The sequence below is a fragment of the Centroberyx affinis genome, unplaced genomic scaffold, assembly GCF_046629955.1.
Source record: "Centroberyx affinis isolate AG114_WGS23_722 - 3 ecotype Tasmania unplaced genomic scaffold, CSIRO-AGI_Caff_v1 ptg000238l_1, whole genome shotgun sequence".
Lineage (NCBI taxonomy): Eukaryota > Metazoa > Chordata > Actinopteri > Beryciformes > Berycidae > Centroberyx > Centroberyx affinis.
In genome coordinates this window covers 190,213-251,160 of record NW_027278923.1, presented here as the reverse complement: position 1 = coordinate 251,160, position 60,948 = coordinate 190,213, and the positions used below count along the sequence as shown (strand labels likewise).

The following is a 60,948-nucleotide window of genomic DNA, read 5'->3' as shown; positions in this document are numbered from 1 at the left end:
ATCTCAACATAATATGTAGACACTCCCAGGCATCATATAGGCATTCCACCCTACTACACATCTTCATAAACTTTTGCTTTAACATACTATTTGGGGAATTTAAAGGAATGTAAAGAACCAGACTGCAGACTGAGACACACACTTACATCTAACCTCCCCACACACATATAGACAGTATATCACCAGAGTCAGTGAATGGATTATCAGGAACATAAAATGCAGCAAATGTGTAATGAGGAACATTACACATTAAGTGAGTATGAACAAGTGCCTCATACAAAACTGGATGTACCAGCAGAACTACAGCTACATGCAGCAGTCTGTGTTGGTATAAAACTGCAGATGCACTCGCTACAGTATCCAACCATGTGTCCATTTGTTCTTACTTTTGTTTCCAACATTTCCATGAATAAGTCACTGGCAGAGTGAGTAGAGGTAAGTCTTCATCTTCTCCCTCCGTTTTTATTTGTGGTGAAGCATGAGCATGGTCATGAGGAAAATTGTGACATAACCTGTAACTCACTAATGCAAAGCATCATATTTAAGATTTAAACCTGATTTGAATTTGATTTATAAACAGACAAAAATTGAGGTACAAAAAAAAGTACAGTACCTTATTATACCACCTAGTTTCAAACTTCATTATTACATAACAAAATTACATAACACTCAGAATCAGAATGGAAAGAACCTAAAACATCTTGATTATGTGAACAAGAGGCACACAAACGCTGAGGACGACCAGTGTGACTTTAGTTCTTTATACAGATGACATACTCTGGAGGTGATGATGCATGCTAATCAACTAATTAGCAAGAAACTGCAACTATAAAAAAAAAAAGATATAGAAATGATGAGACGGAAATCTATTTGGCAATTGCTGGAATACATCATGACATAACAGCCAATATTTGTAGTTGATCATCTCAGGTTAATTAGGTAGAAGTCGACTTTAAAATGTCATTGTTAACCAATGTCAATACACCAAATTCAACTGGCTACATTTTCAAGCTTCTCCCTGGAGGATTGGAGACACAGATGGGCCCTATCAGCTTTAGAGCAAGCAGGCTGGCATGAATTATCACTGGGAGCCAGAGCCACCACCAAAGACCCACCTAGTCACAGTTTGTGCACTTAACCACACAAACTCTGCTCCATTACAAAGAGGCTATCAAACGCTGTGGTTATAGGTCAATGTAATTTCACTTCAGCCAATTGAAAAGGACATTTTAATCAGTAGTACAATTATTGAAGTGAGAATGCTCATTCGTGCTCATTCTTAATCGACTGAATGTGATCATAATTTCACTGATGAGAAGATGAGATCAGCCATTTTCATTTTTTTTTCTATTTCCATTTACTTAATCCAGTTTGTGTGTTCGGCATTCACTGAACCCGGACTTGCCAACTCAACAACCAATCTGGGGCACGTGACATGACACAGCAGAAAATACCAACACAAATAAACATATTTATTTATTAATTTGAATTATACTTATACTTGACTTGACTCACCGAACACTTTATTAGGAACACCTTACTAATACTGGGTAGGTATCAGCTTTCAACTCAATGTCAACCAACTACCAAAGTGCCATCCGCCTCAAGATTGGACGTGTTGCATTCTGAGATGCTTTTCTGCTCTCCACAGTTGTAAAGAGGTTATCTGAGTTACTGAAGCCTTTCTGTCAGCTCAAACCAGTCTGGCCGTTCTCCTCTGACCTCTCTCATCAACAAGGCGTTTCCGTCCGCAGAACCTCCGCTCACTGGATATTTTTTTGTTTTTCGCACCATTCTGTGTAAACTCTAGAGACTGTTGTGCGTGAAAATCCCAGGAGATCAGCAGTTTCAGAAATACTCAAACCAGCCCGTCTGGCACCAACAGCCATGCCACGGTCAAAGTCACTGAGATCACATTTTTTCTCCATTCTGATGCTTGATGTGAACATGAACTGAAGCTGCTGACCTGTATCTGCATGATCGCATGCATTGCACTGCTGCCACATGATTGGCTGAATAGATAATTGCATGAATAAGCGGGTGTACAGGTGTTCCTAATAAAGTGCTCGGACTGCAGTACTACAGTGCCTTATTTGAGCTATAGGGGATAGCATCGGCCTAATACTGAAGAAGGTAGGCTTTGTTGATTTTGGCGCCCCCTAGTGTCAACAATTCTGAACATGGCAAAAAGAGAGCATAATTGCAGAGCTGAGTGTAGTTCTTCCAGTTTCTCAGCCGGTATCACAACCAAAAGATTATTTCAGATTTGTGACATTCCAGTTGGTTTCAAAAGCATCTGCAAGCAGAATGAAGAGTGAGTTTAGCAGCTGTACCTCTTGTGAAATACAGTCACACAGTCACACATTGTTTGCAAAAAACACAACAGACAGAAAGACAAAGACAGAAACTTGACGCTCTCAGAAAATAAGGTAGGTAGAGTTGTATTTTTGTCACTGGGGTGGGGAGAATAATCATCAAATAATGTGTCAAAAATGGTGAGTAACCAATGACTTTAATTAAATATTGCATGAATGGGTGCCACATAAATGCTTATTACACTGGCTTGCAAGGCAAAATATGTCTCTCATCTCAGCCACAGCTTGATAAATCACGGAAAGAAAGATAATTAACATTTGGAGTTTGTTTTAGAAAATACATTACGACTACAAAAGGAAAAGGTCATTCAGAGAAACAAGAATTCAGGGCTTTGGCGTCAAGGAGAAATACCTGCTCTTTTACGTAACATAAGTTATATAAGAGTAGGTTTTGTAGATTCATAACCCTAGAATTTATTCCACTGCTCTTAAAAAAAAACGACTTGGTAAGGGAAATCTACTCATATCACCGTCATGTGGGAAGCCTTCTGTTTCAGGAAAAAAACATCTGCCCATTTATTGTCGCTGTCAAAGCCCCCTGTGGAAAGTATGAATATATAACACATTACCACTATCATCATAGATCACTCAGAACGAGGGAGATCTGCCTGGAATGTGTTATTTTACAAAGAAAGGAAAAAGTATAAAGGGCACAAAGTCTCATTATATTTCACAACACATTCTCATATCATACTATCTTCCTGCAAAGCCTGATACCTTCAGAGACTTCTGCTGTTGTAGCTTTTGTGAGCTTCTGATAGGGGGGTCCATTGCCTTTTTTTTTTTTTTTTTTTTACCATTTTAGATATCAATGACTGAACACAAACAGAGATGAATAATTCAACTAAGGTGTAGCTGTCGTCTGGCTATGCTGAAAACAACATCAGTCAAAAACAGACAATAAAAATGATTCCTTTCAGTAGAAGAAGAAGACACTGTTCTATCTTGAATCCACATCATGCAAAAACAGGGTGTAAAATTTATGACTGTAATGGCAGTTTGAGAACTCAAACAGATGTACAATTTTATGTTGAGAGTGCACATCATAAACCCCCATCACTGGTTCACATATCCTGAATTAGGAAATGGATTTTGTTTCTTAGTATGGACACAGTTCAGACAGGGAGAGCAGTAAAGGCACATAATATCACATTTCTAATCAGATGGGAATTTGAAACAAAAAACAACATAAAGAAAGATAGCCAACACATCACGACCAGTCACTCAAGTTTACCCAGTAGTCCCTTGTGTGTGTGTGTGTGTGTGTGTTCACATTCCTCAGTCGATCATCAGTTCACTTAATCTTGTTTTAAAGGTCTGTAAGTCTGTTCAGCTCTCGTAGCGTCAGGTCTGTCTGGTTTTTTACTGTTCCACCATCAAACTGTCAACTACTTTTGAAAGCTGTGTTGGCGGCCTTTGAAACCTCTGAGATGGTTTCAATTCCATTACGCCAAAAAAAACCCCAAGAAAAACCAGGCAGCAGCAACACCTGATGGCTTCATCTCAACGTAAACTGTGAACAGCCCTGTAGAAAATTAAACAGGCATATGAAACTGGTTTCCTCTGCCAACTCCAGCTGTTAGTGCATCAACTCTGGTTGATTATTGTCCATTTTAAATGGCTTTTCTTCCCCTCTACAGAACTTCACCTTGGTTTTCAGGAGATAGTCTATATAATTGCTCTGTCTATCATGTTGGTTTCCCCGGTTTGGAATTAGAAACACATTCAACAAGAGTTAATACATGATCTGACAAGTTATTGAACAACTGGGCCCAGTTGTTCAGAAGTAATCTCATCGGATTTCGGCTATCGGATTGGATCAAATCTTCAAAATGGGTTGTTCAAAAGAAAAAAAGGATTCTGAAATCGGATTAGATCACGTAATCCAGTCTTGGTTTTGATCTGGATCAAACCTTCAGTATGTGTTGTTCAAAACTTTTTAGTAGGATTGGGATACCTTTGACCCAAAAAATCAGGATTATCCTGATCCCAGCAGAAGGGTGGATTCAGGGTGGATTTCAGGAACAAAATGTAATAAAACTTTAAAATTGGTCAAATAATACAGCATTTGTATCATGTAGTATATATACATTTATTTATATTTTGCACTTGATTTGTTTAACCGTTACAGTTATAAAGTAGATAAAGTAGACATTAGGCTACTTATTAAGCTAAAAAAAGGATTTTATCCCCATAAAATAATCCCCCACACAGCTGACAATATAAAACAAAAATAATATATTTAATTTTAACTGTCATTTATCACTGTATATTAATTACAGTGACACAATCATCAGAGATGAACCAGTCAAAAGTAGTTTCTAACAATTGCATCCCTTCAAAAAGCTGGTCTCTCCACAAAAGAACTCTGAACGTTCTTTATTTTGTTAACTATTGGACATTTAGCCTTTTTATGATTTAAAACACGTGTTCAAAATATCCACAATGTAGTTGTGAATAATGTATATTTGTTTGTTTTTATTAATTTGTTGTGGGTCAGATGAGGGGTCTGACTTTTTAAAAGAAATTCAAAATGGAAGGGGATGTTTGTATTGTTTTATTGTGCTGTTTTCTGTCTCTTCAAATAAAAACACTTAAAGTGACCCCACACTGGCTATTCTACCTGTTGCTCTTTACATAGCTAGTAGCCTACATTGTGATATGTAGTCCGATTTAGAGCACTGGTAATCCGGATTTGGTAATCTTGAAAAGTCTGTATCTGGATAAGGGTGATCCAATCCAATGCTGCTTTGAAAAACCGGCACAAAAGTAAGATGGATTACCTGATCCTGGATAGCAAAACATGGGATTTCCAAATCCGGATCATTCTGATCCAGATTAAATTTTTTGAACTGGGCCCTGGAGATTAAAATATGAGTTAAATGTCCATTTTGATTCGTTGGAAGATCAATTAATCATGCCTATCCCTAGTTCCAAATAGACAAACGCTGTGTTAGGAAGCCACAAGTCACAACTCATAGCAATCAATGCAGATGCAGTTGCTGCTGTTCAAGTTTCTTCACTTCAGGCTGTGGTAACATAGGAGAGTGGTGGAGAAGCTTGACTGTGCATTATGAGGAGACTTCAACAGAGGGTGCATGCGACCCTAAGGAGCAGCTTTCTGTTGAAGAAGCACATCACAACCCCCAACCAGAACACACTTCATGTTATGAATTAGATACTGTCAGATTTTAGACACGTAGAGCAGCTAAGGAAGATAAGGCTAGATAAAAGAGACCCAAAAGGCTTGTGTATGCAAGACTCCAGCATCACTTGTCTTTCACCCAGAGGACCCCAAGAGGACTGATAACTCCCTATAAAGAGTCTGTATGTAACTGGTGTGATCATCATTGCCTGTGCAGTATATTCATAACAAATAACCTGTCTGACATAACAAAATGATAAAAAAAACAACAACACCCAACAACAATAAATCATTACCTTTATTTAAAGACTAGAGTTTTGACTTCTTTGAGTTAACAATGAGATGATTTGTGTAAAATGAGTTGACATGTAATTAGTGTGAGCTGACAGACCAGTGGGCGGTGTCTAATGATCGCTCTCGTACCCGACCAGGTTGACTTGCAGGGAAGCCAGTCAGAAAAGCCTTGGCAGCAGTACCACAGATTCAGAAAGTGGGCAGTTAGAAAATCCAACAAAAATAATTAGCTGAACTCCTGAGCAGAATGGCAGCATTACAGCAAATCATTTTAATGGGGTTTGGCTGTTGGAATTTGATTTATGCTCTAAATAACAAGAAAACTACAGGTAATTTAGTTCAGCATTTGTTTATACCACAAACTTCTATGACATGACTGGCCAGAACACATACAGTAATCAGAATATTGGAAATGATTATCAAATTTCAGGAATTTGATTTACATTATTCGGCATAGAAGGGTAAAGAGGCAAAAACAAAGAGCTTCCCTTTAAGCTTTTAAATTACATGCTGCAGCTACTTTGCATTCAATGAAAACATGTCAGTTCACCAAAGGAGGAAGAATTCAAATAAAAAAACCCACAACTAACACTCAGGCAGTTACAATCTGCCAGGCAATGAGGCTTATGTAATCCAACAGTCTCCCTCCAACCCTTCTGCAAGGTCTTCTCCCGTCTCTGCTCCCATAACAAGAGGGAGACTCCAGGTCTGGGTTCATCATACCATAACCTTACACTTTTTAGGCTAAAGTAATCATTAACAGCCTGGAGCACCATAATGGGAGCGGAGAGGGGAGACAGAAGGAAAAACAGAGTCTGGTGATAGTTCTCAGTATCAGAGACAGTGGCCAGTGCGTCTCTGTTGGTGTGTTGAGAACAGAGCCAGGTCTTTCCCAGCCCACATTGGCAGGGGCGGGTTAGACCGGGCGTGACGGTGGCAGTAGGCGACTGCACTGGCCTTTCTTGATGCCGCTGGTATGCAGGGTGTTAAGCAGGAGGGAGGGACATTTACATGATGACACAAGGCGCACGACTTTTGGTGATCTTCTGCACAGGTTTCCCATCGTGGGCTTTCTGGATTGCATCCAAGATCTGCGGCAGGCAGAGAACAAAAGCACATGCATCAGAAATTGTCTGTGGTATAACTTACTCTTTATATACACACATGTGTGAGTTAGTGTGACAGAAGGTGTAGGCTACTCACGTCCTCCTCATATGGGAAGCCACTTGTCTCAAACTTGGAGAAGACCAGCTGTCCATTGATTTGAATCTCAAAACTGCCTGCACATTGAGAGAGTATAAGATTAGCATTACCTCCACACTCACTGGAATGAGCACCTTGCACACATAACGTTACACTAGAAAAACATGGAGGGGAGATCCAACCTTCACCTGCTGTTGTAGCTTTCGTGAGCTTGTGATAGGGGGGTCCACTGCCTTTTTTTTTACCATTTTAGATAACAATGACTGAACACAAACAGAGATGAATAATTCAACTAAGGTGTAGCTGTCGTCTGGCTATGCTGAAAACAACATCAGTCAAAAACAGACAATAAAAATGATTCCTTTCAGTAGAAGAAGAAGACACTGTTCTATCTTGAATCCACATCATGCAAAAACAGGGTGTAAAATTTATGACTGTAATGGCAGTTTGAGAACTCAAACAGATGTACAATTTTATGCTGAGAGTGCACATCATAAACCCCCATCACTGGTTCACATATCCTGAATTAGGAAATGGATTTTGTTTCTTAGTATGGACACAGTTCAGACAGGTAGAGCAGTAAAGACAGATAATACAAATTTCTAATCAGATGGGAATTTGAAACAAAAAACAACATAAAGAAAGATAGCCAACACATCAAGACCAGTCACTCAAGTTTACCCAGTAGTCCCTTGTGTGTGTGTGTGTGTGTGTGTGTGTGTGTGTGTGTTCACATTCCTCAGTCGACAACATTACTATATCGGACAAATAAAATGTTGTGTGTAGACATGATTTCTGCTGTAACGATACTTACTTTGCCTTCCTACGAAGCCTGACACCTCCGCATCGGGGAACTCAGCGGTGACAACCCGCGCGAGCTCCTGATAGCGGGGCCCGTACCCTCATCCGCCACTAAACAGAGACAAGAATTGAATATCTGTTAGATATTGATAATTTTCAAGCGAATTATTGCAGGATATATAACGTTATCTTGCATTATCTGGGTTGCTACCAGTACTGGACAGTCACATAAAACAAAGACTGGCAGTACTAGCTTAGCTTAGCTAGCCTGTTAGCTAGTCAGCTAACGCTAGCTAATCGTTACCCAAGTTAAGGACTAACTTTAACTAAGGTTTCTAAGACTGATACAACCACAGAAAAAGCTGAAGCTCATTCAAAAAGAACTACATGAATGCAATATAATGAATATAATGAAAGATATAGCTAGCTACCAGTATTCGACTCTGACTTCCACACCCATTGTTGATACTCTGGTGGTGTATCGAGATTTCAGCTGTTTGTGCAACAGGAAATGGGCAGAGCGTGAGGCGCCAGAGTCCTGTCAAGTCAGCAGCACTTATCTAGAATAAAATCGGAAGCAAAGCGATTTGTCTTCAAAATAAATGCTTAAAAATAGCCACTCTTAGTACAGGGACTTCCGATATGGCCTTTAGGAACAGGTGTGTCACGGCTATGGGTTTAACTTTTTCAAAATAGCAGATATCCACCCAAGCTGTAAATTATATGTTTTGTGAATCAGTCTTTCTATGTGTATTTTTGGTAGTCCTGTATATTTGGCAACTTAGGTTACTTTGGCTACATGCCGTGAAAAGGGCATTAGAAAACAAAACAAAAAAGAAGTAGCCTATTACAGATTTCTCTTACATATAATCTTTATTTTTATTTTGTAACATGAACTTTTAATTTCTCATAAAACAGTTGCAGTCCACGTCCGTCTGGTCTGCCATAATCGTTTTATTTTGAAATATATAACAGGAAGTGTTATTTTCATTTTTTTTTCTAACTTGGCGCTAGTAGGCAGCAGGACGAAAACCGGCATGGCCGCATTCCAATAATATTTGGGGCCTACGCCCTCTCTGCTGTGGCCTAGGCTACTTCTGCCTCGCTCATTCACTAAACTCAACTCACGAGTTTCACCCCACATTAGCTGCTATGTCATATTCGGGCCATTAAGATTTTGATTAAAGCAAATTAACTCTATGCTCCTTTGAGACACTTTCTGGGTAGATCTGTTGTAACTGTGTGTCCCTGTAGCTCAGGGAAGTGAGCATGGTGAGCATACTGTCAGGATTAGGGGTTACAGTTTTTTAATATAGACCTGCAGACATCTCCCTCCTAGTTTGCATGTTGGTTTATCCTATTTTTCTATTTTTTCATGCCCAATGTCCCATAATTCTAGACTCATTAGGTACAACAAGCTAATCCTCAGTGGTACATGGATAAAAAACAGCTGCATCTCTCTTAACTGCTTACTGTGTTTTGTGGTGGAAATTATATTATACCATTCTATTTCTCTATGCATTAAGCACTGTCTTAATCCTCTGTTGCTTGCGGTACTTTTCTACTGGCTTGAAACAATGGCTACTGTGTGAAGATGACCCTGGAAGGCCAAACAGTAACCAGTTCTAGCCCGTTTATCTTTGTTATGCACAGATGCACCCAAATCGCATAATGTTTCAAGTATAAGAATGTGTCGACTTCTCATGACTCAGCTATTTCTACTACATGATTATAAGACAGGTGGACAAAACAGAGGGGTTCGCCCTTTGCTGATCACACACATGGTGTGAATGCAAGTCTCTTGTATTACAGAAAACTTCCACCACATGTTTGGTAAATGATAAAAAACATGACTACGGCACACTGTCTTGTTCTCTTTAAGAATAGACTGTGGACCTGCTGCTGAGAGGTGTGGCTCTTTGCTGTCAGAGTGTATGTCCACTTCATGTGTGTCTCTGATTACTCATTACAGACAACCTTCAGACTCATAAACAAATAAAACATTCACATTATCCACCACTCCTTTATGAGCAAGCTTCACAAAGCTTCAAGCAACCTTCATGTCACGAGGAACCTGGAAGCAGTAGCTGAGGACGGACTTGGCATGTGAACAAACTATAATTGGTTAATCTATACTTTTATAAGATACGGAATATGAGATGGCTGCCAGTGAACTGTCAACATGTAAGTGGTCTTTTCTCACATCTTATATCAGCAGCAATACTTGTGTTATGTGATATCAGTGCTGAGTTTGGCAGCTTTAACATCTGTTATGAGGCTATGAATTCATCCTAATTATGAATTTTTTCAACGTTACGCCAGGCAGAATTCGTGTCATCTGTAAAGCCTCTTCTTAGCGTTTAATTCAGTAGACTTGCTTTTATGTTATTTTTTATCCTATTATGTTTTTCACTATCATTGTTTTTATCCTCTGTTCTTATCTTTTCTCCTTGTCACGCCTTGTTGTTTTACTGAATTTAATTTATTTTAGAAGGATGATGTTTGCTCTCATGTGATTGTTAAAGCACTTTGTAAACTCTGCGACTGAAGGCTGTTGTCATAATTTGTTCAAATTACACTATGCAGTCAAAACAATACCAGCTCAATGTACTTATCTGTCATTTTCAAGCCTGTGTATCATTTGTCATTGTAGTCTGGTATAACACAGTGGCACCATAACAACCTGGAGCATCAATTTGTAGAAATGCCATCACATCAGAAACTCATCATTATATTACAGCTTAACTTCTTGATTCCAATGTGTGCTATCATAATATCATATATGTGACTAATGTCTTGTACAGCTTGGTTGTTGTTTGATCAAGGTGTGTGTGCATCTCATATCATCCTTATTCAAATATGCATGGGAATATAGCAACCCATTAGAAATGGAAATGAGATTCTCTAGGCCAGTGGTTCTCAATGTGGGGTCCAGGGACCACCAGGGGTCCTTGAGGGCATCCCAGGGGGTCCCCAGCAAATTGATGAAGCGTTAAACATTATTTCATTTACAACAACAATTATAGAATGTAGGAGACTGACTATTTTGATCATAGTTTCACTGTTATCTCTCTCCCTACAATACAGATAGTCATGGAGTTCTGGACAAAATCATATCTAACAATAAAATATTCTCAGATTTGGGTCCGAGGGACAAAATCGCATCAAATGGGGGTCCGTGGCCCTAATGTGGACTAAATTAGGGGTCCTTGATATGAAAAAGATTGAGAACCACTGCTCTAGGCAACATAACACAAGCTTTAACATCCAAGAGTAACCCATCTCTCTCTTTTCCTCTCTTCCTATTTCTGTTTTCCTCTGATAGGGGACGGTTGCTGGAGATCTCACTTAAAAATCGTCCTTCTCGGTGGCAGAAACTCTGGAAAGAGCTGCGTGGGGAACGTTATCCTGGGCAGAGAGGAGTTCGTCACCAGGGAGCGGACCACCTGCTCCCGGAGGGTGGGCGTGGCGGCCGGGCGGCGGCTCACGGTGGTGGACGCGCCCGGCTGGTGGTGTGACTTCAGCGCCCAGGACACATGCGAGCTGGTGAAGAGGGAGATCGTGGGCAGCGTCTCTCTGTGCCAACCGGGCCCGCACGTTTTCCTGATTGTAGTCAAGGCGAGCTCGTTCTTCTCAGGAAAGCGTCGGAGGGCTGTGGAGGAGCACCTGGCCCTGCTGGGTGAGAGGGCGTGGGGCCACTGCGTTGTCGTCTTCACCTCCGCCGGCCGGCCCGAAGGCACGAGTGTGGAAGAGCATGTGAAGAGAGGCGGGGAGGCCCTCCGGTGGCTCAGCGAGAAGTGCGACCACAGGTGTCACAGTGTTACCCTGAGGAGTGATGCTGCAGGTACTCAGGTCACGGAGCTGCTGGAGAAGATACAGGCACTCGTCACAGAAAATGGAAACAGGCCTTTTGAAATGCAGGAAAGCGTTTTAGAGGCGATTGCAGAGAAGAAGAGAACGGCGGAGGGAAGAGCTCAGCAGAGGTTTATGAAGATGAAAAGACAGAGATCACTCCTGCAAGGTAAGTTCATTATGATCTGTGAAATGTGTTGCTTAGTTTGGCCATTGAAGTGGAAATCTGTGAAATCCTGTTATTTTTGTTGTCAATCAAACAATCAAACACCTGTCAATCAAACAGTGTGTCCAGTACTGTGAAGTCTTTTTCTTTGATTTCCTGTTGATGAAGTTTGAGTTTCTGTACTTCACAGAGAAGTTGCGCCTCCTCTATGATATCAGGATTGTGCTGGCTGGAGCTAAAGGCTCAGGGAAGAGTTCAGCAGTGAACAAGATCTTGGGCAGAGAGAGAAGCCTGGGACTCAGGAGAACAGCCCAGTGCCTGATTGGGTCAGGATCTGTGTTTGGAAGACGGGTTACTGCGGTGGACACACCCGGCTGGTGGATGAACTACTTCAGCAAAGAGAGTCCCGTGTTTGACCGGAGGGAGATAGCGCTCAGTCCGTCTCTCTGTCCCCCGGGGCCCCATGCCGTGCTGCTGGTCATTCGTGTGGACAGAGCGTTCACAGAAACCTACAGGAGAGCGGCGCAGGAGCACCTGGAGCTGATCGGTCCGCAAATCTGGACTCACGTCATCCTCCTGTTTACTTTTGGCGACTGGCTGGGAGAGACACCTATTGAGCAATACATTGAGAGCGAGGGAGAGCCTCTGCGATGGCTCGTCGAAAAGTGCGGCAACAGGTATCACGTTCTCAACAATAAAACTAAAGGGGACGGATTTCAGGTCAGAGAACTGATGGGGAAGATAGAGGAAACGGTGGCTGGAAATAGTGGCTGGCATTATGAAACTGAGGGGAGTGAAAGCCAACAGCTGGAGGAGAGGATGAGGACAGAGAAGGGCAGAGCGGAGCAGAGACTGATGATGAAGGAGAAACAAAGACAGATGGCGAGGTCTCAGTTGGGTGAGTCAGAGAACACATTTAAAAGTGACAAACAATGTCAGTGTGATCTTGTTTTACACATGTACTAATAAAGAATATTTAATTCTGCTAGGTCACAAGATGTTCAGTTGATGTCTGTTTAGTTTTTTGTCATAGAAGGACCAGAAGGACTTGCTCATTGTCTTACTAACAGATTTGTGGAACATTTGTTTCTAACAGAGAAGCTCAACCCTCTCCCAGAGCTGAGGATCGTTCTGGTGGGCGGCAGAAACACAGGCAAGAGCTCATGTGGAAACAGCATCCTGGGCAGAGAGCGGTTTGATACAGAAAGCCCAACCAGTTCTTGTATAGAAAAACGAGGCAAAGTCGGCGGTAAGACGGTGGCAGTGTTGGACACGCCGGGCTGCCTGTCAGTGACCTCTGACCTCCTGATGACTCCTTCAGCCTGCAGGCTTACCGCCGCCCTCCTGGTCGTCAATGTGAGCTCCTCATTCACCCAGGCTCACAGGGAAGCCACGGAGAAACAGCTGGAGATGTTAGGAGACGAAGCGTGGGGCAGAGCTTTGGTCCTGTTTAGCTACGGGGATTGGCTGGGCGACACGAGCATAGAGCAACGCATTGAGAGTGAGGGAGGCCCGCTGCAGAGGCTTGTTGAGCGGTGTGGGAACAGATACAGCGTTCTGGACAATAAAAACCGGGGGGATGGAGCCCAGGTTAATGAGCTACTGGAGCAGATAGAGGAGATGCTGGTGGAAGAAAGGCTGGCTATTCTCCAGAAAGGGGATCAGATGGGGAAGAGGATTACTTTGGCACGTGAGCTGCGGCTGGATGGAGCGACACAGCGTAAAGAGGATTTAAAGATGCTCAGAAGACCCAGAGATCAGCAGTACCATGACTGTAAGTATGGCTAACGTACGAATGAGAAGTTTATTCCACATCAGACAAAACACTTTGGACTGAAAGTTGTAAAGCAATGGCACTTTTAGAGCATCTTACCCCTTGAAACAGGATGTTGGGACGGGGCATAATGTGGGGAGGGATCATTCAAAAGTGGTTACTGGTACTAGATTGTCAAGTCAGATTGTAGCCATCAGAATGTATGTATTTATGTATGTATGTATATATATTTTCTGTATTTATGTTGTTTATGGATGATGGGTTGAGGGGAGAGGGAAGAGGGCAAATTGATGTTGCATACTAAATTAAATGACAATGTATGTGACAATGTTTAATCGCCCTGTAAAAATATCACAATAAAGAATTGGTCACAAAAAAAGAAAGTGACCAACAGGTGTAAACCGATGGGACAGCAGTATCTGTTTGGGAGAGAAAAGCAGTTTTATATGATGGGAAGGGCAGAGAGGTGATAAAAATCTGTGATATTATTGGTTGGAATTTTTATGGTACACCATTTACACCATGACGTTACCACTAAAAATGCACCATTTTCCAGGAAGGAAAATGAACGATGTTTTGAATATATAAATATAAAAATATTTATTGTAATTCTTTTGGTATATATTGTTAAATAGGTAAATATGATGACATGGAAAATTAGCTAACAAGGTGAAAAAGTCATTTTTAATTTCATTGTGAGTTGAACTTGTAATCATTGTTGCCGACATGCAATCACACCAACGTTATTATTTCCTCTACAGTGAGTGAGGCAGCCAGTTCGGCTAATCTTCCACCACTAGACTACCCAGAAGGCCCGGGTGCCTGTGGTCAGATGGTGGCACTGCCAGGCACAACAGGAGGGAGGACAGCATCAGGCCTCAGCATCCTGGACAGAGACGGCTTCATGTCCAGCATAGCCTCTCTGCTCTCTGGTCCTGAGGGGCCGAGGCGGGCTGTGGGAGGCAGACAGACCTTAGTGGTAAATCTCCCAGACTGGTTCCCTACCGGTCAACCTCACAGCCACGGGACACTAAATGGTAAAAGCCAACTGCGTCCGTTCTCTCCCACACATCAAGCGGTGGTCTTTGTTTTACCTCAAACACAACACAGGATGCTGGTGGAGGAACATGAGGATGTCTCCGATGCGCGTTCCCTCTGCCGTCCCGCGCTGAGAGAGAGGACTCTTAGGAGGCTCACCGAGTCGGGAGGCCTGCAGGCGCTGATCGACCAATGGGGGGACAGCAACTTGGAGGAACTGGAGGCCTTCATCGACTCCTACTTTGAGATGGTGTGGGAGCGAGCCATGGGTTCGTTTCAGACGACTGAACCCGACTGTCCCGCCGGCGACGTCCCAGAGCAGGAGGCTGAGCCTGGACAGGAAGTGCTATCATCCATTGACAGGAAGCTCTCCAAGCTAGACCTCCTGGAGGAGATCCAGGGGGATCTAGCAGAGCTGAGGCAGAGTCTGGAGCACAGCTGGAAGGCCATACAGGACCTCCGAGACAAAAACAATGAGGAACAGGACCCCAATAATACCTGCTGATACAAGAGAATCGAGAATCAAAGATGGAGCAAATTACATGGAGTAAATCCTTATTTTCACATTGATGTTTTCCAGCTCAAACATAAAACAAATATGCATTTTCCACTACTTTTAAGTCATGAATGAGTCAAACATTCATTCTTTGACCAAGAGAGGTCTAGATTTTTGTTCCAGTATTTCTCCACAAGGGGGAACTCTTGGATAAGAAGGCATTATGCATATAACGCTTGTTCCACTGATCCATCAGAGTCGTTTTCTTTTTTTTTTCCTTTTTAAATCTTGCAATGACTTAAAGTGGATTTCACGGACAGTCACAGTATGACACACAGAAGAATGGAAACTGACTTTGAAGAATAATGGAATAGTCTTACGTCCGATGTAACACTTCTTCAAAACAGAGACTCAGCAGCAGGGAATGTCTGTTTTGTTATGATCGAACGGAGAAGACACAGGACCCAAGTGCAGATGAAAGAGCAATTTCTATTACATAAGCCTACATCTGTTTAGTGCAGGGACAGGAGAGAGTGTCTTCAGGTGCTGCAGACAACCTCAGGTTTCCATCAGATGAGGCTTTACAGCAGAGAGAGGACAGTAGACAGATAGAGGAAGGGATAAAACTGACAACGGAGGAGAGAGAGAGAGGAGTGTGTGTATTTGTTTTTCTGATAAGTCGCTCGCCTTTCCAACCAAATGATTCTGTACAGCTTCTTGTACAATCATCATGAGGTTTGGTGAAATGTGGTAGATATTGTGTGTGTGTTCATGTGTGTGCGTGTGTGTGTGTGTGTGTAAGAATGTCCACATGTGTGTCTATGCCTAGTTACAGCCAGACTCCCTCATCTCCAAGAATCCGAAAACAGTGGCTGAAAACAGGAAGCTGGTACAGGCTACCATTTTTCTTCGTAGAGAAAATAGACAATCTGTGTGGCTTCGATTCAAAGCCTTTTTCAGAATTTGTCAAGGGCCTTCTGCGATGAGTCACACAAACACACACACACACACACACACACACACACACACACACACTACTGTAGAATACAGAAGCTAATAGGGTTCTGGCAGTGTAAACACAGTTGAAAATCCTCTGCAGTCAAGGTCGATTTGAGGTCCACTAAGATGGGGAAGATAGAAAGGTAGAAAGGTTAAAAGCAGGTAACAGTTTTTTATGGGGGATAGTTGTTATATCTTCATAAAGTTTCTTATCCAAAACTGAAATCATCAATGGTCTGTTCTACTTTTTTTTTTGTATAGATATTACATCTCTACCCAAGTCTGATGTGTTTATTCCTTCCTCACAAGCAATAAAATTGTGTTTTCCTTCTCTCTTTTAAAGCTGCACTCGGCAACTTGGCTCCAAATGGCAGTGACAGGTAACTGTTTGAAATAATCTGAACTTCAATACCCAGAAATCCTGTAAGGTGACATCAGTAAACTGCACACAGCACGCTCATGTTTACCAACCTGGAAGGTCTGTGATCGCTTTATACCAAAGAATATCGCAGGAATGAGAGAGGCAAAAGATCTAACAGTGAGTCCAGCGCTCACTCTGGAGGCAGTTTTTGATTTTGCTCTTAAGTTTCGATCCGTCACTTCCTAAACCTCCAAACCTGCCACCAGAAATCTCATTTGGGTAAACAGGGTGAATCAATGGCGTCTCAGTTAGGGAGGGATGGGACGCTGCTCTCTGTTGCTGCCCCACTTTGTGCTTTAGGCTGATAAGACAGGTGTATTTTTACATTATAATCTTGCCTATAGTCTTTTCGGTGCAGGTTATTACAAAGTTTTTCTTTTCCTGCTGCATATCGTCCATAGTGTTGAGGCACTCTGAGAGCTGTTCCTGGTGTGCACCCTGAAAGCTCCCGTAATCGAGTGATAAATGTGATAAAAGACAAGAAAAATTGCAACTGTGGGGATACAAGAGAAGGACGAAGACATTTGAAGAACGGACTTAGCGGAAGCACAATAGCAAAAAGGGTGATTTGTCGGCAATCATGGTCTATTTATCTCTGTCAGTCTTTATCTCGGGCTTTCTCTCTTTGCATTATCCCTCTTTGAATATCATTACTCCTTCAATCCTCTCGCCCCTCTCCCTCCTGTCTTATCATCTATCTTCCTCTCTTGTCAACATGTCATTCCTCCACTCTATTCTCCTGCCTCTTGTTTCTCCCTGCCCATTCTCTCTCTCTATCTCACCTGCGCCTCTTTCTCTCTCATCCCATCATCCCATCCCCATCCTCTTTCTTTCTTTCTCTCTGCAGTTCTCCCCCGCCCCCCCCCCCACCCCTCTCTCTCAGATCGAGTCGTGAGCGCTCAGCCCTCCCCTCTCATTAAAGGGGATCTGCAGCTCGGGAGGAACTGAAGAGAAAGAAATGGATCTCTCTTTCTCTCTCTCTCTCTCTCTCTGTCATGGCGGCCGTTTGAGAGACAATTCTGAGCCAGCATCCATCTCCATTAGCGGGACAGCGCAGCGACCGGGACGACCCCCACACCACCCCCACCAACCCCCCCGCCACCCTGGATCACGTTTCACCGCCTGCTATTTTTCCAGGTGGAGAGAGAAAGCGAGAGAGAGATAGAGAGAGAGAGAGAAAGGGGGTGAAGGGTGGGAAGAAGGAGAGGGAGGAAGAGAAGGATGATTTAGACCTGGTGCAGAGGAATCATCCATCCTCCACTTCCCTTCACGCTCCATTAAGATGCTCTCCTGAACTTCTCGACCCTCTCCGCCCCGATAAAGAAGGCCTCTCAACGTGACTGTTGAGTGATGCTGATTTCACAACAAGTGCTTACATTGTTAGCCTACAATTAGAGTGCGATGCAGAGTGAAACAGCTATATCAGATGATGTCATGTCAGTACACGTCAGGTTTGCTCTGCTGCCGCTGGCTATTGGCCACGCTTGTGTAATACAACCGCTGGGAGGCTCCGTCTTAATCACGGGGAAACTGAAACTTAATTTAGGTCAATGCTATGATAAACAACAGCGAGAGGCTTTGGGGATGCCACTGGGAATTCGGGCATGGAGGGTATTCAAGGGATTTTACTGAAGAAATTAGATATTCCTCGTGGTTAGGCCCCAGTGACTGTAACAATTTCATATTTATGCCAACTAGAAATTCCAACTACTATCAATCAAGTGCACAAAGGACATTAATGCAGAAGCTTGTGGCCTCTTCACGTCCCTGTTACACTATCCCACTTTTTTCTGTGGGAACAATTTCACTGGAATGGCCCATAGGAATAGTCTAAATAAGTCTGGGCTTCAGTGTGTAAGGGGGTAAAGGAGTGTGTGTGTCAGAGATAAATCAGGTGTGTTTGGCTTTGCTGCCACCTGGCCTGGACCAGGGGCTGCTGTTAGACCCCTTCTCACACACACACACACACACACAGAGAGAGAGACCCCCTCTTCCATCTTCCCAAAACCACGACTGTCATTGCGCCCCCCTCACCAGGATATGGCGGGTCGGGGAAAACCTCAAGGGCAAAGTTCAGGAAACAATTAAGGGAAATAACTGTGCACCGCTGAGGCGAACCCCAGTTCCATGTCGAATATGTGTCTGTTTCTCAGGCCGTTTCACTCGTTAAATCATTAACCCTGTGGCTGGAGCCCACAATAGAGGAAAAGCAGCCGCCTGTATGTTAAAAATTTAGATGCCATCTGCTTTGCAAGTGTCAGCCGCTGTTACAGAGAGGGGATGAGAGGAGAGTGCCATTCAAATCAATGGAGGCCGGGTTTGTGGCTTGACCCTGAAGTCCATTTCACCTTCAGACATTTGGCTGCCAACAACTTCCAACCAGGCTGTGCCATAATAACGCTTGGACGGCATTTTATCAAACCAATATGTCAGTAGCACTTAAATATGATATTTAATGTGGAGAATAACTTCTGAACATGTGTTCTTACAATATAATTGCTATTTGTGTACAGAATTGCTTTGGAACAGCAATCATGCAATCAGCATTCACGCGCTGGAAACAGGTTTTGGGTTCCGCACATGTATCTGGTCATTTTTATTTAAAGATTTTTTAAACTTTCAGCGTGTTTAGAGGTTAAACACATCGTTGCGGATGGTTGAAAACCTTGTTTCCATTTGGTTTTGAAATGTTTTCATGAGCCAAAGAGGTCAAAGAATTGTCTCAACCCGCAGAGGAACATAAAATCCTTCAGTTGTGAAAACATGAAAATTGCCCAAATTGGAGATGCAAGGTTTTCACCAGACAGCGACGATATGCATGCGCTTGTTTGCTTTTACACATCAACGTGCTCATACAGTTTATTAAAACATCATTGTTTAGTAGTGGCTACATTTGAGATGTGTGTGTGGCAGGCTGTGTTCGCTTTCACGCTCAGCATTATATTTGGATAAAACACTTTAATCACATGCAGCTAAATGATTCTGCAGCAACCAGCAGCCCACAGGTCTTTTCCAGGGGAGGAGAATGTATGATTCAGCGGAGAAGCCTCAGCTCTGCGGCTGGAATGACAAACAACATAAAGGCATGTAAAGTGGCTGCTGGGATGCACGTGTGTATGGGGAGATTTGCGATGGCGGTTGCTGGAAAGGGAGATCATGGAAATAAGAAAAAAGGAGAGAAAAACCAGGAGAAGGAATAAAGATTTCATGTTTAGAGCACTTTGGATCTAATAGATGACCACATACGTGCACACATGCAAACACACACGCATGCATATACACACACACACACACACACCAAGAAAGTTTATTTTCTGTCTGCTTGTTGAGGATTTCCAGGACATTAGCAGCCAGCCATGTATGCTGGTTGACTGAACATGACCGGCCCACACAAGGTTACGGCTCTTGATCACTGCCAATGAGACGAGCAGCGCGATGGGACTGCCACGTGCAAACAGCTACACACCAAACACACACACACACACACACATACAGATACACAAGCTACACCTATTAACCATGCCTGTTGTTGCGTGAAGTAATAAAAACCAATGAACAAGATGCGGGCAAATGCACACGTGGACACCCGCATACACAGACACACAAAGTGATTAAGCTATTGAATTAAAGCTTTCATCGCTCAATATTATTTAATAGTATTGAGCTGTTTGTGGAAGTCCAGAGCTTGGGAAGATCACATTCTGGAAGGGAAGGATGCTCAGAGGAAGGGAGAGGAGAGGATCAGGTTATCTGTGATCGCTATTCAATACCATCCAACCAGCTAATCGTATTACTCCTTTTCTGTGCCCTGCTGTCAATGCTCATCCTTGGGATGCTCTTAGTCAACAGCTCACTTTTTTTTTACTACTTTTCCTTTTGCCTCTGCTTTGCTCTATATTCCTCTTTTCATTTGCCTTCCTACCCTGTTCCTCTGTTTCGATTTCCCTCTTGGCTCTCACGTCCCTCTCTCTTCTTCTTCCAGGTGCTTAAGAAGTCAAACAGTGGCGGCCTTTTAGTCTCTGTGGTTATAGTGATGTTCCCAGGACACTCATACAGAGCAGGGGAGCTTAAAACGATGGTCTCCTGGCCCGATTCCCGTGTGCCGCATCACTGACATTAAACTCCTTTGATCACATCCACAGGAAGTTCTGCCTGTCTGCCAGAGACAAAAACAGTTACAAGGCAAATGCAAAGTAAATGACTCTGCCTGCAGTGGTATTATGCAGACTTTCCATTGCCTCTATTTGCATAAACACCCAGAAGATAATTGCAGTTCTCCTATTTGAATATATTTGAATGACAATTTGTGCATCATAACAATGGCCTTTCTGATTGATGCCAACAATACACAATGCATTTATCAGCTGAGGTGCCTGTCACACTTTCTCGGAGCCCCCGGTCTCGATCGACGTCAAGATTTCCAACCACCCAACACCATCAATATTCCATCACCATCACTATCACCTTGAGCAGAGCAGCTCATCCATTTGGCTGATTAGAGCGGTTAAGTCAACCAAGGCAACCAAGAGGGCAGAGGAAAGCAGTTTACAGATAAGAGCTACTTCTCTCTATTAAGGTGCATCATAAATTGTCTGATCAGTGGCATTGCCTCGCTTCACTCAAGGGAGAGTAATGGGTAAGGGATAAGGAAGCTGTTACTCGGCTGCAAAGGCCACTTTCAAAACCATTTAAAACATATTTGCCTATGCAGTCAGTCTATATAGTAGCCAGACCCTTTCTCTTTGTAGTCCTATAACTCATAAGTGGGTCTTCCTCTAACTCTAACTCAGCATGTTTTAACGTCCTGAAAACATTTTAGACACTGAACTGAATTATTGGTGGAGGACTTTTACAACATAGTAGATGAAGTGCTGGGAATTCCTAGTGCTAAAGTAGGTACTGGCATATTCTCCAATGACATTCAGTCAGACTGCAGCAAACAGAGGAGCACTGTCCATATAGTCCTCCACACTGCAAAAAATATACATCTTAACAAGACATTTATTCTAGTACTGAGTCTTAAAATCGTATTTTTCTCAAGACAAGTTAAGCATCTGCCAATGGGATGAGATAATTTCACTTTTTTCTAATGTAAATCAACTTGCTTCAACAATTTCCTTTAATCAAATGTTATTTTCTTGATAAGTGGAGTGATCTGCCTTGTTCTGCCTTGTTTCAAACAATGACACTTGTTTCTAGAGAAATTCCTGCACCTGCATTGGAAACAGTGGAATTATCTCACCTTATCTGCAGAGGATTTCACTTGTACTAGGATTGTAAGACTCAATATGAGACTAAATGACTTGTTAAGATGGCCATTTTTCGACAAAGAAGACATGATTTACAGTTCTTTCAGGATCACCTGTGTAAACACAGGTTCTTCCCACACGATCCCCTGCATCTTTTGACCGGTGGTTCCCAGCTACACGAGGGTCATCTGTTCCAAAGGGGGAAATGTTTTACAACCGGGTGCACCGGGCCGCAGCCCTGTTTGCTTTCGTGCGGCTGCCTTCCCACAGTGACAGCAGGGGGGCCGGGGGGGGGGAGGTTGAATCTGGAGGGGGACATGGTCCGACCGCCAGCCATGTGGAGACAGACACAGGAAGAGCAGCGAGGGCGTTTTTACGACGCCCCAGGAACGTGACACCGCACCTGCTTGCCGATACCAACGTCTGACCCCGGTTTGTGTCTGTCTGGATGGTGCTGGTTTTCGTGAGATATGAGGGAGGAGGTGTTTAGTGGGTGTGTGTGTTGGATCACTGTAGACACGTTGAACCCTCTCTGGAGGTATGACACAGCGGCTTGACCCAGATGCTTTACTGCGCCCCTGACACGTCCCGTGCCATCTGGGACAGACGGAGAATACAGAGCACCAACCTCTGGGGCCCGTAACTCCTGCAGACCCACGGAGCCTGTCAGGAAATCTGAGCTTTCTGACAAGATGTGATACTCTGGCACTTACATATATAAGGTCATAAGAACACGAGGCAACAGTAAACAAGTCATCCCTCATGAATGATGCAGCCCCCGTCTGGGCCAATCCGTAACAAATATATCCTCTTGTTAACACCTGTAATTATAGCGCCCCTCTTGGACCAATCAGTGTCACTTTGAAAATGCTGGAACATGGTGGCAAGATGCATAATTTCCCCAAGTTTTGTCAAAATACGATCAGCGATGTCAGAGAAATTACATGTGAAACAGATGAACAAATGAAAGAACAAGCTAGTAACTGAATGAATGAACAAAAAAACAGTAAAACCAACAATGTAGCAAACCTCTTGGACTCATCAGTGTACTTTTGAAAATGCTGGCACGCAGTAGTGAGATTACCTGGTGTCCAGCCCCTGTGAATCAAAGGCTTTAGCACTTTTTTTTGCATGGGGATTCATAGCGGTCTGGACGCAACCGATTGGTTGGTGCTTGTTATCAAAATCTTTGACCAATCACAGCAGCAAAGCAGATGGACGTAATTTGGAAACTTCTCAGAGTGAACTACAATCATGGTGGCGTTCATGTCCGAGGTTTTAAACATGCTGATTGTTCTTGTTTTAATTCATCGATGCGATTAAGGACTGACGAAATCCAGCTAAATCTAGGGTTAGGGTTAGGGTCCAATTCCTTTGCCATTTTGGTAGTTGTTGTCTCTCTGTAACGCTCATCATAAGTAGGTTTGTCCCGACTACATCAACCATCCAATCAAGTATGTCAGACAGTATCTGTCTGAATTAACCGCCGGTGGATAGGCTTACGTCCAGACTGTTATGAATCGCCATACAAATTCAAAAAGTGCTAAAGACTGCAATTCATGGGGACTGGAAATCAGGCAAGTAGTGATGCATCACTCACATTCAATTTTTGTCAAAATCCAAACAGCGGATGTACAAATGAACAAGTGATCAAATGAATGGAAGGAGATGGATCCATAGTTGAACCCCTAAGTGCCCTTGTCCCACCTGAGCCTTATGGTGTACAGTCTGAGCTATAGGGTCCAGGTCACTTATGGGTCTTCTGCTATCTCACCTCCTCACAGATGTGCAAGTATCACTGGAAATATTACGCTTTGAAGATCCCCGCACAACAGATGAGAGGGAAGCGGTATAATGAAAAGTCTTGGATTTTGTCTCTCTGCTTTGATTTCCTGCAGAGCCGTCTTTTCAATAAATTGCTCCTGCAGTCTGAGGAATCTGACAGTGTAAAAAAGGCGTAGTAAACATGACTCATGCCAGCGCACTACCCATGGGGGACAGTGTCTTTCACACACACAGACACAAGGACACACTCCCTTTCTATTTTCCGTATGAAAATAACAGAGGGAGAGATTAGGAGTGATCTGTGAGTTTGACATCCTGTTCAGAGGCTCACAACACAGTGGAAGTCATTAATCACTCGTCTAATTAGCAGGGGAGTTCATTTATACATAACTCATTCACTTAGCAGAGTGTTAGGAGTAAAAGGGGTGGTAAAAAAAAAAAAAAAACTCTGTCAAGCTTCCTTGGAACATCTAATACAGTCCGAATATTCCTGCAAAGCTTCATCATTATAATTATATCACCAGGGAACATTGTTCTTTCTAGAGAAGCCACAAGACAGACGAATCCCCACCATCATATTACTGGCCAAATATTTAAAACCATTGATTATAACTTGATCCTGTCTTGGATTTAACCAGGAATGTGTAACTGAAAAAGTTTAGCATGCTCAGTTGGCATTTACAGTCAAATCCATTTTATCTGAAGATATGTGGGGGCTTTTTTGTAAGGAAAGCTTTCTGGTTCCGATAATAATGCTGTAACAAGGGCAGTTAAATGGCTCTGATGGGATCATCTGCTTAGAAATCCGTTTTTATTCCCCTCTTTGAACCTCTGACATCTGAGCTGAACATTCACGACTTAAGCAATCTGTCAGAGTTAAGGTAAACCAAGAAGAATTAAAAACAAACCATGAATATGACAGCATGAAAATGGCTTTCTAGTGAAAAGTGTATGTTCCCCTCCAGCTTTGGCTCGGCTCCACCTTTCAACATGTACTTTCTGTGGTTTATACTTGCAAACGATTTGTGAAGGGTGAACGCAGCTCCTCCCCTAGACTGTACGGGAACTATATTTCTTGTTTTTAGATGTTGCGCTGTGTAACCAGTCACAGGTGATGCTCTGTTCCCTACTTGGCAGTCTGTTAGGAACATATGGTGTCCACTCTCTCAACTCAATGCTCTGATCCCCTATCCCCCCTCACCCCCCCACCCATTCCCTCAATGCATGCTGGGCCGTAACTTCGTACAGTGGACATCCAACTCTGAGATCAGCCTCCATCTGTCAACCCAACAGCACAGAGATAAGAAATCACTGTGCTGTTGTAACTTCATACTGGGAACGCACTGTCCTTAAACTACTGCAGGAGACGCCTCTTGTCTTCACCAGACTTAGCTGTGTCTAAAGAGTTACAACATCTGTGTTTTATATCCACAAGCGATGTATTAAGTGGAAGAAATCCTGTACATTCCTCCAGTTCCAATACTCCAATACTCAATTTCTGTCAGATCTCAAGCCAAATGTTTTTTACCACAGCAGGTTAACCTGACTATTATTCGCCTTAGTTTTGCAATCAGGATGTGAGCAACAGCCAAGACATGATTGATTTTGTGGATGACTTCCACTCTGTATTTGTCCAAAAATCATTCCGCCACGTTGGTTTCCTGAGAGTTCAAAAACAATATTTTAGTTTGGAGTAAAACTTCCTCAGTATCATTGACAGGTCTGCAGTCAAGACCACCTTCGTCGAATCTGAGCCAATTCCAAGGTCAGGTCCAGTCAAGTTCAAAACTGTAGCAAACTGAGTCCTATTCAAGACCAATTAAGACCAAAATAGGCAATAAACAGTTCTATTTCTTTCCAAATGTATACATAATTATGATTAAAGAGTTTCTTAAGGATGAACAGAGATGTAGATCTATCTGTAGGAGCTCTGCAGTTCAACACTTCAAAATCCAACTAATCAATGCATAGGATTTTGACTAATCAATGCATAGATGTTTGAGGCCCATTACATACACAGGTTTCTACAGGTGAAATGCCTTAAATTGTTTGTAGTGCTGGGAGAAAACCAAACATCAATAATATTTTTTGTATAGGCGTGAAAAAGTCGAGTCCACATTCAACAGTGGCCCCAAGACAAGTCTGAGTCAGAATTGGCATGAGACCGAGACAAGTGTGAGACAAAAATTTTTTTTCTCAAGACTCAAAACTTGACAGTCTGACAGTGTCTCAAATAATTTTTCATGAGGAATTTCAATGGTCAGGGCTTATTATTAGCATGGTGGTCATATGTATTTAGATGTATCAGCTACAATACGACCACTTGCTGATCATCACATACAGCCGAGTAACAACTAAAACGAGCACTAGAGAACATCGGCCCATATCCAGGCAGGTTTTCTCCTCATGTCCGCACAAAAAAGCCAATCCAAACAGTTGGATCCCCGGTGGTTTCATGTGTTGCTGCACTTTCTCCACACATTTACACCATAAAGACTTCAGCCGGGGGGCAAGTCGTCTTCATCAAGATTGTATTTTATTAGTGACCTTGCAGACTGACGTGACATTTCTTTTCGCTGACCAATCATATGGCTGTAAATGTGATATGTACAGAGAATAATACATGTATCCTACCCAAAGCCTCGTCAGCATATATCCATATATCCATAACACTACTTATAGAGCTCACACTCAGAGGACATTTTCTATTTCTGGCCTGTTGGATGGATACATTTCATCCATGAGTTGTAGTACATCTCTGTTACACTGTTGTCAAAATCATACACATATATCAACACCAGGCCTGAATAGTGTTAAATCATTCTTAGCATCTATTTTAATCTGTACAAATTAACCTGTCATTTCAGATAGTGTCAGTTAAAAAAACACAATACTTAATTGACTTTCAAATACTTTCCTGAGTTTGTCTTAAATTTCAACACCTAGATACACTGTCCTGTTCATGCAATGCAATTATTGACAATCATTACAATCAGTAACCCATCAAATGACTCAGTGATGTAGTATAAACTGAACTCACCACTGTGAGTTATACAGTCGGATAGGTTTGCCTGCTCTTGCCACCTGTAGGCTTGTACACTGGTGCAGCTTAATTTCTGAGGCAATTCTTGGCATGCTCCCATCCTATCTCTGTATTTATATTTTGCAGAAAAGTACTGGTCAATACTCTGTGCGCTCTCAAGATGTTTTTATGCTTTCTGTACATACAGAGACTGGAAAAAGGATGTTTATGTATTCTGCGCCTTCAGCCTGGAGAATGTTCCTCATTGACTGAAAACTTAACGAGTTAATCTCGCTAAATGCTTTGAAATCCAAAATGAAAGAATTGGAGGCTATAATTCATTGGAATGTCACTGTTTTTAATTAACAACTTTCTCAACTGTGTAACAGATTATTGTTTTTAAATGTTTTGTTAGTTTATGCTGTATTTTGTATCCTATGCTTTTATTGTAGTCTGTTCTGTTCCTGTATTTGTTTTAATTGTAGTCTGTCTGAAACCATTTGTTTTTATCTGTGCTGCTGTCGATATTGGCAAAAAGAGGTTTTTAATATCAGTGGGACTTCCTGGCTAAGTAAAGGTTAAATCAATTACAATTCTATTTTTGCAGATGGGGCTACATCATATGAAACAGTATGAAAATGAAACAGCACACCTTTATGATGACCCCTGATACCTTTGATTACCTGCACACCCATGGTAATATGGCGGCTTAATTGAGATGGTAGTGATAATGAATGGTAAATGTTAAGATGCAAAGGACTAACCATCTTAATTGAATATCTAAGAAGCGTGTATTGATGGAGCAGTGTTGCTTCAGAGGGATGCCAGGTCATCAGAATGGGGGTTAATCAGGGGCGTTGTAGGGGCGATCTCAAAGGAGGATGTAGGAAGTGGGAAAATTGATGTGGCCCGAGATCAATATTCGAGAGCATTCGGATCTCAACAGTGTAACTGAATCACCCTGTGGCTGCTGCTGCTGCTGCTGAGGGGCTTCGGCCTCCACCTCCGCTGAGCTGATGGTGGTACAGGTGTGGAGAAGGTGAAAGTGGCAGGGTCAGGGTGAAGGGAGATGGAGGATGGAGGTGGGGGTGGGTGGGTGGGTGGGTGGTGGGGTGGAGCAGTCCAATTCTGGTGACTACAGCTGCTTCATTGCCAGATTGTCTTGGATCAATATCCATCAACACTGGTTTTCAAGTGTAAAGGCTAAATACTTCAATGAGCATCAAACGCAATTACAATACTTAGACGTGCATTAGTGGCTTTTGAGTGGTCTCACAAAATTTAGCATCATCTTGACAAAAACAATAACAGCAACAAAAATAAATATCTGGGATGCCATGCTTTAATGGATAGATTTGACTCCAGCATGTCCCGCACAGTAGGTTTCCATGAAAAGAGCCTCAAGCCATTTCTCAGATGGAATTGCAAAATATAGTACAACGTGGCAGAGTCCTTATGAAAAACAACCATAGTAATCCTATTATACATTTTTGAAGGATATTATACAATTATTATTATAAGTCCCTATAGGAATAGAAACATTTTTTGAAAAAAAAGGCACTTGAAGTATGATAAAGTCTCTATAAACTCACTATTGCGCACCACTATAAATCCTTATAAGAATATTGTATGAAATATGTATATTATAATGATTTTTGTTGGGGTCAATATTAATTCAGCCTATTCACATTAATTCAGCAAGTTCACATGACCAGACTTCTCTTTGGGGAAGAATAGCCTCATCCTTCATAGTTAAGCCTCAGTATGAATTATCAAGTATGTGAGTGAACAGCTGTCCTGAGCTCAGCCGAGACGCCCTCGTGTGGTGAGTGATGATAATGTGCAGGAGGACTGAACATCAGAGTGCCGCCGCCAAACTCCTACATGCTGACTGATAAAACCATGTTTGGACATGGATGTCGTTAGGTAATTAGCCAAGTAGCAAAAGAATATGTATTACATAACGCATAAGCTTACAAAGTTTAAAAAAAAGAAAAAAAAAAAGAAGAAGAAGAAGAAGAAAAAAAGAAAGGGAGATGTTTTATTCAGATGGGACAACAGGTTCATCAGCTTTTTCATAAGGAGAGAGAGAGAGAGAGAGAGAGAGAGAGAGAGAGAGAGAGAGAGAGAGAGAGAGAGAGAGATTGCGTTACGGTATATTAACCTATAGTCTATAATTGTGCCTCAATCGATTCTTTATCGATTCCATATTGCTTTGGGAACATAGCATTCCAGTGCCATGCCAATAAAGGTCATTTGAATTTGAGAGAGAGAGAGAGAGAGAGAGAGAGAGAGAGAGAGAGAGAGAGAGAGAGAGAGAGAGAGAGAGAGAGAGAGATCATATTTATTTTAGTGTAAAATATTTTTCTTATAGTTGATTCCATAGTCATGCCAAATGATGCACATTTGAATTTGAGAGGGAGAGATGGAAATATATAAAGACAGAGAGTGAGAGAGAGAGAGAGAGAGTGTCAGAGTGTAATTTTGTTGAATGAGGGGAAATGGACAACTGTATGGATGAAGAAGAGTAGCTAACTGGATCGCCCATCTGCTTTCATGTGATTGACGTTGTTCCTAATTCATTTTTGTCACCTTATGCTTTGGCAATTATGCGAAACCCCCCCACGTGAGATTAAAGCACCCATTGGAACGGACTGAGAGAGAGAGAGAGAGAGAGAGAGAGAGAGAGAGAGAGAGAGAGAGAGAGAGAGAGAGAGAGAGAGAGAGAGAGAGAGAGAGAGAGAGAGAGAGAGAGAGAGAGAGAGGGGTGGGGTGGGGGTGGGGGTGGGGGGGTGACAGGATAGGTGGTATACTCTTACTGCAGAAGTATCATGGGTAATAAACTGGAGGGTGGACGTGGACGTGCAACCCCTCTCTCTCTCTCCTCTCCTCTCCTCTATCTCTCTCTCCCTCGCCTCCTCCGCAGTGCACTAGCTGAGCAGCACTCCGGACAGGACGGTCTGCTGCTGCTGTGTGTGTGTGCATGCGTGTGTATGTGTATGTGTGTGCGTGTACGGAGGGGGGTAACCGACGCATCTGATGCGACTCCAGTCCAGAGGTCCCGGACAGACGCATGATGGGAGACGCGCCGCGGACTCATTGATAAAATCCCTGGCACTGGAATTAAAATGAGCACTCCTGTTCCCCAGCTCGCCTCCTCCACATAGCGCTGCCTTGTGTATAAATCTGTTTATGTGACTCCAGCAGGCGACGCAGGATGACTACTACCTTATCGCTGCTGGTTTTGTGCGCACTGGTGAGTCGCCTGCTATGATATTCCTATAATATTCCTGCAGGCACAGGAGTGCGTCTGCTATGATACTCCTATAAATTTCCTATAGGGACAAGTGTATATCTGCTGTAATATTCCTATAATATTCATTCAGAGACTTGAAGTGTGTGACAAGTGAGTTTATAGTGACCTTATCATACTTTAGTTTTATTCCTATATTATTCCTGTACTTTTTCTATCAGGACTTGAAGTGCGTGTCAATACTGAGTTTATAATGACCTCATTGCACTTTTTTTTTAATCTCCTATGCTATCACTGTCATATCCATATATTCTGTGTCTGTTGTGCTCAAGAGTAAATTTATATTAACCTTATTCTACTTTATGGTATGTTTGTTTTTGTTTATCTCCTATGGTAACACTATAATCTTCCTATAATACTTGAATGTTGCCTGTAGTTTTTAGTTGTTGCTGTGATATTTGTATCGTTTTCCTCTGAGGATATAATAGAGGATTACTGCTAAACATGCAGTTGCTGCATTTTGCTAAGCCCCAACTGATATGCATGTGATATTTTACCTAAATAAGAGTTACATAAGAATTATCCTGTGAGTCAGCTGGACAGGAGTCCACCGCTCCCATATTATTGTTCCTCCAGGGAAGAAAAGTTGGATGGTAGGCTACTATTAGGATGAGTTTTTTGGAAAATGGAGCCTTTTGCTTCACTTCCAGGAGCTGTTGAGTGACAGGTGCCTTGGCCCAGCAATGGAGTTTATGACATATGATTGGATTGCAGTGGCAGGAGAGTTATATATATACTGTATATACAGTATATATGTTTTTATCTGTATTTGTTTTATATATTTGTGACCCAAGATAAAGAGAGTTGAGGCTGCTCAAGCTTGTGTAAAAGTTTATCAGTTAATTAAGCTATACAGTGGTGTATTATTTGATGCTGAAATTGAACATGGTGATTCTGATTTTGATGAAGATGAAGAGGTTGATCATGGGGGATGGTGATGACAGTCGAGGGCACATCCCGCTCTCCGTCCTGGCATGTCCACAGCAGCTGGCCTAATTGGGCAGTGCGGCTCAGTCGTCATGTGAACGGCCCTGGGTGTGAGGGGACACTCTGTTATGACAGCTGGTTTACGGGGCGGCGACGGTCGGCCGTACTTTGGTAGAATTAAATTTAGAAATAAACTCTCAAATTGACCATGAAATTGGGAGAGTACAAACTGAGCATATCACAGCTGGGTTACCGTATGTGCGTGTGCATGTTCCTGTTTTGCTCGGGCCCAACATTCCCCCACTAAATCTCCTCATTATCCGCCTCTGAAATGAATGATATTCCAGGGAGATGTAACAGGAAAGGGAGTTGGCCCGTCAGTTGCTCTCAGTGACATGAATCCCTCCCACACAGATACAGCAGGGTCTCCTCTGGGCACGGGGCAGCATCCCAAGATCATTTTCACAGACGCTGGGACTTCAACCCACAACCACATTCAAATGGAAACGGAGGTTGAGGGCAAAAGTTTGCATACATTTAAGGGGCGGAGGGGGGGGAGTAGGAGCAGGTATGGAGGTGTGGTTTTTGCAGTGTGCGTTGGGGAAATCCTACAGGTAGAGGATGTGTGTGGAGAAGTGTTGAGATTACGGATTATAAGAGACATGAAGGGGAGAGAAATGCACCTAGAGAGCAAAAGGTGGAGCTACAGAAAGCGAGAGGGAAGGGTGGGAGAGAGGAGAGAGAGAGAGAGAGAGAGAGAGAGAGGAGGAGGGAGGGCTTTGCTGCTGGCCACTCAGTACATCTGTTTCTGAATGAAAGCAGGACGAGCAGAAAGAGAGAGAGAGAGAGCAAGATCGAATTGATGTCTCAGCAAATGAGAATAAAGTGGAAATGAGCTTTTCTTATTGCATAATAAGAGCCACACAGACATGAAAGCGTTTCAGCATAATGTTTTGCATTGTTCTAAAATGTCTGGGTATTAATTTATTTTATGTAAAATAGTTGTATGTACACCAGCAAAACAAGCCTCAGTTCCTTTGCCAGTAAAGCTGTTTGGCATTTATATCAAAGAGGAGTGAGAGAAAACAACAAGGGAAGACAGAGAGAGAGAGAGAGAGAGAGAGAGAGAGATGCTGATCGGAGTAGATTATTCTCTCTGTTGAAGTAACAGGAGTGATGACACCGGAGAGAGAGGATGAGTAGGAAGTAAGAGTAAATTGGGCATGTTAGGAATTTAAAGCATTTGTCCAAATTACATATGGAAATATAAAAGAAACAGAAGAATAAAATGAGATGCCAGAGTATATAAAGTGTGACTTTGAACTGAGCAGTGTATCAGTGATTGATATGCAAATGAGGAGGAGTCTGTTCCATCTCTTTCCTTAGCTTGAAGACTTGTTTCTATCTAATGCTGAAACAACTCTAGCACCTCAGCATTGGATGCAGCGAGAGAGGAGGTATGCTTTGTGGAAGAGTGTGTGAGTGTGTGTGCATGTGTGTGTGACTGTGTGTGTGTGTGTGTGTGTGTGTATGTGAACACTGGTCGGGAGCAGGGGTCGGTGTTCACAGCTACTCTCACCTCTAGACAGTAATGGGGAAGGGCATTTGTATAGTGTTGTGCACATAGTTTTATGGTTATTACCTTGGCCACAGCATGTCATAAGTTTACTATTAGACCTGATGTGCCTTTGGGGCGGCTATTAAAGCAGTTTAGGCTGCTGCCGTGTTCAGAGTGTGTCTGATAGAGGTGGAGACAGCATGATTTATGATCAATCCTGATAGGGGCTGGATTTAAGGACCAGGATAGACACCTGGCAGTAATTTTCACCAGTTTGTTTTTAAGCCACTCTGCGCGCCCACGCGTGTGTTTGTATATGTGTGTATGTTTGCGTCTATTTTGAGTGTATTTTGTGCTCTAACGCACCGTGCCGCTGTCCCGATGTTCCAGGTGGGGTTAGTGTCGGCGTCGAAGACGGAGCGGGCGGTGCAGGTTCCCTGCGATTCGGGCCAGTACACCAGCAGCGGAGAGTGCTGCCAGGAATGCCCACCTGGAGAAGGAGTGGTGAAGAAGTGTGGCGCCACTCAGACTGTCTGTGCTCAGTGCTTGGACAGTGAGTAGAGCATTGGTTATATTATATGCATAATATATACATGTGCACTACTGCACACATGGGATGGGAGCAATTGTTTTTGAATTCAGTCAATTTGAAAGGTAAAAAAAAAAGAAACTGGATTCATCTGCACATGAAAGAAAGCATTACTTCTCAATTATTCCTTAATACGGTGGAGATTGGTCGGACAACATTTTCACGCCAAAGCGTTAAATACTCCACTTCCTGAAACGTTTCAAGTGGATGTGAATTAAACTCAGTCTGGGAACAATCAAGCTCAAACTGGTACACATGTAAACTGATGTACAGCAGCACAAGTGCATGGACATATGGATGCCCACCCCCACCCCCCACCACCACCAACACACACACACACCCACATACTGTAAACACACAGCACAGCATCCACAGCTACTTCTTTAGCTGATATAATTCACCTTGTTTGCCTTTATTCATACGTGGCAGTTCAGGCTCTGAGCTCCCAACTAGAATGACAAAGCCTAAACTAACTGTTATTGTCCAATTTGCTCATTAGTACAAAGTGTCTGCTGTACCTTTACCAAGTGTCCCAAGAAATACAGCAGAAATTCATGTGTTTGATGCCTGTAAGTGGGTCCAAATGTGTTCACTTGCAGCTCAGCTCAGGCTGTGAACCATTAGCGCTCGTTCTACAGACCGGGAGAGGTGCCAACGCCGCAACATCGCAGAGAGGAAGAGCTTTGCCTAAACAAATATGTGCTTCTCAAACTCGGGGGGGGGTCTTTCAGCATTACCTCCCTGCAGCGTATGAAGCCCCCCTTTGCCCTTTAAGATGGTGGTCCGTACTCTTTGTCAGAGCGCTAAGTAAACGTCAAACGATAGGTCACGTACATCACTGCATAGTTCAGGAGGAGGAGCAGAATTCACGAGGATATTGCGACAAGCCACATGCATCCGATCTGCTGTTTTGAGTCTCTGCAGTTTCGTAGGTTACCTTTGAAATGTAACACTGCAACATCCCTTGCCTCATTTATTTATTTATCCGTCAGTTCACAACATATGCTAATTGTGGTGTTTCCAGACTCTGTGGTGGCAGACACAGAGCAGAAATCCAAAATTAGACTTGTTAAGGCGGTTGGTCAGAGGATATCCTCCGGTGAACGTTGGTATGTTTCATTAATAAATCCCCACAAGATATGTAAATACTGGCAAGTGAACAAGTAAACAAGAACTGCTGACTAAAAGCCTTTTCACACCAAAAACCTTCTCTTGTCCAAACCAGCCCCTCAATAATATCAACTGGATGTTATTTAGAGTGTAATTATCAAATTCTATATGAAAGCTTGCAGACTGGCTGCACTTTTCTGTGCAAACAAAATGAATACTCTGATTACCCTTGAACTTCTGAACTTTCGCATAACAGATGTTAATCTCTGTGCTGTGTTGTGTTTGTGTGTTATTAAGAATCCCAAGTCTGCTTGATTTCACCCCTTTGAAGATTTTAGTCTCTGCCTCAAGGAAATTAGAGTTAGCAATTGGTAGAGGGGCAAGGTGCCAACTCCCTACATCTAAAGCACTATATGCCACAGGGTAAAAAAAAAAACAAGTAATGCAAGTCGAATGCACATAAACCAACTGTGTCACACAAAGTCAGTGTTAGCAAAGGTACTGCCCATGAAATTGAAAAAAACGGGTCTGGGTACAAAATATTTGAGAGTAAGTTGTCAAAGTAAAGGCCAAATAAAATTGATAAATGAACGTGGTTTCTCATGCATTTGCATCAATGCTGTTAATAATCCAGTCATGCTGTTAGATGGAGAGTTAGAGTGTTGAGGAGAGAGAGAGGGGAGGGGGGGGGGGGGGATTGATTAATAATCATGGGCAAGCAACCTATATGATAGATTGGAGCAGGAAATTGGTTGAGTGAGACCAAGAGGTGTCTGGAGTTTGTAGAGAAACACGAATTCGCTTCAGGAGCGTCTGGACTTCATCTTCGGCTTGACGTCACGAGGAATTCTTCTCACACGTCATATTCCTTTTAATATTCCTGCAGTACACAGTGGCGAGCAATGCATGGATGGTAAACCGCTACTCCGTTTTCCAATAATGTGGCTCGGGGCTGCAGGAGTGCAGCTTTGTGATGAGCCTCGTCTCCTGCGCCAGCCCTTTTCCAGCACCGTCGCTCCACACCAACAAATCCCTCCACCGCGTCTCTTTTCTGCTCTCTGTTCTCTGCTCTGTATTCTCTTCCTTCAGCCAGCGCCCCCCCCACCCCCCCTCGGTTGGTGTGACTCATCGCCTGTATTAGCGGATAAAATGGTATTAGAGATCCAGGCACCAAAGGGCACGATCTGCTCATTCATCATGCATACTGTTACATCAATGCATCTTTACTCATTTGATCCAGCTAATTAAACCATATTGAAAAGCCTATTGTGCCTCCAACAGAGAACAATTATCTTGCCCTGCAATACAGAAATGGTATTCACCGCTGATAAACACTGAACAATTAAGCTGAAATACCCAGGAGGTTGCAGTCAATTTCCGGTGTGAGTGCATTTTCGTCGGTTTCAATGTTGTTTTTGCTTCTGTGGATAAAATCTTAATGTACCTGATGCCCCCAGGAGCACAAACACTAAAATAGGGCCGAGTGGGATTTATACGGAAGTTGGAGGCTGAAAACACTGACCTTTACCTGAAAAACAAAAGCTATAAATACATAGATAGGTCACTACTTTCTAAAGTGCAGAAATGAATAATTAAAAAGTAAAAACATCCAGCACACCCGTTTCCTGTTTCGTGGTAAATATGGGGGAATCTTTATTTACCACGACCCCCCTTAATTCCCCACATCCTGTCGGTGTGACTCTCCGCTCCTCCATGGCCTCTCTATCCCAGGTCTAGACGATTGCCAACGTCAGCAGCGCTGAAATATTTATCAGTCTTTTCCACTTCGCTCTGCCTGTCATGGGAGACAACACGACCGGACCTGCCTCACTTAGTGAACCATTCAAAAAAACTTGCCCCGCAAACCGAGTGAAGATCTGTGAGGCTGCAGAGAGAAAAGGCAGAGGCCCACGAGTCAATGAAGCGTTTAAAAAGAGCCCTGGATGACTGGGGTTCAGTGGGGATTTAAGGAGGAAGGAAAGTAGAATCACAGCCTCGTTTGCTGAAGATTGAAACAGAGCATCAGGAACGACTTCCAACCTTGGATCACTGGGGAATGAGGAAGGGGGAAATGAGAGTTCCCACTGGTTCCTCTGTGGCCATGGCAGAGGAAGCTGCTTTCCCACTCCGCTGACCCCAGCAAAGCAACAAAAAAAAAGAAAACAGCAAGGTAGTCAGGGATACAGGAGTAACTGTTGATTGCTATATTACAACTCGCCTTCTTTGGTCTCCTAATAATAGCTTGGCTCATATCCTAAAACACCTGTTTTGAATCTGGAGGGAATTGATGTGGACCAATGAAGCAAGGCGATAATTACATGCAGAAATTTTTCAAGTTTAAAAGACAAATAAAGCAGTCACGCAGGTCTCCGAATGTTGTTAATTTGTCCGCTGAAAGCACAGTCAGCACAGGGTCAGCTGGAAGAGTCTGTGCTGAAACGGAGCCATGCAACATGGACACTGACATACTGTGGAGCAGGAGGAACGGCCAGCCTCCCTAAAAGCTCACACCTAAAGTGCTGATTGCGGAGAACGTCGGGCAGTTTCAAGGCCGTCCAAACCTACATTATTGATGACGCTAATGGGGTCGAAACACATCAGTGTTTGTGAAGGGGTCTTTTCAGGCTGAAGTGGCACATTTTAAGTGCATCATCCTCCCATACGCAGCCACATCCCCCCTTACCAATGGCCATCCTAACCCACTAACAGTTGCCTTCTGTAAATGCTCTGATCACTGAGCCGAAGTGAATATTGCTCAATTGGGGACAATTAGAAAGAAGATCATATTTTATTTAAGAAGCCAGATACTTACCACCTGTATACGGCCAGGATTCCTGATGGCCTTTTACTTTCTTCTTTTAGGTGCCTCAGTCTCTCTCACTCTCTCGCACTCAGATAAATGTCTTCACACACACACACACACACACACACACAACACACACTCACTTTTCCTGTGGCTGTTGAACACTCAGTGCATATGGTCACATTTAGAAATGTTTATACACAAGGACTGCAAAGGGGTTCACATGCACGCAAGCAAGTTAAAATTAGCTAGGAAGCCTGCGCGCTGTGGGATAATTGAAACGAATGAGGAGAGGTTTACTCCGTTGAGCCTGACTGGAAAGAAAACAAAGGCTTCAAGCTCACAAATCCAAATAATTATTTACCTCTGAGGTCTGTTATTTATCCTGGTCCGGATCGAAGGCCCGGCTCGTTCAGTCAGTGTCACTCCTCCGCAACTTCTGCCTCCATACACTGTAATCACAAGGATTTAGAAGATTTTGAAAAAAATATAAATAAAAATAACACTGGTTGTGAAGTTGTTTTGCTGGACTTTACTCTAAGGAGTAAACTGAACTCACTCACATCCCCCACTGCCCCATTTTCCCTGATCTGTCTGTCCTCCTAGTCGTACATCAGCGGTTTCTCAACATCTTGATCACTAAATCATGTTTGGACCATTTTTAGACCCTGGACTTTCCGCACCAGACCACCCTCCAAGTCTGTATCACATTACATTGCGTCAAACCGTCTCAGGGTTCATCTGAGCGAATCGAGCGGCTACTCGAACCTGCAGAGCCTCTCGATCTCTCGTGCCGATCTGCATCCCTACCTGTCTCAATATCACTACCTCTGCCTGCTCCGCTCTGCCTGTCTGTATAATGTGACAGCCTTCATTGTCGGCTTCTTAGCAGTGCTGCTGTTTACAAGGTGTTACAGCTATTAGAGCTTCAGTCTGTGCCAGTGTTTACTTGCCGGAGCAGCTTACAAGGCAAAGCAAGTGCTGGGACACTGCTGCAGGGCTTTTCACACTGACAATATGCTGTTGCTCAACACAACTCCCACCACTTCTAACGAAAAACATACATACATATCACAGATGTGAGTTGTGCAAAGTCACGCACAAATTCACACAGTCATATAAATTAAAACACATTCCCAAGGACTCATAGGCTTTCTCTCAAACCCAAAGAAACTTCCTATTTAGGAAGCATTTCTAGGTAGGAAGTCAAAAGTGTGAAATTGTAGTGTTGTCTCATTTGGGTAGGACACATCCTAGGAAGCATCCTTTTGTTTGATTGATCAGTTGAATTTACTGTATTCAACAATTCCATTTAAAAGAAGAGAACAGCATGTAAAACACAGAATATCATGACAGTCCATTGCATTAAAACAAGTCAAGGATGACACAGTAAAGCCCTAAGGCTCATTTCCATTGTGGTCCTTTAAAGGTAGCTTGTTTTGGCTGATTATGAAGGAAGCATACAGTGGTTCCTCGGGTGGAGTAGGAAATCCCACAACACCTTGCAACTTTCCCCAATATCCGCTAAAATCAATGGCAGATGGAAGTCCCCACTTTGAGAAAAAGTTTTCCAAAACAAACCTTTGACTGTTGAAAAATAAAGTACATCTAACATTTTGAATTAAAATGTATATGAAAACTGTTAATAGTGAATCATAGTACTTTACATTTTAGCACAGTCAGTTGTATTTCTGGAAGGCCGCTAATTACTTTTCCCCAAATGAACGGAGCGTCCTGGCATCACTACTGCAGCGTATTGAAGGCTTAGTTTGATGGTGGATAAATGAACTGGCTGCAGGATCCACTGTAAAAAAACAACATAGCTTATTTTTCACAGCCAACAAGTACACAAAACTAGCGAGCATATTTTTAGCATTTTTTTTTATCTGTTCTGAAAAAGCAGTATGATCATACTGGCTGTTGGCGCAGTGTAGCCTACTGTAACATTAACATACACAACAGACTCAGCTGCAGTCACATGACGTTGTCTAGGAAAGCTGTCGATTTATTTCTCTGCTACCTACAGTCAAACAAGGTAATTTCTTAGGAAGGTTCCTAGTTAGGCATCAAGGAAGTGGGAAGCTACTTTCCGAATGAGACAGAGCCAGACTGTTCTGTCTCACTCTGAGATAGAGACAGGCATCCAGAAAAGATTTTGACGTTGAATAGATGTTGATAAAATGTCCCGCACCAACGCTGAAAACCTGTGTATATAGCGCCAAAATGAAAGTTGAGACGACGTCTACAGTCGTCCATAACTGCTACCTGCATCATTTTGTGAAATTGAGACCTAAATATCTCTGCGATATCAGCTGAAAACAGTTTACAAAACTGTATTAATATTAATCTTTACTATGCCATGATGTCATGCTATGAAATGTTGTGCTCGTTTGGGTTTACGTTGAACTCGGTCACCTCCTGCACCTCGCCCTCTGACAAATGGTTTCTAGGTAATGGCAGGAAAAAAAAAAAAGCTTCACACATACCGCTCTGTCAGTCTGAACCGCAGCCTCCGCAAGGTGACCGCTCTCATGTTCTCCTCTGTGTGTGCGCCGCACAAGAAAGTTAAATGGGATTTGGGGAACAGTGTAGTTCTCTTTGCAGTGAAGCTGAACCCTGTCTTTCCCTGCCGGCCGGCTCAGTCAGTGCCTCCCCTTCCTCCTCTGCACCGACACATCTCATTCGGCCACTAAAATGCACGCACACACACACACACACACACACACACACACACACTCTTTATGCATAATTCAGCAGGCTTCCGATTATATCTGAAAATAATTCTATATGAACATGCAATATTAATAGATTACTTTGTGCCCCTAAGAACTCTCAGCGTAAGAATAAACCAATTTGAGGTCATCACTTCCTCGTCTACGCACTTTCCCGACAGCTCCCGCCGCAAACGTTCCTGGAGAGCAAATGTAAAGTGTTTGAAGTAATTGAAAACCAGCAGGCAATTAGTCAGCAGGGCTTTTACCTCATTCTGTCCAACATCGTTCTCCACAGCTATGGTTCTGAAACCTAGAGGCTGCAAAAGATCATCATTTCACAATAAAAAGGCATTTTACTATACAAAAATCCCCCAAAATCATCTTGCGACCCCCTGGTGGGTCCCCTCCCCTATGTGGAGAACCACTGCTCCAGGATACTGCATGGCTGTGTACCTATACTGTATCGGTAATGGTAAAACCCTTTAAATCCATTAAATGTATCGGCCTTCTCATCATCATTTTGACTAGAGGTCTTCCCATCATCTGTGCAGTTATTATCAGTAGGGGGATGCATACCTGCACGGCACTTTGTGTTTATGATTCAGATTAAAGCAGTTTACTCAGCGCAGCACAAACACACAGGGATCGATACAGTAATGAGCGCAGCAGGCTTTTGACTGCATATCCAACAAGAGCACCTTTCTTATCCCAGAGCTCAAATCACTAAGAGCCCACTGGATCAATGTGTCCGCCCTTCTAATGAATGTGCAGTAAACATGATTAATGTCATTAGACTCACCACCTCCCTCCCTCTCTCGCCCTGTTTATCTCCTCATATTCCCTACTCTCTCCCTCTTCCACCCTGCTCTGCTCTTTCCTCCTTCTGACCCCGTCTCCCCTTTCTTCCTCATCTCCTCCAACCCCTCCTCCGCTCTTCCCTCTCTCCAGGCGAGACCTACTCAGAGAACTACAGCCACACAGAGAAATGCAGGCCCTGCACCCAGTGTACCGGCCTGATGCGGATGCAGACGCCCTGCACCGACTCCAACGACGCCATCTGCGTCTGCAACTACAACTTCTTCTTCAGCGAGGTGTCCAGCCGCTGCGAGCCCTGCACGGTGTGTCCGAAGGGGCAGGGCGTGTTCGCACACTGCGACCACAACCACGACACGATGTGCGAGGAGTGCGTGGACGACACCTTCTCCGACCGGGACAGCTCCCTCGACCCCTGCCTGCCCTGCACCATCTGTGACGAGGGCATCGAGATAGAGCTGGCGACATGCACGCCCATCAGCGACTCTGTCTGCCATAGTAAGTCTTCCCCGCACTTGATGAAGAACGAGGATAATACCAGGCCACACACACACACACTATCAGCCTGGGAACTGCAGACAGCAACTGATCTTCAGTAATTTCAGAGCTGTATTGGAGGCATGTATGTCTCTATCACAATATTTTCTTTCCCATGTGGTGTGAAAAGGTCAACAGGGGGTGACTTCCGCATGTGTCTGTCGGAACAGCTGAGGTCAGAGGTCAGCACAGGTCAGATTTTCAAATGGCAGGAAGCTGAAGGCTCAGCATTAAAAGGTCAAGGAGGAGTTCAGTGTCAACACAGTAACATTGAATAATCTGCTCCCCCACAAAGCAGAGGAGCAGGCGTTTCCACTGAAGGAGCAGGCTCTCATCCCAGGAAGCTGTAAATTCACTTGGGCTCATTGGGGGGGTTACAAGGGAGAAAGTCTGGGAGGTAGACCGTCTTCTGTGGCGTCTCTCACGATTTCCTTGACTTGAATTCTACTATCTCTGTTCATAGCGCTGTCAGATAAGTGAGGGCTGTAGAGGAAGGCTTGACATCTTCAGGGACACGCAACAAAAACCTTGTCAAGAGGGAATTTTGATAAGTGATGTGCCGGTGCAACAAAAAAACAATAAACGTGGCATAAATATCCAACATGGTCCATACAGAAACTCCCAAAAATCCCTTCTTGTCCATTCTTGGGAGTTGCTGTCTACCTATCATGCAGGTTTTGATGCAGACTTTGGTTATAGTACAATTAAATGCTCCTGCATCAAGAAAGGAGCATAACATTTAGAGTATTCATTAAAGCAGAACCTATTATCGATCTTGTATGTACATTTTAATTTTCAAAAGAGCATTTTTATAGTGGGTTTTGATGGGAGTATGGGACTTTGGACTTGCGCCACAATATTAATTTCTTTTTGGAAGATTGACTTGGATGAGATTTCGTGGTAGCTGGCCTGGGACACTGGCCGGCTTTCGGATCTGTAAATGGACCTCAAAAATCTGTCATCACCTGTTGTAGTACACTGGACATGCTAGTAGCAGATGGAGGGTGTAAATTCCTCTTCCTCAACTGTAGAAACGGACTGGGGGAAAGATAAGACCGGAAAAAGGCAGTTGAGGTGGGAGAAGGGCTGATAACAGATCACACTGCCTCTTCCACACGCACACTTTCTCACCAGCAGCTGTGAAGAACCTGCTTCTCATCAGCCAGGGATTGTTCAGCGGTGGGATTAAAGAGGAAAGATGGATAAAAACCTTGTACGTCCAGTAGAAACAACAAGGGAAGTAGCCAGCCAGGAAGGGAAAGAAAACAAAGGAAAAAAAGTATTCTAGCAGTATCAGAATTTCCCAAATCACCCAAGACATGTCTGATGTTGCATTGGGACCTTGTTAGAAAAGCCATCTCCAGGAAGAATGTTTCTCAGCAAGTGAGCATACCAAGTGTGTTTAAAAATGCTGTGGAGATTAGCGATCTATGACCATTGGGTGTTGTATTGTCAGCTGCCTGGGCATATTCTACATTTAGCCAGATAACGAGCTGTAGGAATGGCTCCTCTCCCCGCTTCGTGAAAACTCTACTTTTTTTCATGCGACCCCGACTTCCCAAACCGTCTAGTCAAGCATTGCGCTGTACCAAGCATCGAGCAAACCTCATGCTATCAGAAAGACCCATGAGAGTGTAATGTGACAGGGCTGTCATCGATCAAATCAAACTGCGCCATATGCCCCCTTTACAGCACGACCCAACAGCCGGAATAGCTATTCTAGGGATGTCTGATGTACAGTAGGGTACAATGCGGCCTTGTGCCGATCCATTAGCGCCCACCCATGGAGGCGGCCTCACCTTTGACCTGCCTCGTCTCCCTCGCCGCCGTCTCGTCCTGAGCGATGGCAGCAGCAGTGACAGTGGCTATTGGGGATGGCACTGAGTGGCCTTGTGGGACGTCTGTTTGAAAGAAAAGCCCTGTCATATACCACCAGCAGGTCCGTGGGTGATGGCTACAGTCACATGTGGCCGCCATTGAACGTGATAATGTTTCCAGGCCTTCCATGGTGGTCTATGCAGTATACTGATGCATTTACTGCAGTAAACAAGAAACTGCTTCACTTGAACTCTCATCATATCTGTATCCTCTTATTTTTTTGCAAAGGATAACATTATTTAATGTCTATCCTGCTGACAAGCCTCTCTCTATCCCTCTCTCTCTCTCTCTCTACCGCACATGGTAAAGAAGATGTGGGAGGCATTTTTAAATCCTCAAATCCCTTGTTCATATCCAGCTGTCACCAAGTGTCAATTACTCATGATACAATGACAGAGAGAGAGAGAGAGAGAGAGAGAGAGAGAGAGAGAGAGAGAGAGAGAGAGAGACAGCGGGAGAGAGAGACAGCGGGAGAGAGAAATAGAGATAGAAACAGACAGAGAGAGCTGCAGCATATGTGCTGTGCTGGTATTCTATGCTGGAGGGTCGATATGAGTCCTGGGATTTCTTCTGCTCACGCTCAGGTTTCGCTGAGTGACCTCTATGAGCACCCACACTCAACTGCAGGACACACACACACACACACACACACACACACACACACACACGGTTCTCTTTTCCTTTAGACACACACACATAGACACGCACACACAAACACAGTATGCGAGCGTCCAAAATCAATACAGCTGATAGCAGACAAACACACAGTACATGCATGCTCTCCTCCTGCCAAGCACATCTGACTAATACTTCCTTCATTAAACACCGGACATGACACATGTGTGGGCCTCTTTGATCTGAAATTGAAAACACCTCCTGCATCCTGTATTTTTTTTTTTTTAAGGTCTCAGTCCCTTTACCTTCGCCAGAGTTTTGTTTTCACTTCTAAAAGCGCTGTTCAGCTTTCAGTTGAGTAAATTTGCATTAAACGTGCGGAAGCGCTGAGCGTCTGCTCGAGTGTTTGCCCTCGCTAGCAAGAGAGAGATTAAAAAAACAGATACCAGCGGACATCTTCTCTTCTCCTTATTACCCCCCCTCCCCCCAGCCCTTCACTCTTTTCTCCTATGTCAACCCCCCTCCTCCCTTCTCTCTCTCTCTCTCTTTCTCTCTCTCTCTCCCTCGAGTGGCTGGGCCAGTGGAGCAGTGGAAGGTGGCCAGTGTGCATTCAGTGCCTTCACCGCTGCAGTGTAATTACTCTTGCTAATCAGAGCACTTTACAGCAGCTCCTCTGTTCATCTACTCCTCCATGCCCCCCCAACCCCCTACCCCCCCCCCCACACCCCTTTCCTCCCTCTCCTCTCCTCCCCACTGCCCCACTCCCTCCTGACACTCTGCCTCTCTGTCTGCCCTCCCCTCCACTCTCCCTATTAACCCTCCCTCTACAGAAGGCAGAGCACTCGCTTGAATAATTTGAAGTACGTGTGTGTATGTGTGTGTGAGGAGGGGGAGACACAGTGGAAGATAGACATAGAGGCAGAAGTGAGACAGAGGGAGAGTGTTTGGTGGCTGATAAAGAGGTCATTGTGCGTGTGCTGCGCCTGATAGCAGCTCTTCTCCACCCTAAAACTGGCAGCAGCCAAGACGTCAACCTCCGCACAGACCCTGGGGTTAACTTCACCATAAAGACCTCAATGGCTAATAAAAATTAAATCTTTTTTTTTTTTTTCCTCCTCCACGCCCCTCCAATAAACACATCTCCCTGCACACATAGCCCCCACGCTCATAAAATCCTAGGCTAGTTTTATTTTGTTTCGTGGCTGTTTTAAATCCACTGAAGCCAAAATAAAATTGTTATAGCACGGCCACCGCCGCCGCCGCCTTTAAGTTCCATTCTGCTCCAACTGAGGTATGCAGCCTCTGGAGCCGCAGGTTTATCCCTTGGTCTGCAGCCAGCCATGTTTTCTACATCAACCTAGAGAGCAAGAGAGAGAGAGAGAGAGAGAAAGGGAGGTGACAGTATATCTGTACTATACTGTACTGTAGCTGTAGTCTGTCTCTGTGTTGAGTCAGTGTGACGTGAAGCAGACTCCCAGAGGAGCTGTCATCTTGGCTCAGGATGAGAAAGACCCTCATGACTTACAGCGACTGATGTATATGTCTGCATGGAGGGAACATTCATTGCACCAAGGAAGGCACTTAGTGCAGGATGACTTGTTTAAAAAAGCAGCTGTGTGATCGCCCACTCTAAGGGAAGGAGTTTCGCTCGTAGCTAATGCGACTAGGTTCTTTGACTTTCAGTATAGTCGAAGGCCAGACCGCCTGCACGCTCTCTCACACTTTCACACCTTCCATTCAGAATTTATCCTATTTGGAAGCTCGTGTTGCATTGCTAATACCATTAGCCTGCCCTGCATTAGCTGGATGATGTATGGTGTAGTTGAGGAAACCTGACTACTTCCCAAGAAAGGTCAAGAAATGCATGTAATACAGACACCCATGTGGCGCTCCTGTGAGCGCTCCCTCCTTTTAGACAGGTCCAAATCAATAACACGGCTTTAAATAGGCTGTGCATTATTTCTGTGTTTCTAAGTATGGCGCGCACATGTGCTGTATTTGTCCGTTCGTGAATGATATTTTCTACCGTTTCAGTAAACCAATCCCTCCCATGGGAGGTAGGAATGCCCTGTCATCACCGCGCAGACAGACAGGCCAATGTAGGACTCTTAATGAGCAACAGAACTTTTTCAAATACGTCCACTTAAGTGGACCATCACAGTCCCATCGGACTATTAAGTGGAGTAACCCTATGTAAATTATGCAAAAAATCAATGTGGAGAATCTTCTGCCATGTCAGTGAAAAGAGAATGTATGCGTAGAGAGCTTCTCGTGATGGTCCACTGCATTTCTTCATGTCAGACTGTCAGCTGACCACATTACTGGTCATAACACTCAGTTATTCAATTTATTTTTCCCATCCCAAAATATCACATTTAAAGGAATAGTTTTGGGGAGATTGTCCCGTCAACTTACTTGTCAAGTGATGAGAACATATACCAAAATCATCCATGTGTCTCCAGTAAATCACTGGAAACACTTCAGCATACACTGTGTTGAGTGATAGTAGGCAACTAATATTATCTACTGAGTGCTTCAAATGTAGTTATACAATTTTTAATAATAATAATAATAATAAATAATGAATATTTCAATAATATAGAAAAACCAAGGTACTGTATATAATTTGTCATTCAACTTATTTAGTCAGTTGTCAAATTTCCAGCCATGGCCTACAGTGTCATAGACACAGGAAAAATATGTATTAATACATAGTATTAATAATGTATATAAAAAGGTATACCTACTTTTGAAACAGGCTGTATAGTAAGAAGACTAACCCTTTAGTAGTAAAATGCTGTTTGTGGTTTTCATTATATGGCCTGTATTCATAAATTAAAAAAATCAAGTATCATTAACTCAATATATCCAGAACTGTTACCAGAACTACTTCAGCTGAGCAACCGCAAAGTGATTTTTCACTGAAAGTAGTCCATGGTAGTTCAAAACAGTATGTTATTTTTCAATCTCCTACACAAAACTGACAGACTTAGCCACATACCATTTAAGACTACTTACCATTTACTTTTAGAGCAGCTAAGTTCTTATTTTCTTACTTTTGAGATAATGCTAGTTGCCTAGTATCACTCAACAGACAGATATTGGTGTTTATGCTCTCAGCAAGTAAGGTAAAGTAAGTTGTTGTATATTGTTTGTACATTTTTGGAGTGCATTAACAGTAAACTTGATGAAGCAAAAACTAAGCATGAAAGTTGCTGTTACAACATGTTGGCAGTCTATACTGCACTCATTGGAACCACTGTACTGGGTTTATCCATCACACAACTGATCACACAAACATCGTACTGTAGGACGACCCATACCGTTGTTGGGAGAGGGCGTCCCAGTCCACCGAGGCTGCTTCGGCCTTGATGGAGGCCCCAGGGGTCTCCACACGGTTAAGCCCATGTGAGCCAGTATGAAGCTAATGAGGAGCAGCCTGAGGTTCTGCTGGGAATTACTGGCTCAGATCTGAACCAGGCCGCACAGACTCCGTTCCCACCAGGCTGCTGAGCTCAGAGAAGTTTTGGTTTGGCTGAGCAGACCTTCTCCTCTGCCTGCTGCACCGTGCCCTCAGGGAAGGAATAATCTGCAGACTCTCTAAGCCTTTCTACCATCTGACAGAAACGCTGCATTGTTACTTACATTTCGCAACAGCGGGATAGTGTGAAAGGGACTATACAGTGCAGTGCAAGGCAGTTTGGCTCTGCTAACAATAGCAGCGAGTGGCTGGATAAATTGTGTTGCCAGGACAAGACCATGCCCCTTGGAGCGGGCATGGTCTTGCTGCAACATGGAAAATTACACTGGATCATTAATGGAGTTCACAAAGAAAGAGGAAATGGGACAATTTATGAAAATGACTCTTCTTTCCAGGCTGAGCTCTGATAGAAACCAGACCCTTCCAGTAGCACAGAGCTTTTGCAGCTCCCCCGGCCTCAGCAAAGGCTAAACTCAATGCAGTGACCTCCCTAAAGCCCCAGACTTTGTACTACATGCATCCATATGGCCTTAATGTCATGCAATATGCCGAGATCAGATAGATGAGGACATGGTGAGAGAGACCTGGCGTGCAGGGTGCAGGCCTGGGGAAGGGTGGGGCGGGGTGCTGTGGGTGGGGGGTGTGGGTGACAGATATTTGCCCCCCTCGTCGAGGAACATTCCTTTTCTTTCTGCAAATAGCATCTCAGCCAGAGCCCATCTGCCTATTAGAAACAGCCCTCACATGTGTGCAATGTATCAGACATCTGGTTGGGGACTTGGTGACTGACTACACCCTGGCAAACAAGCTCTCAATGATGATGTGTGCATAGAGTATATGAAAGTGTCTCTTCATTATAGAACCCTGTATTTTGTCATTTCTTTTTTTCTCCCAAGACAGCTCAAGTCGCATCTTTGAAAATAATATACCGCACTGTGACTCATCTGGCACAGGAGAGTTGCTTGACAGTGTTTGATGGTTAACTGCAAGGTACTTTTATCTTCCTCGTCTCACAGATGCTTCTGTGTCTCTTCTGTTTCCTTCCCAACAGATCCTCTCCTCCCTACGTACGCCTCTCCCACCTCCGACCTGGATCCGTCCCCCCCCTCCTTCACCGACTACTTCCTCCCCGACGGCTCCGACAGCCCCTTGCCGGGGGGAGAGACGACCACGGCCAGCCCCGGCTCCCCTCGCTTCCTCGGCCACGGCTTCAACGAAAACCTCATCCCCATCTACTGCTCCATCCTGGCCGCCGTGGTGGTGGGGCTGGTGGCCTACATCGTCTTTAAGAGGTCAGCTGCAAACAAAGGAGGGAACACAGAGACAAAACACTGCGCTGTATTTAAAGACGTTGGCGGCGTTAGAGGGGAATAATACAGACAGAGAGGGTGAATAGTGAGGGAGATGGCCTGGTGTGAGAGTGGCTGATGTTGCCCCTGGCTAAAAAAGGGGCAGGGAGAGACAGTGCAGCAGAGTAGAGATGGCTAGTGAAATATTCAGACCTGCCACAGTCGCGGGGGCGAGACTTTGACCCAGTTCTACCACATCGTTACACTCTTACTCAACGTTTTCAAAAAAAAGGTCACAACACTTAGAGCATAATGCATTAACAGAGGTCACACACACACACACACACACACATTAGCGAGGACACACGCTCACACACGCATGCACTCACAGGGACAGATACACGCCAGGGCTAAAACACATTTGTAGCGAGTAAACAAGCTCATTAGAGCCATTGATTGTTTGAAAAGTGCCGACCAGGGGGAAATTCGAACGGCAGATTTATCAACCCAGTCACGCAACGCCTGTCACATCTGGCTAATTCTCCACTTGTACTTATTGTCATGCAGAAACAGATTGTGGATTATGCGAATGTTTTCCATATATGTTATTAGTAAACACTTTGTTGACTGTACTGCCCCACTCAATACCGTATGAATATTTTAACCTTTGTCACGGATCTCATTGCCAAGTGAAGCATCTGCTGTTTTACTTGCTCAGGAAGGCTGAGCAAGTTCTCTCTTTATAATTTGTTTTCTTAGCATTTTATATTCTGTGTTTTGGTAAATGTATATTAGAATTATGCATTTCATCGTTATATCATAATGCCTTGTTTGTGGAATAGAGTTTAGCCAACTTTTGCTGACCTAAAGCCTTATGAAGTAAATTCATAGCATACATGTTAATAAACAGTACATGAGGATAGGACCTTTCATGGAGAAAAAACACAAATTAATGCCTTTATGAAAGTATAATTTATTTGTGATTATTATGGTGGTTGTTTATGATGATCACCAACTGGAGGTTGTATAGTTTACCCACATTTTATTTACTAACACATCACGATCACAACAATAACTTGTGATACTCTTGTCACTGATCATTTATTGTCTGATACCCCATGCCTACTGTGAAATCCAAATACCGCATCCTATCGACCGTTATCTACCTCTGACATCCCACTTCTGCTCAGGTGGAATAGCTGCAAGCAGAACAAGCAGGCGGCTAATAACCGTGCGGCTACAGCCAACCAGACGGTGACGCCGGAGGGAGAGAAGCTGCACAGCGACAGCGGCATCTCAGTGGACAGTCAGAGTCTGCAGGAGCAGCAGCAGCAGCAGCAGCAGGCCCAGGCTCAGGTCCAGACCCAGCCGTCACAGTCTCACACACAGGAGCAGATAGGTGAGACTTTCTACACCTGACTTATTATTTTGTGATCAGGTTTTTTGGTCAAACTTAGAGGGAGCAATGGCCCTGAATGCTGCTCTGATGTGATTTTTTTAAGCTTCCAAATAGGCAACAGTCCTGTCGATTTTGGCTCGATTTTTGCCCTCCATTGTATTGATGAAAACTGCAAGAGTGCTGAGGAATGGCTGTTGCCACACCTTGTCACACCCAACTGATGCCCAAGGCCAACTCGGCACCATCTGCTTCCCTCCCACACACACACACACACACACACACACACACACACACACACACACATAGAAAACAATATCCTGCATAACATTGTGGTCATAAGAAAACCTCGTAACTCTGATTTTGGGGACTGATGAAACCATTCAAAACATATCGGATAACCTCAAAAATGCATGGTGGTGAAGCTAAAAACAAGGCCATTAGTCTCAGAAAAGCCAACATTTTAGAGCTACAAGATACAAGCTTTAACCAAACAGCAACGATAAATAAATGCTACATTTGAATTTATCACAAACACCCTTTGACTTTACATGAGGCACTCGCCCAAGACTGAATAGTTTCCTCCTTCACACCGTGCTATCCTCGCCGCCAGAAAGCTCTATATCGATTACAGCAAGATAAGTGATAATCCACTGAGAATTTGTGAATGTATGCAGTGGTTTCCAGCTTCGTGCAAGTATTTTCTTAGCAGCAGTCAAGCCAGAGAGCACGACACATTTCTGGGATTGAGATCAAAGACAATATATCACCTAGGAGCAACACTGGATTAAGGCTTACATTCTCACACCTCGCTGCCAAGGCCAGATACAGTAGGTGAGGCCAAACCTGACATGCATGACATATATCAGAAATGTATGAGCATATCACCACAATACCACAACATTATGAATGTGGCAGGGGCAGGAAAGTACTGAGCAGTAGGCAGATTTTGCTTGAATTTGTTGTGGATTCAGAGGTGAGTAATGACAAATGTTGAAATGTATCATCATCAGTATGAACGGCTAACAAATTAAGTGTTGACAGAGCTTTGATACAGCATCTATTTCAGTGTATGTATCAAAAGGGTAACATGTAAGGAGTGTAACTGCATATGTTTGGTCTATATTTACCTCTAGTATGTGACTGGGACTCTAAGTATTTAGGGTGTAGGTCTAATGCCTATGTAGCCTTGCAAGCCAGACAAGATCTAGCAAGCTGTTTGCTATGAAGAACCGACAAGATCCGGTCTGACTTGGAAGGCTTCAGCCAATGTAAAATTTATGCAGCTTACAGATCTAATACAGTACAATTTGCCATAGGCTTAATAAACCTGTTCCTTGCAGTGCACTAAATGGAGAGAGAGAAAAGGTGTGTATGAGAGAGACAGAGAGAAAGAGAGAGGGAATATTGTTATGTCAAATGTATGTTAAATATCAATATGTGTAGTTAGACAATTGGGTTTTGTAATGTCAATGGTTATTTGTGATTGCTACATGAAACATAATTGATTTCAGATAATCACCAACATTTTGCACATTTTTCTCAATCAATATCAATCTCTTGGGATTAAGGTGTCGATATTGGTAATTTAACTGTAACAACTGTAACAAGAGGCCAAAGCAGGTGAATTCAAGCGTATGTTTCTCTAACCCGAGTGCTTATTTACTACATTTCACACCTACTGAACCCCCTCAAAAGGTGCTACAGATGCCCTTTAGGCCTATTTGTGCTGTGGAAACATGATGAAAGGCATCCGTCACATGTTTTCCAGTGTTCTCCTAACCCTAACTCTTCAAATTGCAATATCAGTTTTTCATAATTATAGCTCCTGAAAATCCATCTAAATAATTAATGAAGTAATGTGAGATGTAACTGTAATCCCTGTAAACACTGGATTACGCACTTTTTGAAAAGTCTCCTGGTCTGATTACACTTTGTTTTTGTAGTCTTTATGTAATCATCGTATGTTATCCTTGGATTACAGTCACTACCCAACGCTGGGTATAACTCAAAGCCCCCACTCAAAGAGAGTGAGGGCAGTGCATGGTGGGAAATCTGCGGTGAATGGCTGCAGAAAAAGAAAAATCTTTAAACAGCAGAGAGGGAGAATAAAAGCAAGTGCTTCAGGGATGTGAAGTGACTCTATAGAACAAAGAGTAGTCTACCTTCCTTCAACACACAAATACCACTTACATTAAAGAGATGAAACCAATACCGCCTCTCTCTGTCTCACTCGATCTATACAGATAAAATAAGGAGGGTTTTTTTTCTCCAAACCTCTTAAGAGCCAAATCCTCAAGTTCACTGGTGATGTAGTTATTCGGTCATGCTTCCCTCTCTCTGTCTTATTAGCTCTGCATTTTTCCATCCTATTCTTATTGTAAAGTCCAGTGCAGCCTGGTAAATGGGTACACAGGGATATTAGTGTGCTAACTAGCTAAACAGCTAATAAATTCTCATTTGAGTCTTCCCTGCCATGGTGTCTTGTCTAGGATACCCATTACATCCTAATGAGGCCTGGGAAAAGCTGATTTTGTTTTTGTTATAGTTTTTTGTTGTGGAAATTCCATTCTTTTGTTTTTCTTCCACTGAGAAAAAGCAAAGCCCACAGTGTGCTGAAGAAAGGAAGGAATTCCTCCTGGAGGATTAGCGTGTCATTGGTTCATTGAGAGGATGACAGCCCCGTTAACCCCGCAGCCTCTCTATCTGATAGGCTCATTAGCAGGTGTTGTGAGACGGGATCCAGGCCCGGTCCCACTGCCTTTCAAAATCCGATCCAGCATCAGCGTTTAATGGGTGCTAATTAGCATTAGCACTGTCTGGTGGTGCGGAAGCCATTAAAACGCAGCAACTGCGCTCATGCTGCGGGTCGTTCCTCCACCGCTAATGGGGACCTGTTAAAATTCGCAAGGGGGTGAGAATACGCCGAATAAATCCACGATAATCATAGGGGGTTTCCTGCTTCAAATGAACCATATTTTACTGGTGGCAGAAATAGTGGGAACACCTCTAGTCAAAACAAGTCAAATAAGCTTTTAAAAACAGCAATGGAGTAATAAAAATGTCCGGTGTTTTGACTGACAACATGGAGAGGTATTCCCTGCGTGAGTCACTGGAGTGGGGGGAGACTTCCTACAGCAGGCAGATGGCTGGATGAGCGCTGCTCAGCTCCACTGCTATCTGCTCATCTCCATTAAAAAGAACCATCTATCTTTTTGTCTCTGAAGCACCCCTCCCACACACACACACACACACGCACACACATACACCCCTTCTACTGCTTGCTTACCCCATCTGAACCGTGCATAGAGAGTGTGTTTAAAATTTAAGCAAGACTGCGAGCCTTCACTCATCCGTGCATCCCTGTCCTGTATGCGACCTCACAGTCTACACAAAGTGGAGTCACTGCAACTGTCTGTCAAATCACCAATTGGAAATGAAGGTGAAGGTGAAGGAGGAGGAGGGGGGGTGGAGGGGGTGGGGGGTCTGTAGAACGAGAGGTTGAAGAGCTTAATGTTAACAAGGAAGGTCTAGGGACTGGTCTTAGAGCTTCAAAACTCACCTGTCCAGAACAAATAGCACATACTGCTATTCAGTGGGACAAAGAGAAAAATCAGTAGATGGGTCTTCATTTGACTGCCGCAGGAAAATGATGGGACATATAATAGTTAAACCCTTGAGGAAGGTGGGCCTTTTTTATGGCACAGAAATCATCCACCATGAGCGGGTTGCAGTTTAGCCTCACTGAACTTTTTTTTTTTAATTGCCGTTGAATGGCAACATTACCCAGTAATATTATCCAGTGACAAGTCACAGTAATATTGGAATACTGTAGAAAATTACTATTTCTATTTCTGCTCCTAATAAAAAAAAATGTCACTTTTATTATGACCAACTCCGAGTATCAGACTGAGGCTGAATTAAATTCAATAAATGATTTTCCCCTCTCCTCCAACATGTTACAATAATTAGTCTCTAATTCTCTCACACTAAGCTAATTTAGATCAGGAATGTCAGAAAACTTGACTTTCTCTTTCTCTTCTGGAAGTATTCCTATTGAGTAACAAGCCGAATGTTAGAAAGCGAATGGCTTCTAGCCTTTAGTCATTTTACTCATAGGAGTTCATCTGATTACCTTGAAAGTGATGAAGTCATCTCACATTCAATCACAATCTAAATCAGTGATTTCCAAAGCTTTACAGTGGCTTAGGGACCAATCAGGATTGGATGAACATGATGATTAAGAAGAAAAAAGAAGGCAGTAACAGTGCTTTGCTGTGATTGGGACCTTTCAGAGTAGACCTGCTTGAACAGGTTCGGTTAAAAACAGCTTGCATTGATTCTTGGATTGTGGATAGACTCTATAAAACATTTGCTAATTTGCGGCCATGTGGCTATTATTATCGCTGGTGCCTTTGGAAAGAGAAGGTGAAATGCCAGTTCAGAAATGGCTGCATTGAAGTAAAGGTTAAGCACAGGTGCAAGTGTGTGTGTGAGTGTGTGTGTGTGTTTACACCTGTGCCTGATACAGAAGGATGTGCTTTATGCAGCACTTGGCCAGTGTCCGTGTCTCTCTGCAGTGTGTCAGTGATGATGCCTGTAGAGCGTCTGTCTAAACAGGAAGGAAGGGAGAGAGGAGCCATGGAGCGCGACCGGCACTGGAGAGAATCAATGTGAATGGAGAGAGGGAGCAGAGAGCCAGGGCATAACAATTTCAATGCATTTATAACAGAGTCATACGTGTGGAAAAGAAATGATGGGAAGCAGGGAGGAAGAGAGAGAGAGGATGGACAGAGGGAGGCAGGACGGGCTCTGTGCACAGAGACATAAACACTGGCATGACGTCAGAGCCAAGCCGACAAAATAAGCCCCTTCTTCTTGTGAAGCTTTAAAATCGGGGCCCTCTTGTATACTCCTGCTGGCACAGAGGTGCATTGATCAAGACAAGAAAACAACCGGCAGACTCGGAGGTCCTCTCAAAAACGCCTCTGCATTCCCGAGCCGTTTCCATGGCTTCCCTCAATTGACAACAGGTTAAGGGGTTTGTGGGAAAAGAGGGCATTTGTGTCCCATCCTTACCCAGCTAATGACTCCAGTTTAACAGGTCTGGATGAGTGGGCGACCCCACGGGGCCCCCTGCAGGGAACAGTGTGATAATCAAGGGTTCTTCATTTTTTCTATACAGAAGAGACCTCAAATATGTGGGCATGTATCCTGAGCCGAATTAATTTAGAGATTACAGAACCTCTAAGATAGGTTTGTGATCGGATGGTTGCTGGTTTGAATCCTGGACCAGGTAAATCTGGGAAGGGAAAGTGAATAAGAAGCTGCTCAGTGGCGAACAGTAGAAGACTGTGGTTGTACTGGGCAGCTCCCATGCAAGAATATGTATAATTGTATAAATATGAAGCAGGCTAGTGCTAAAAAAAAATGCATGCATTCTCAGACAACCTTTCCCGAACAAACCGCCACTGCTTTAAATATCACCACAAATCATCCTTCCTGATAGTATCTAGAAGCCTGACATATTTCTCTCCTTCTCTCTCCCTCTCTCCCTCCAGTGGTGAGGATGGACGGCGGCCCCCAGCCTGACTCGCCTCCTCCCGAAGTCTGAGGAAGAGGAGGAGGAGGAAGAGGAGGTGGAAGAGCCGAAAGACGGGGGAGATGGGAGAACAGGGGCTCGAATGGGGAGCTGTGGACTAAAAAGGAAGCGGTGGGGCCTCACAGGAATGCAAAGAAGCGACCGGGCAGCCACAGCGTCGCCCATTCATACCTGAAGTGGCCACAGAGCAAAGACTTTGACTTGTCTGTGCCCGGCTCTCCCTGTCCGGACCTCCCAGCGCTGGTCAAACTGGGGCCGCAGTCTTTGACTCTTCATCCCAGCACCCAGAGTCCAGCTCTATCGGTGTGCCTGGACACGACCGCTACGGCAATATCAACCACTAACTATACCAATGCCACTTCAGTTGTAAAGCTGCAGATACATAACAATAGATACGCCTGTGCATCACGTATTAACTGAATATCCCAACCCCAGTATCTAATGTTGACAATATCACATAATGAAGGAATCACTAACTGCCAACCTAATATCCTCTGCCCCTTTTTAAGCTTTTTTGTTTTCCCTCCTATCCCATAATCACTAGCCATGAAATGTATGTGCCTAAAAGGTAAATAGGCAGGAAGGTATTCTCTTTTTATCCGCTCTTTCTCTCTCTCAGTGTTTCTCAAAGGACCATAGCAGCTTTTTCGCAGTGTCTCTCTCCATAGGATTCACTCCATTAGACCCCCACTGGTAATCTGCGATACAAAACGCAGTGGGGGGAGCCATGAGTCACTCCCAACCTCTGAAGTTTCCCATCCTTTTTATCATTTACCACAGACGCATTTTATTACACGGTGTCTTGTAAAATGTTTGCGTCATTGTTTCAGATCTCCTGTACCGATCGTCACCAGTGACTCATATCTGGGTAGCCTGGTTATTATTCACTGATTTGTTTTTTTCCCCTCAGCAACACCTCCACTCCCCTGCCCCTGATGCATGCCCCCCTCTCGAGGGGATTGCGTTTCAGTAATTTCATGTGTAGAATGTAACACGCCCAAAATGTTTCTCCCCTGTTTGCGGTGCATTAGCTTCATTTTGTGGTTTGGGTTACATGGCTGATTCAGCAGGGTGCCTCTATGGCCCTCTATGGAGCTGGGATATGCAGCATGAGAGAAACATCTCCGGACCACTGAACACTGCTGACTCATTGCGATCACCTGATGCTTCTGCGGGGAAGACCAAAAAAAGGAGCTCTGACATCATCAGAGACCCAGCATGCAGAGCTGCTCATTACCGGATGCTCACATGAGGTTGGGACTAAAAAAACAAACAAAAAGTGACTAAAAATGTGCGACCAGGATTGCCCCTCTGTCATTCATTACACTTAATGCGTGGAAAAATGGGGACACCCCTAAGAGGCGCACTCATGCTTTTCACTATTCCAAACACAGACAGACACAGAGACCCCCCCAACCACACACACACACACACACGCACACACACACACTCTTGCATACAGCCTCTGTCTGCGTGATAGAGCCTGATAAACAGTGTTGAGGCGCTAATGCATCAGCAGCGGCGCTCACGTCGACACGGGGCCCATTAGAGAGACGTCCTGACAGGCAGGTAGTAATTACCTCAGGGTTTCAGCTTCATTTACCCTCCGCTCCGCTCGGCTCCGCTCGGCCCGGCCGCCTCTCATCGGGATTAATGCTGTGGACAGCAGAGGGGGGATACGGCCCTCTTGGAAGCGGCAATGTGACATTACAGATCCCTTATCTGAGTCCCAGGCTGCTGACATTTACTGTATCACCATGGTGATATGAGAGCACTTAGACTGGTCCCACTTCTAAGGCAAGGTGGCACCTTTTATCACACAGGACCACTTTTTATCTCCCCCACCCCCAGCCGCCCCCCCCTGCCGGCACGCAGTAACTGTACACACAGTCGGCATTTAATGTAAGAAATATACTGTAGCTGAGCTCGATTGTACTGCTTCAACAGCCAGATTTCATTCCTGTAGGGGCGCATACTTTCTCAGGGTCCCTCTTGATGTGGAACAAATACAAATTGTTGACAAGTCTGTAGAGGTTTTCTGGTGATAAAACTGTAACAGTATTATACAGTAGGTAGGTAGGTACAGATATAAAGCGGTTGTTCTGTTAACCTCCAGGAAGGAAATGTAGTGGTAACATTACAGGCCAGAGGAAAAGCATGGGTCACTGCGGACAAGCTTTAGAAATGCATCATTCCAACATAATACAGATATAAACCGATGTTACGGAGAAATAAGATGTGTTGTGTCTGTCGGCAAAGTTTGTAGAGCTTAAAAAGTAATAGATAGATAAGAAATGTAAGTCAGAGGAAAAGCGAGAGAAAAAGACAAAGAGGGAGTGAGTCATATAACATCCTGTGTGATGCTGCATGGATTGGTCATGTGGTCACCAAGCACTCAGACAATTAACCTCTGAAGGTTCTGGGCCTTTTCAAGTGTGATTCATATCGCTGCGGTGATATGAATGGAGGCAAATTAAACTCTGCTGTACTTCTGTGGGCATGTGGTGCGGACATGTGACCACTCTTTGTGACACACACACACACACACACACACACACACACACAGACACACACAGAGAAAGAGAGTGACAGGCCATGATTCACTCGTCTGTTGACAGCCGGTATGATTCATCCTGATTGATTCAAGCAGTGCCAGTGACAGTGAAGCAGGAAGCTGCTACAGTATGTGGCGTTGGTTCTTGATTCTAAGAAAAACAACAAACTCCATGACTTTGCGTCCCCCTGAGGCCCAATCAGCCCCTCGTATCAGCGTACATCTACACTGAACTGGGTCCGGGTCTTACTCTTACTCCAGCGCAGAGGCAGCTTGTGAAGCGAGACACACATTGTAAGAATGTACAACCCGAATATAAACATAAATATGCAAGATATATTCAAGGATAAGGTTTAATTTTGCCCTCATTCATTGTTTTTGTGAATTGTTTTTTGCTTTTCTATTTCCCTATTTGTTTTTATTATGAATGGTATTACTCTATTTTGGATTCAGTATTTTTTGTAAATGATATGTTTTTTTGTAGCACTTATTAGATGTAATATGAACGCACTCAAAGAGTGTACCACAGTTCAAGTGCCTGTGTACAGTGTCAGGTGTCTTTAAGTTCAGAAGTTTGACTTTCTGTTTTGTATTCTTTTTCCACTTATTTTATGATCAGTGTATTTGTTTGATATGTTGAGAGCTAATGAAGGTTTTTCAGTAAATAGCCCTGTCCAGAGCTATAGACATACCTTGGATCTTTTAAGACTTCAACCAAACGACATTCAAGTAAAAGTGCAAGCATATCATAGATACTGTATGCACTTGGCACCACCATAGAGAGACTTACAATAGGTTGCCATTAAACACTTATATATTTTCTAACATGGTAAACCATACTGGCTCTGTCAGCTAATAGGGTCATGTAGCATTGCAAAAACCTATACATGTGACCTAAAACTTCTATTCTACAAATCACATATTCTTTCAGTGTAGAAATCAGTTCTACTGTGCAAATCCTTTCACACATACTATAAACTGCATGTACAGTATGTCTACATCATATACAATTACCGTACCTCCTTTCCAGAATCGACAGGACATGTGCAGCCCACTGTAACATGAAAACAATGGGGAGGTTCACTGTGACTCTCTGTGATATTATCCAAAAAACAAAATTGATACAGATACTTCAGGACCTGCTCCCCGAAAAGCTGAATGTCACCTGTACTTACCTACTAATGTAAAATGCATTGTGTAAATGTGAATTTCTTAGAGTTGTTACAAGATACAAATACACTATAAAATGTAAAAAAAAAAAAAAAATGTGCGCATCTGAAATGAGCATCTATAATAGAATAAAGAGAAATGTCATTGCAGACGTGTAAAATTATTTGTCTTTGATGCTACACTAACACTGGCTTTGTTTACAAGAATTCTGCTCTTAATCCAAATAGCCTGGTTTTGGATCGACACATTTAAACGTCATAACTGGGTCAGAATAATCCTGGAAAGCTCAAACTCTGATATTGAGAAACACAATTAAGCTGCCAGGCTTCCTCTCATATTAAACTAGTTGCTGCGGCATGGAAACATATTTCTCCTTTCACTTTTGTTTTTCTCCGCCTGCATAAACTCAGACTCACACAGTGTTGCGGGTACATTTTGATGTCAACAAAGACCATGCTGACGAGCCGCGTTTTTATATATTACTATGGGCATCTTCATTTCTTTCCCTTATATTGGAAGTAATCCAGTATTACTATTGCTATGAGCCCTTATTGATTTTGTCCAATTAAATCCACTACAGTTATGTGTGGAGGCATTTCATGAAGAACCTCAGTCTGGTTGGGTGCTGTCCAAGTATCAAGTTGTATTAAGCATATGCATATGGGTGCAGCATACAGAGACAGAGCAAGTCTATGGTCTAGTTACAGTAATAGAAAGAAAAAGGTTGCTATGAGAGTGGGCAGTGGACAAAATTACTGAGTATAGAGTATAAGCTAAAGCAATAGTAATACATTAATTAACAAGTTTGTCTCAACAGGGGTTAGGCTCGCTAGAATACGTGTCATCAATTATGAAATACAGACACACAGTGTAAAAGTATAGACCGACTACAATGTATGTGCAAATAAAGTGGAACATGACTCTACACATGGAGGGAATATATGGATGAAGGGGACAGAGGCTGAAGAGTTTTATGCCTTGAGACAATAGAGACATGCACCGTGAAAAAGGGGGCTGCATTTTAATAATAGTCAGTTATTCCTAATGTTTACGGTATGGAAAAGACTCAAGCTGAAACAGACTCAAGCTCTCCAATAAATGTCCCGAGTAAGTTACACAGATTTGATGTTATAGGCATGAGAAATGCAGTTTTTTGGTATTTTTTAGGAAGTCTCGCAAATTCCCGTTTCACAAACACCCAAAAGCATTTGTGAAAATGACCTCAAGCAAATGAAAATAAAATGCTGAAACCGCAAAGTATGGAGTGTGGGACCAGCAGCCAAACCACAGTCGAAAGCAGGACCATATGTGAAGGTCCGTTCGAGCCGGAGCCTGGTTCCTCGCAGTCTTATCACCACTTCAGCATTCTGGGAGTTCTGAGGTCCAGCACGGTTTTCCTCCCGTTACGAGTCAGAGGCAAATCCTCAGGGATGAATTCTCCTCAGACTAAGAGCTTAAAAATCAGAAATGACATGACCAAAATGTAAGAGGTGGAAAGTAACTAAATAGAACTCTCTCTCTCTTGCTGCACATGATTAGATTTTTGGTATAAACATGTTAAACGTTAAAATGACAGTACTTTTACAGTAATTTTTACTTATGTCATTGTGTAGACAAGTGCTCCAAGTCTGGCCTGAGTAACATTTAACTGAATTAGCAGTGTGAAATATTTCTGTACCCTTTCCATTCCTCCCTGATTGATTGCTATACGAGGGCCTGAAAAGTGAATGTTCAGAATGTGACTGAATCTAAAACCAGCAAACCAGATCAAGATGGGGGGGACAGATAGACTGCAGAGTTTTAATTTGATCAGCGGGGAGCACTTATACGGAGACACTAATCAAACTGCGTTTTTCCCCCACTGTCAAGATTAATCAAGACTGCGAGTCAGCTGAAATCGCAGTGAAAAGAAGTCTTAAAAAGATAAAAGAGGAAACGCAGAAAACGTAGAAAAAGCAAAGACATATGAAATATGCTCG

The 60,948-nt window shown here is 43.5% G+C and overlaps 3 protein-coding genes across 3 annotated transcripts; 2 read left to right on the top strand and 1 right to left on the bottom strand.

The window, feature by feature from the left end:
- Window positions 1-5,800: 5,800 nt before the first annotated feature.
- Window positions 5,801-8,353, bottom strand: LOC139664580 (migration and invasion enhancer 1-like). The gene is made up of 4 exons (XM_071543464.1): window positions 8,250-8,353; window positions 7,832-7,929; window positions 7,018-7,094; window positions 5,801-6,905 (listed from the first exon to the last, which is right to left on the bottom strand). Exons 1-4 carry the CDS (start codon window positions 8,276-8,278, stop codon window positions 6,822-6,824), a joined length of 288 nt encoding a protein of 95 aa, XP_071399565.1. The 5' UTR covers window positions 8,279-8,353; the 3' UTR covers window positions 5,801-6,821.
- A 1,624-nt stretch (window positions 8,354-9,977) lies between these two features.
- LOC139664510 (uncharacterized) lies at window positions 9,978-15,153 on the top strand. The gene is made up of 5 exons (XM_071543364.1): window positions 9,978-10,002; window positions 11,144-11,839; window positions 12,027-12,734; window positions 12,933-13,610; window positions 14,372-15,153. Exons 1-5 carry the CDS (start codon window positions 9,978-9,980, stop codon window positions 15,151-15,153), a joined length of 2,889 nt encoding a protein of 962 aa, XP_071399465.1.
- A 14,684-nt stretch (window positions 15,154-29,837) lies between these two features.
- ngfra (nerve growth factor receptor a (TNFR superfamily, member 16)) lies at window positions 29,838-55,308 on the top strand. The gene is made up of 6 exons (XM_071543533.1): window positions 29,838-29,876; window positions 32,809-32,971; window positions 40,583-40,945; window positions 48,010-48,250; window positions 49,438-49,646; window positions 55,205-55,308. Exons 1-6 carry the CDS (start codon window positions 29,838-29,840, stop codon window positions 55,255-55,257), a joined length of 1,068 nt encoding a protein of 355 aa, XP_071399634.1. The 3' UTR covers window positions 55,258-55,308.
- The last annotated feature ends 5,640 nt before the right edge of the window (window positions 55,309-60,948 follow it).

Coding starts and splice junctions, on each gene's coding strand:
- LOC139664510 (XM_071543364.1), top strand. CDS start 9,978: ATGGCTGCCAGTGAACTGTCAACAT. Junction 11,840..12,026: donor ACAGAGATCACTCCTGCAAG/GTAAGTTCATTA, acceptor TGTACTTCACAG/AGAAGTTGCGCCTCCTCTAT. Junction 12,735..12,932: donor GATGGCGAGGTCTCAGTTGG/GTGAGTCAGAGA, acceptor TGTTTCTAACAG/AGAAGCTCAACCCTCTCCCA.
- ngfra (XM_071543533.1), top strand. CDS start 29,838: ATGACTACTACCTTATCGCTGCTGGTTTTGTGCGCACTG. Junction 32,972..40,582: donor CTGTGCTCAGTGCTTGGACA/GTGAGTAGAGCA, acceptor CCCTCTCTCCAG/GCGAGACCTACTCAGAGAAC. Junction 49,647..55,204: donor TCACACACAGGAGCAGATAG/GTGAGACTTTCT, acceptor CTCTCCCTCCAG/TGGTGAGGATGGACGGCGGC.